This window comes from Papaver somniferum, chromosome 11 (genome assembly GCF_003573695.1).
Source record: "Papaver somniferum cultivar HN1 chromosome 11, ASM357369v1, whole genome shotgun sequence".
Lineage (NCBI taxonomy): Eukaryota > Viridiplantae > Streptophyta > Magnoliopsida > Ranunculales > Papaveraceae > Papaver > Papaver somniferum.
In genome coordinates, this window is record NC_039368.1 from 52,098,469 (window position 1) to 52,170,557 (window position 72,089).

Sequence of the window (72,089 nt, forward strand, 5' to 3'; positions counted from 1 at the left end):
GAAGAAAAATCTATGAAGAAGTTTCAAGCAATAAGGAATAGAGGAAAAGAGTTACAATCGTCAAGATTCTACGAAGTTCAAGAGTTCATCATTAACGGTTGAAGATCGAAGAAGCTTTTATGGGACATTGTGAGAGTGGGGTTAATTATAGATCGGACGACAAGGTAAGTAAGCATATTTCCACCATCGCATAGTGGTTATTCCTTTCTTAGAATCATCATATACGGTTTTTTCTTACCCACGTTTCTATGGTTTTTTCGAAATACTACTTCGAAGGGTTTTGCCTTCCCACCATTCAACGTATTATAGATTTTATCTCTTTATTCCTACCTGCACATATGTGAGACTAAAAAAGCCATATTTTTTAGTGCAGCTTCATAAACCCTATTAGTGCGGCAGAAGTCGAAACATTCAATCAATCTCGGACCTGAATTCTTTCATATGGCGTTGGTTATTTCTCTCCCAACATTTAATCAAAGCAGCAATTTTGGAGTATTTGGAAGTTAGAAGTGTAGGTTTTGTGGGTATACCTCCTGTAAACCCTCGTGAGACTACAACTCATCCGCTAGGGACACCTATGGGTTCAAAAGACTTTTACACTTGCTAAGCGCAACTATATCCTCAATGAAAGGGAGTTGTATACTTTAATATTAGTTTAGCAAAATCTAAGTGTGGGGGAATTTGATAGGTGTCATAAACACCATGATTATTATCTATTGTTTATGCTTTCTTTGTTATTTTTCTTATGAGTCTTATGTTTGATTTTGAGTTTTTAGGTACTTTGGAGTCATTTGGAGCGAAAGAAGAAAAAAAAATGGCCATTTTGAGAAGAAAAGGAAAAGAGGTCATTATCATCGTCATTATCGGCAGTCATGCGGGTGTTAAAGGACGGCTATATATATATAGTTAGAAATTCTAAAGCACCCGCAGTTTATTACTCAGGTCTACCACCAATACGTGTTCTAAAAATGAAAGACCGTCATTTTCGTAGCCATCATCTAAGTCGTGGGCGCATTTCTAAAGTCCCAATGATTTTTACCTAATCAGGTCGAATTGATTTCAGATAACTTCGATATTTCTTTAACTACAAAGATGAGTGACTACTGGTGGTGATCAATGAGAAAATGCAGTTGAAATCCTGAAACTGAGACTTAGAAGGAATGAAGCGCCATCATGGCGCAAAATTGAGCTTCGGTCGTGCACTTACCTTGCCAGAACCAATTTAGACCAAGTCGCCTAAGTTAGAGTATCAATGCAGGATTTTAGAGACTGTCTAGAGTCTTGCAATCTAATTCAATCCACAAGAACTGGAATCAAATTTTCTTGGTGCAATAATAGAGTTGGTAAAAAAAGAATTTTATGTGATCTTGATAAAGCTTTCTATAACCTTAAATGGTTGGAAACATTTCATGGTTGGTCCTATAAAGTGGGTGTAAGAGGTACATATGATCATGGTCCCTTATTTGGTTCTGTTGTGAATTCTTGTAAGCATGTAAATTCCCTTTTTAGATATCAACCTATTTGGACTTCTCATCCTGGTTTGTTGAAGTGATTAAATATGCATGAAATGAGGTAATATCAGGTAATCCAGCTTTTTCTTTTATGAATAAACTAAAAAGACTAAAACAAATATTTAAGAAGTGGAACTGAGAGGTTTTTGGAGATCTCAGAATCAAAGTAAAGAATACAGAAGATGAGGTACTTGCAGCTTCTCTGTTATCGGATGCAGATTCGGAAAATGTTGAGTTATTAAATAAATTGGTCACAACAAGGGGGAGACATGAAATAGCTTCTCGACAATATAATGAATAAATGAGAGCTAAGGCTAGAGTAAAATGGATAAAGGAGGGTGGTGCTAATACATCATTATTTCATGCATCTATTAAAATAAGACAATCTCAAAACAATATTACTAAACTGGAAAGTACATATGGCAATATAGTAACTGAACAATCTCAAATTACAATTATTTTGATGGAACATTATCAAAAAAAAAAAATTGAAGATCAGAATGTTACAGTTCATGAGGAGATAATGGAAGCAATTCCTAAAATACTAAATGATGAAGACAACAAGTTCCTTGATGATGTTCCCACTACAATGGAAATTAAAGAAGCAGTTTATGGCATGAATGCAAATAGTGCTCCACAACCAGATGGATTTCCTAGCAGTTTCTACAAATTTGCATGGGACATTAATGGTGCATAGTTAATAGAAGTAATTTAATATTGTTGGAGTCACGGGTTTATCCCTAAAGGTTTAAATTCTAACTTCCTATTTTTACTTCCTAAAATTCAGGGTGCAAGAAGAGCATAGCAATTTAGGCCTATTGGCTTAGCTAATTTCATCTTCAAAATATTCACCAGAATTATTATTACTAGAGTAAGTACTATGGTTGAGAGATTAATTTCTATTCAACAAGGTGCATTTATTAAGGGGAGGAATATTCATGATAAAATTGTGTTAGCTTCTGAAATGATTAATGAACTAAACATTAAGAGGAGAGGAGGGAATGTTGGTCTTAAATGATATAACTCAAGCTTATGATTCATTGAGTTGGGATTTCTTGTTTGAAGTGCTTAGAAGATTTGGATTATCTGAAATTGGCATTAGTTGGCTCAGGAAAATATTTGAATCTGCAATGATCTCAGTACTTGTCAATGGTGGTCCATGTGATTTTTTTGGTGTTGGAAGGGGTATCAGACAAGGTGATCCATTGTCACCCATCTTATTTATTCCTACAGAGGAAGTTCTTAGCAGAAATATATCTAAAATGGTATAGGAGGGTAAGATACAAGTAATGGTGACTAGAGGTAGTTTCCAACCTTCATTCACACTTAATGTTTGCTGGTGATATTTTTATATTCTGCAATGGCCACAAAAAATCATTGGATAATCTGATGAACTTATTAAGCAAATATCAACTTTCATCTGGACAAGTAGTGAATATAAACAAAAGTAAATGTTTTGTAGGTGGAGTTTCAAATGCAGGAAGGATTGGGATAGCTGAATATCTGCAAATGGGACTATCAGAGTTTCCTTATACTTACTTGGGGTCATTTTAAATCCTGGAAGAGTAAAATCTTACTAAGTTTGGGGAATGGTGGAATTAATGCAGAAGATGTTAGCTGTATGGATGGGTAAATTATTAGCTTTCTCTGCAAGATTAACCTTGGCCAAACATGTATTATGCAGTATTCCCATCTATAATATGGCAGTTTACAAGTGGCCTAAAACTGTTATAAAGGAATGTTAGAAAATTATCAGGAATTTCTTATGGTCTGGAGATCCTGCTGTTAAAAAATTAATTACTGTGAAATGTGATGAAGTTAATGCTCCAATAATTGAAGGTGGTTTGGGATTAAGGAGATTGGAGGTGATGAATAAATCCTTGTTAATGAAACTTTTGTGGAAAATTGAAACAGAGGAGGTGGAGTGGACTCAGTTCATGGGAGCTAAGTACAAGAACAAGAATAATAAATGGATATCATCTTACAGACAATCCTTAATTTGGCCAGGAATTAAATGGGTGATCTCTGAGGTGAATGAAGGCAAAAGGTGGATAGTTGGAGATGGAAAAACAATATCTGTGTGGCATGATAAATGGATCAAGGAATATGCTTTAATTGAGAGGCATGCAGAGGGTAATTATGTCTAGATGAATATGGATTTAAAGGTAGCTAACCTAATTGTGGATGGTGTGTGTCAAATCCCTGTGCAAATGTTTAATTTTTTTTGCGAGGAATGAAGTACCAGAAATTGTTGGTGGCTCTGAAAAGCTGGTATGGGATAAGGAATTAAATGGAAAATTCTTTGTTGCCAGTGCAGCTCAGCAGATAAGGAAAAAATATCATGTGATATCTTGGAAAAAGCAAATTTGGAATCCATGTGTGCACCCTTATACTTCTACAAATCTATGGAAAATCTTGAGAGGAGCTTGTGCCATTAAGGAAACTGTAAGAAAAAAAGGTTTCTTGACAGTCTCAAAATGCTAATTTATGTGGCAATGCACGTGATATAATGGATCGTATATTATGGAATTAGACATTTAGCACTAAAATTTGGCATTGGCTGGGAGGGATCTTTTGCTTTCTAAATCCTATAACATTTGAGGATGTTCTGAAATTTTCTAAGCGTAAAAGTGGTACAATTCAAGAAGTATGGTACAACTGTGCATTTAAAGTGATGGTTGAGCTCTGGAATACAAGAAATAAGAAGATATACGAGAGTGAAGAACCTAACTTTGAAAAGTCCAAACAAAGAGTTATGTCTTACACAAGGGAGTGTGGTATAAGAGTTAAAGGCTCCAAATAGGGGAATATGTATGGCCTACAAATTTTACTACATTTTGGAATCACAGGAATTAAAACACACATGACAGATGTAAAACAATGCTTCTTCGAATTGCCTGGAAGAGGACAAGTACTCGTATGTTGTGATGGAGCATCAAAGGGTAGCCCTGGAAATGATGGGCTGGGTTTTGTGGCAAGGAATGAAGATGGTGGATGCCTTGGAGCAGCTTCTGGAGGTTTTGGGATAGCAACAAACTATCTGGCTGAGATAATGGCTTTGGTGGTAACTGGTGAATGTGTAGTGAAGAAAAGGTATGAGAATGTATGTTTCGGTCTTGACTCTAAAGCAGTTTTGTTAGATTTCAGCAATGGTAGAATACCTTGGATTGTTGTGAATAGATGGAACAATATTAGAAAGTACATATCAAGAATCACATTCACACATTCATATAGAGAGATAAACTTTTTTGCTGACAAGATGGCTAAACAGGGTGTACTTTTTGCAAGAGGAATAGTTCTATATTATGAGGACAAGCTAAACTTTCTGAATCAGTTGGAATGTGAAGATGGTATTTGCTTTAGGTTCAGATCCTAAAAAATGATGTACTGATTTATGTTTGCACTGCTCTGCTTAGCTCTCTGTTTTTTCTTCTGCTTAGCTCTCTGTATTTTTCTTCTGCTTATTATGCCTTGATAATTGCTACAACTCACTTACTGGGCTTATGTTCTAATTTGGGTTTTTGTCTTGAAAATGTCTTGGCCTCCCTGTAAGTTGTAAATTTTGGTTATTTTGGTAATAAAATTTCATGATTAAAAAAAAAGGTACGGATATCTGCAACCCGTGCATCTGTTGAAATATACTTGATCTGCAAAGTATCAATACGCACTAGTTCCGTGACAAAATGAAAATCAATGGCCAAGTGTTTCATACGAATGTGTGAAAGACACAATTAAAAGCAAGTGTTATAGAACTATTATTATGACACATAATAATAGGAGCATCAAGAATAAAAATATGCAAGTCCTCGAGCAGATAACATAACTAGACAATTTCAGTTGCAGCTGAAGCTAAAGATTTGTATCCAGCCTCAGTATTGGATATTGCAATGGTGGCTTGTTTCTTTGATGACCAGGACATAGGATTACCTCCAAAAAACACACAATATCCACTTGTTGACCTTCTTGTAGTAGGATCTCCAGCCCAGTCAGTATCAGTGCAACCATGAAGAGCATGAAATCCTTTGCCAAAAAAATAATCCATGACCCAAAGTCCCTTTAATGTATATGAGGATTCTCTTAGCAGCTAGAATATGAGAGGTGGTAGGAGAATACATGAACTGGCATACTTGATTTACTGCAAAACAAATCTCAGGTCTGGTCCATGTTAAGTATTGAAGATCACCAACAATAGACCTAAACTCATTTGGATTAGATAATAACTCTCAATCATATTTGCTGAGTTTGAATGTTGCAGGAAAAGGTGTGGAACATGGCTTAACACCAACAAGATTAGTTTTCTGAAGAAGCTCTAAGGCATACTTAATCTGAGAAAGAAATAAACCCTCAGGAGACCTCTTCACTTCAGGACCAAGAAAATAATGCAAATCTCCTAAGTCCTTGACTGGAAAATGAGCTTGTAATTGAGTAATCACTGAGTTACAAAAGGATGCTAAACTACTAGTGATAATGATGTCATCAACATATATTAGGATGATAGTAAGTTGATTATCAACGTACTGAACAAAAAGAGAAGAATCAGCCAAAGAAAGAGTAAAATTGAGTTCAAGAAGGACATCAACTAAGCTCTCATACCAAGCTATGGGAGCTTGCTTTAAACCATACAGAGACTTTTGTAATTTGCAAACCCAATCTAGATGTTCTGCATCAATGAAGCCAAGAGGGTGTTGCATAAATACTTCTTCTTTGAGAGAGACATGTAAGAAGGCATTGCTCACATCTAGTTGTTTGAAAAGCCAGTCATTATTCACAACCATATAAAGAACAATTCTAATAGTAGTGGGTTTTACCACAAGACTGAAAGTATCATTATGATCAAGACCTTCCAATTGATTGTATCCTTTTGACACCAATTTAGCTTTAAACCTCTCAATGGTACCATCAACATGTTCTTTGACTTTAAACACCCATTTACATCCCACAATATTTTGAGAGTGATTAGGAGGAACTAAAATCCAAGTTCCAGCATCTTTTAAAGCTTGATGTTCATTCTTGAGAGCTACCTGCCATTTGGGATGCTTATTTTCCTGAGCAAAAGTGGTAGGAACAGAAGTACTGAGAATACCCAAGTAAGCTGCAGGAAGAAAGTATAATCTGGTTTCTTGTGAAATAAAGCTTCAAAAGGAGAAACCATCTTAAGAGACCTAACAGGAATCCTATTAATGACATAATTTGTTGCAGTTAGGGCCTCTACCCAAAAAAAAATCAGGTACATCGACTGAATAAAAAATGCTCTTGTAACTTCTATTAAATGCATAAGTTTGGACTCTGCCACACCATTATGCTTAGGTGTATTAGGACAAGTCAGTTCATGGACAATTCTATGTTCTAGAAGAAAACCACCTAATTCATTATTAACAAATTCTCAACCTCCATCAATTTTGAGCATTTTGATTTTAATATAGAATAGATTTTCAACAAATGCTTTGTAATGAAAAAAGATATTCTTAAAATCTGATTTAGCAGCAAGAAGATAAATCCAGCAAAATTTGGTAAAATTATATTAACATATATATAATTTGTAACCAGAGACAGATATAGTTGCAGGACCCCCGACATCCAAATGTAGCAATTGCAATGGAGAAGTACTAACAAAAATTGAAAGAATAAAGGGTTGCTTATGACTCCTAGCAGGCTTACAATCATTACAGAATAAGGGTTCATCAAGAGATACATGTAATGACAAATTCCTACAAACTTTATTCATAGTTTGGAATGAAGGATGCCCTAATCTTCTGTGACATACATCAGCTGAAATCTCGACACATGATAAAGCAGTGGGAGATAATGAACTAGTTGGATGAACCTGGCAATGTAGAGGATATAGTCCTCCTTTATTGATCCCCTTGAAAAGTGTCTTCTGAGAAACAAGATCCTTTGCAACATAGTCATAAGGAGTAAAGGTAAGAGAACAATTGTTGTCACTAGTAAACTGATGAACAAATATCAGGTTTTGAGCACATTTAGGGACATGAAGAACATTGTTCAAAGAGAAGGATTTATCCTAAAGTATAAAATTAGAATTAGTGATGTGAGAGATTGTCATACCTTGACCATTAACAGTTAAAATCTGAGCTGAACAATCATATGAAGTAGAAGGATTGAACTCATCCGTATTGTATGTGAGATGATTAGTTGCTCCAGAATCCATATACCATGGATTTTCACCAAGAATGTTAGCACTAGCAAGCATAACAAATAGATTATGTGGAGGTTCACGACCTTGATAGGAAAAGTTCATGTGTTAAAAACATTCAATAGCAGTATGACCTCCTTAAGAAAAAATTTGATAGATAACTCTATTTGCTGGAGCGGTGGATCTTGGTGCAGTAACATCAGTAGATGAAGAAGGTCGAAACGAAGGTGTAAAAGAAGTATGAGAACCACCTCTGAAAGAAGAACTACGACCTCAACCTCTAAAATTTGAAGAACACGAAGGAAGAAATCCTCTAAAATTATTCTGAGAAGAAGATGCCACAAAGGATTTAGACTCAGCATCAGATATGATATTTGCATTACGCTCAGAAATAATTATCTCCTTGCTCAAAAGTAAACTATGCAGTTCACCAAATGTAACAGGTGGTAATCGAATCCTGATGGAAGTAACAAAAGCATGATAATCTGGTCTAAGACCTGTAAGAATAATAACAAGGAGTTCATCATCAGAGATTCAAGATCCACAAGAAGCTAATTGATTTGAAATCTTTTCAATCTCAAAAATATATGTGGAAATTTTAGAAGATCCCGAACGCATATTTTGCAATTGAGTACGTAATTGAATTGTATGAGTAGAGGAAGAAGCACCAAACCATTTTTGTAGATTATCCCATAATTCCTTTGAAGTAGTACAATCAGCAACATGAACTATAACAGAAGCATAAATCGAAGCAATAAGAAGTAAAAGAACACAAGTATCTTCATCCTGCCAAATAGCAAAGTTTGGATTCACAGAAGGTGCAGATCTGGTGCCTGAAGCAAGAAATTACGCTGGACATGGATTTGTGCCATCAACATATTCAAGAACACGGAATTTACGAAGAACGTGATTAATTAAAGACTTCCAAGTCAGAAAATTATCATCTTGAAGTTTTAAAGGTATGATATTCACAAGAGTATGAAGAGGTACCGATGTAATTGAAGACACAGAAGATTCAATGAGTCTCGATATTGAAGCTGATTGAAAATTTGAGAAATTAGGTTGAAAAGTAATGAATTGAGTTTGAAGATTCAAGGTAATATTGCGGAAGAAGATCGAACCTTGAAAATCAATTGAAGATTTTGTTTTCAATCTGATACCATATTTGTAGAAAGAAGATCAGATTTTCATTAACTGAAAGAAAAAGAAGAATACAAGGTTCTTATATTACAGTCAGAGTTAACGGTAACTCAAGACTGTGTTTAACAGCTGTAAAACACCCATTTCATATACCAGATTACTAATGAGAAAGACACACGTGTACTCTGGCGGTTATATAGATAGAACAACTAACTCAGACAAGCTGAGTGAGTGACTCAAGTAAAACTGAGCGGTGATCAGAATAGTTCTTCAATTAGTTGTAGCTGATTTATTACAAAAATCAGCTAATGGTGGTCACTGGCCACCCCATATAAAACTAATGATGGCCGTAAACAAGCAACTTTTTACCAAAGGCTTCGTGGTTTTACTTTGCCGGGATCTGAATAGAGCTGCTTGCCGACTTCATAGTTTTACTTTGCCGCGAAGTATAAAACTAACCGAATAAGAACATAACACGCGTAAGACACGTGGCGTCAAAAGAAGCTCAAGTGCTGCAAATCGACGCAAGAAGTTTTAAAAGTTTTTAAATATCAGAGAAACTGAGAGAAAAGTTTAAAAGAAGAGAATGAGACTCGGAGATAAGATATATTATAATAAGTTTAAGTTTCTGATCGCTGCTGCTGCTCTAGTTATATTCTGTGGATTAGGCCTTTCTTGTGAATCCAATATGGCTATGGTTGGTGATGTTCGTGACTCTCGTGAAGGATCTCAAAACAGTCTTGAGATCGAAGATCTCGCCAAATTTGCTGTTGATGAACACAACAAGAAAGAGGTATGTATACTTTATTTTTCATCCGTCTTTAATTTATTTTGATTTGTTTTTGTTCAGGATGATTTCGATTTTGATTTGGGAATTTTTGGGGGTTTATTTTGTGTAGAATGCGCTTTTGGAATTTGTAAGGGTAGTGAAGGCGAAAGAACAGGTGGTTGCTGGTGCTATGCACCATTTGACACTGGAAGTAATTGAGGCTGGGAAGAAGAAATTTTACGAAGCCAAGGTTTGGGTGAAGCCATGGATGAATTTCAAGGAGTTGCAGGAATTTAAGCATTCTGATCATGAATCTTCTGCCTCCACTTGTACTCCTTCCGATCTTGGGGTTAAGCGAGGTGATTAATTCACTATTTTAGAAACACAAGTATTATCGTTGCTCCTTGGATTTATGAAACTATGCTGTATTCTCTATACTGCTTGTTAGAGAAGATCCTATTTAGATATGAATTATGTACGCTTGGTTGTTTCCTTATGTTTATGGCAGTTTGTTTTTCATGGGACGTCTCTATAACCCGTTAATACAGATTTTGATACATTTATTATGTACCTTAGAGAGTACATTATTAGAGCAGCAAAACCAAGGGCATAGCCTTCCATAACTCAGATTGAGTGTATGGATTAAGAGTCCTACCCATGTCAGTAGTAGTGTCCTTGAGTTGAACTAATGCACAGGATGGTATCAGACTGTCAGTATATTCTTTCAGCTGTTCATTCATCTTCCATTATTCACTAATCTGATCGTATTCGAGGAACAAAACTTGAATGGCTGAGCACGAGCACATAAGTAACAAGAACACTCTTGTTCGTTATTTACAAGAGCAATAACTAAAACTTTTCATAACCTCAGCGTGTCCTTGGCTTATTAAGTAAGCTGAGTTGCTATAGGTTCCCTATTACAACCTTGTTCGTTCCTCTGAGCTTGGAGTGTTGTCGATATGACGTACTAACCCTCAAGGGGTATGATATGGTGCCACATTGTAGTACGTACCAATGATTCTCGTAGTTAAGTTGGCATATGGTTTAGTCATGTTACATCTTGATGATGTTTACAGATTTCCGCTCTCTTTAGGCCCTTGTGTTCTCTCTGGACAATAGTACCAAGTTGTGTTTCCCATTTTCGCCCTAACAAGTGATGGGCGGAGGCAAAGGTCACCTTTTCCGATTCATCCACAAATGTGTCACTCTCTGCTGTCAGTCTGTCAACTGTGCTTTACAGTTACACCAAGCTCCTTCAGATTGTGTAACTTAACTTAGCTAAGACCTCTGTTCCGGTCCACCTTTAGGACTCGTCAGTTGTCAATTTGGTTGCTTCAATTCTGTAATATCACAACCTTGAGATCTCTGCTTAAGGAAACAAGTCTTTAGTAGAGAGGGCAATTAGTTGTCTTCCAAAATTTTGGAGAAGGGCTGACACCTTTATCTTCAATGTGCAATTACCAGAGGGCCATGCACCAGGATTGCAAGCAGTGCCAGCAGATGATCCTGCAGTCAAAGATGCAGCGGACCATGCCCTGAAGAGTATCCAGCAGAGATCTAATTCCTTGGCTCCATATGAACTGCTTGAGATTCTTTCTGCTAAGGCCGAGGTACTTCCTCCTTTCGCATGTTTTTTCCCAGTAGTGGTACTTTTTTTCCTCCTGTGTTTGTGTAATCTTCTTAGGCCCCAGCATGTGGTTTTTACTTGTTGGGCAAGGATGGGAATTTTTTTCATGCTTTCAACTTGTGTCCACAGGTAATTGAAGAATCGGCCAAGTTCCATATGCTTCTCAAGCTGAAGAGGGGCAGCAAGGAAGAGAAGTACAAGGTTGAAGTACACAAAAATGAAGAGGGTGCCCACCATTTGAATCAGATGGAAGCTGACCTTTCTTAAGCTGACATGAACCCTACTCTCTTCTTGTTAACGGGGTTGGACTGAAATTGTCTGCTACATGCAAATCTACTGCTATATCTAGTACACTACTGGAATCTAGAACATATTTCTTATAATAAAAATAGATGTTCTCATGCCAAGTTGATGTATATTCTGCAAAACGTACAATGAATGTAGTGATTTTATTTTGTAATGCACTAATCCTTTGAGTTTCCTCTGTGCACTGTGTGTAGATGGACTACGCACCATTAGAATTTTGAAACCCCGTAAAAAGATGCTAGACTTGACCAAAGGCAAGCTAAATGTCTCATACAACAGTCGACAATTACAATTAACCTAGTGTCTGTTAATTGTAATGATTAGCCAATTGTATACCACCACTGATAAACACCAGAATAGGCAATATTCACTGGTCCGAGAGCACCCCTCGAGTAAATGCTTCCACCGCTGGTTGACCAAAATGAGGATCCCAAATTGCATGCGCAATCGATCTTACATGTAAAGGGTCTTTTATCCATAACTCAAAATTTCCTTGCCAAGCTACATGAAATAGATTTTCGGAAGTCCAAAGAAAAATTATTGCTAACTGCCCGAAGTGAGAAGCAAAAATATTCTGATAAAGACGTTCCTCAGTAATATCATCATGACTCTCAAAGTCATGTGCGGTAGCAATACCACACCAAATACGACGAGTAGTGGGGTCGTGGGCTAAGCCTTGGCTAAACCTTGGAAATCTTAATACCATAATGCTTTTCAAATCCTCCAAGCCATTATCCTACTGCAATAATTCTTGCTAAGAAGAACGCTCATGTTGTGGCAATTCCACCCAGAAGGTAATGGGTTACTCCTACAACACGTCCTTGTACAATACTCAAGGCTCTAGGCTGAGTAGCAGGAGCAACTTTTAATTTGTTATGAGCCCAAACGATGGATTCAAAAAGTTCTTGCCAATAGCCGCGGCCGCTGAATAGAAACATTAAACTGAAAGCCCAGACAAAATGAGCACCTAGGAAAAAAAGACCATATGCAGATAATGAAGAACCATAAGACTGAATTACCTGGGATGCCTGTGCCCATAAAAAGTCACGGAGCCACCCATTAATAGTAATGGAACTCTGCGCAAAGTTTCCTCCCGTGATATGAGTTACCACTCCTTGATCGTTTATACTACCCCAGACATCTGACTGCATTTTCCAACTGAAATGGAATATTACTACCGAAATTGCATTGTACATCCAGAATAGACCTAAGAAGACATGATCCCAGGCGGATACTTGACATGTTCCCCCTCTTCCAGGTCCGTCACAAGGGAAACGAAAACCCAGATTTGCTTTATCAGGTATCAAACGGGAACTACGAGCAAATAGAACACCTTTCAGTAGTATTAATACCGTTACATGGATCGTAAATGCATAAATGTGATGTACCAAAAAATCCACGGTTCCTAATGGAATAGGTAACAAAGCTACTTTACCGCCTACTGCTACTAAACCACTACCCCCAAGTCAAGTTGGTGCTTGTTGTTGCACCAGGAGCGGTTGCACCAGGTGCTAAAGCGTGAGTGTTTTGTACCCATTGAGCAAAGACGGGTTGTAATTGAATTGCGGTATCTGAAAACATATCTTGCGGACGCCCTAAAACTCTCATGGTATCATTATGAATATACAAACCAAAACTGTGAAAGCTTAAAAATATACATGCCCAGTTAAGATGCGATATGATTGCATCGCGGTGCCTAAGGATACGATCTAATAGATCGTTGTATCGAGTAGTTGGATCATAATCTCTTACCATAAAAATGGCTGCATGTGCAGCAGCACCAACTATGAAAAATCCACCGATCCACATGTGATGTGTGAACAACGAAAGTACTGTACCATAGTCATTAGCGATATATGGATAAGGAGGCATGGCATACATATGGTGAGCTACAATAATGGTTAAAGAGCCTAACATAGCTAAATTTAGAGATAATTGAGCATGCCATGACGTTGTTAGGATTTCATATAGCCCTTTGTGGCCCTGGCCTGTAAATGGACCTTTATGAGCCTCTAAAATATCTTTCAGGCCATGACCAATCCCCCAGTTAGTCCTATACATGTGACCGGCTATCAGGAAAAGAATTGCAATAGCTAAATGATGGTGTGCAATATCGGTCAGCCATAGACCCCCTGTTACTGGATCTAATCCTCCACGAAAAGTAAGAAATTCGGCATATTTTGACCAATTCAAGGTGAAAAACGGGGTTGCTCCCTCGTCAAAACTTGGATAAAGTTGATCCAAAAGATCCCGGTTCAAGATAAATTCATGGGGAAGTGGGATCTCCTTAGGATCTACTTCAGCATCTTGAAATTGGTTAATTGGTAAAGAGACATGTATTTGGTGTCGCGCCCAAGAAAGAGATCCAAGTCCTAGTAACCCCGCTAAATGGTGATTCAACATGGATTCTACATCTTGGAACCAAGCCAACTTTGGAGCATTTTTGTGATAATGGAACCAACCAGCAAAAAGCATTAACGCCGCAAAGATCAATGCACCAATTGCAGTACAATAGAGTTGTAATTCACTAGTTATTCCAGACGCTCTCCAAATCTGAAAAAACCCAGAGGTTATTTGTATTCCTCGGAAACCACCACCCACATCACCATTCAATATTTCTTTGCCCACGATTGGCCAAACCACCTGAGCGCTAGGTCTAATGTGAGTAGGATCGCTTAGCCATGCTTCATAATTGGAAAAACGGGCACCGTGGAAATACATGCCACTCAGCCAAAGAAATATGATGGAGAGTTGACCGAAATGGGCACTAAATACTTTCCGGGAGATCTCCTCCAAATCACTAGTATGGCTATCGAAATCGTGAGCATCGGCATGTAGGTTCCAGATCCAAGTGGTAGTATCAGGGCCTTTAGCTATTGTTCTTGAGAAATGACCTGGTCTGGCCCATTCCTCGAAAGAAGTTTTTATGGGATCCCGATCCACCAAAATTTTAACTTCTGGTTCCGGCGAACGAATAATCATTGAGTCCTCCTCTTTCCGGATAACACATACAAAGAGACCTGCCGACAGTCAAGTAATTAGTGAACTTATGAAATCTATTTATAATTAGTTCCTTTCCTTCCTATCTCCCAGCTATTTATTTTGTTTAGTTATTTACTAGAGCAATTATGATATGGAAGTCGATCCGGGGCAAGTGTTCGGATCTATTATGACATAGCCATGAGGCGCTCAACGGACATTTATAATATTTGAAAATCCTTTCCCGGCTTCGACTTGACACAAAAACTCTTTTTTTTTATTCATATGCAAATTACAGGTGCTTAGATGGAGCTACTTCGTATCTTACATGGAACTATGACTATTGCTCGATTCCAAATCACTTCATTGGGGCAGTCATGAATAAGACCCCAGTATCCACATTCAAAGGCTTTTTTAGTTTGAATAGCAAAAAGGGATGTATGATGTACTGTAGTCGGGTATCGTTTATGCCTACGAGGTACTAGACGAAATAGAACAGAACAATCTTAGAAGGGATACAATGAAATTCCTTGATTAGCTCTTCCCAGAGGAAAGATCTATTTTATTTTACTGACGGATAAAAAGAGTGTTCTTATTCAAACCGCCGCGTGATCTTCAACCAATTATGCGCTTCAATATAATTACCTGGAGTAAGCGCTATAGCTTGTTTCCAATACTCAGCCGCTTGATCGGACCAAGCTTCCGCAATTTCAGAATCTCCCTGCCGAATAGCCTGTTCTCCTCGGTCGGAATAGGTGGGTCGATTCCTTCCCTTAGAACCGTACTTGAGAGTTTCCTACCTCATACGGCTCAGCAATCAATTATTTTGGTGTCCCATCTTAATCGACCCTATACTAACTAAATAAGATTTTTCATAAATCTATCCCATTTTTGTTTCTCGGGTTAACCAGAAGGGGTTAATTATATTTACATAAGTTTTAAACTTGCATTTTTATTCAAAATAAGTTTTATCTTTTCTCCTACCTTCAGAAAAACGAAACCCACTATCCTATCTTTTTCTGAAAGGTAACTATCTCAGTTTCATTTTCATATAGAATCTTTGAAAAAGACTTTCCTCTCTAAGAAAGAAAGGACTTACTATCTTTGGGATCTGATGCTACACCGCTGCTCAATACCTTAGTGGATCAACTCTATTACATAAGTTGATTCCTAAATTATATCTCATATCATGACATAAGTAAGCAGTTTTTTCTTATTGTATCGGCCAAAAATTTCACTAATTGATCTTTACGGCGCTTCCTCTATCAATTAGATCTTTCTATCCATAGAATATAGTATTATAGGCATATCCATTTCTTCATTTTTTTGCTTTTATGAAGTCTCTTTCTTTGCTACAGCTAATAAAAATCGTTGCTTTGTACGATACATATGTAGAAAGCCTATCCGCTAGTATTTACTAGCGTATTTTCTTTCTTTCCCTCTTTCTATAGTGGAGATAGTCGCACGTAATGACAGATCACGGCCATATTATTAAAAGCTTGTGGTAAGAATGGATTTCGTTCTAATGCCCGGAAATAATATTCCAAAGCTTTTGTATGTTCTCCGTTACTTGTGTGGATAAGGCCTATGTTATACAGTATATAACTTCGATCATAGGGATCAATTTCTAGTCTCATAGCTTCATAATAATTCTGTAAAGCTTCCGCATAATTTCCTTCGGATTGAGCTGACATCCGTTGCGGTCGTTCATTCTATTCAAAGAATCCCCGTTTCAGAACCGTACGTGAGATTTTCATCTCATACGGCTCCTCCCTTCTGTGCATAATGAACGATAATAATCCATGGAACCAAAAGAATATCGAAATATTCTCATTATGAACTGACAGGGACTAGTGTTTTTACAAGAAATATCTAGTCAGCCTTCCTGCAAGAGGTCTTTTCTTAACACTAATCGTGTTGTTGCTAGATAGAAAAGGTTACTCCAACAATTTCTTTGTCCTCAACGCCCCCTATTTCCAGGAATTAGTCACTTCAACAGTCTTTGATGGTTATATAGGTATCCAAAGTACAAACGAGATGGATGTTTGTTGTCCCAACCATTCTTGTTAGTTCCGATCCCGATAAGGAAAGGGATAATTTATAACAAAGTTTTTTTTGTTGATTCCTAGGTGTAGTGCTTCTTCCCCTATGCCGCCTATTGGTTGGTACTGATGGAGTAGGATTGACCTCTAATACAGAAAGAACCTATAGGTGTAACCTTTCGTTCAATACTAGATTAGAAAATTGAAGCATCTGAGGCTGCATCAATCGGGGATACACAATAGAAGGAATTGTTCTATTTCCAAACTTCACCTTCAAGAAGCGTAGATTTTTTTAAGGTTTATTTCAATAAACGCGTTTCGTTTTATACCGAATCCAACCCTGCGTGCCTTTACTCGTAAGACAGAGAACACTAAATAGAATCAAATCACACCATCTCTATAATAGGTAAATGCCTCTTTTTCTCCGGAAGTTGTCGGAATTATGCGTAATAAGATATTGGCCACAATTGAAGAGGTCTTATCAATAAAATTTCCATTTATCCGTGATCTAGGCATAGTTCGCAATCCATTCTATAATTCTTCTCATTACCTCGCATGGGAAAAGAATCCCACAAACAAAGGAATTGTACAGGACGAAATAACATAAAAAAAGACTCGTTCTAAACATGAAATTAATATTTCCTACAGATTATGATAACTCGAGAAGTTTTTTATTGGATTATGATTCAAAGAAGGAAAAAGAATAGAATAATCGTTCTATGATCAAAATACCACCCCATCCGTTTTCATATTTCGAATTGTTAGAATCGGTTGGTCGTACCTATACTGCAAAAATAAATATGAATGGCTCGCTATTGACCCGATTTCTGGGTCATAATCATAAAATTTTGTAGGAGAGATGGCCGAGTGGTTGAAGGCGTAGCATTGGAACTGCTATGTAGGCTTTTGTTTACCGAGGGTTCGAATCCCTCTCTTTCCTTACCTTTGCCTAATTCAAGAGCGTTATTGACCACAATGGATCAAATAACAAACAAACAAGGAATAGGATTATTCCAAGAGGTAGACCTTTCTTTGAAATGAATTCTCTATTCCTAATTGGGGTGGTACGAAAAATATTGATAAAGGGTAGCCAAGACATAAAAATATCCCCGCGGATCCATTTATGATACATGAAATGGGAAAAATATCCGGATCACACCCCTTAGCTTCGGTCAATTTACTTCGGCGAAAAGGGGGCAAAATTCTCCGAATCCTTGCCTTGCTATTTGAGTTAGGTTCAAGTCTGACGGGAATAATATTCTACGACCAGCAATTCGTTTATTTTCAAGCCGACCCACTTACTATCTATTATTTGATTGACTAACCCTTTATATTGGGATGAATGAAGAGTCAAATGTTTTGGCAATTCTTCATGGGAGGATGAATCAAGATAATTTTGAATCAGAGCTTTGGATTTTTGTTCATCCCTCGTCGTAATAATATCTCGGGGTTTGCAGCGATAACTTGGTATATCTACTATATGGCCATTAACTAAAATATGTCTATGGTTAACTAATTGCCGAGCTCCAGGAATGGTCGAAGCCATACCCAATCGAAAAAGTATGTTATCCAAACGCATTTCAAGTAATTGTAGTAAAACTTGACCAGTTGACCTTTGGCTTTTCCGGCGATACGAACATATTTAAGTAATTGTCGCTCTGTCAGACCATAATGAAACCGCAATTTTTGTTTTTCTTCTAGACGAATACGATATTGAGACTTTTTCACAGAACGCGATTGATTTCTAAGATCATTTCCGGCTTTAGGCCTTTTACTAGTTAGTCCCGGTAAAGCCCCCAGACGGCGTATTTTTTTGAAACGAGGCCCTCGGTAACGAGACATAAAAACTCCTTTTTTTATTTACAGAATAAACCTAAATTAAGACTGAACTAAACGATAAACGAAAAAAATATACTGAAGTTAAGTACTGTACTACAAAGAAGAATGAGATGAATTGTATCAATATTCAGACTCTTTTGTATATATAGCAAGGTAAGGAGACTTTGTCTTAATTTGTTCTGTAGAGATCTAACCAACCGCTCGAATCTGTTTTTTATTCATAGTTGGAAGTTCTTACGACATAATAGATCCGCTATTTTTGAGAAAAGGAAAGAAGTCTTTTCAATATTCCTTGAGTTCAAGGAGACATTATTAATCATGTAATAAAGTATAAAAAGAACAAAGAGAGAAAAGCCGGCTATCGGAATCGAACCGATGACCATCGCATTACAAATGCGATGCTCTAACCTCTGAGCTAAGCGGGCTCACATAACAGAAATTGTGTTGTGCATAGGAATTCAGTCAACTACTTAGCTCTTAGCTATTCAAAATAGATAATGAATATGAATAGAGAAAAAATGAATACTGAATAGAATGTTATTCTATAACAATATAATATAACATAAGAATTAATATAACGATAAATAGAGTGATATATGATATCAAAATTTTCAATGGGAAGAAATTCTACATTTTTCTTTTCCATGATTCTCTTTTATATTTATAATTTATATGAATATGATTATCAATATCTTCATTCTAAATTATTAGAAATTAAGAAAAAATATGGAATTCTAAAAAAAGAATCGAACGTTCAAGTATTTAAAATCGGGTAGGAAAAGTGCGAGGAAGAGAGGAATATATATGTGGTATATATCCATCCATATTGAATTGCGGATACATCAATGATAGAATCATTTCTGATTAAACCAAATGTAGGTCCTTCAATATAGAAAAAGGGGTAAATAAGAAAGAAATAAAAGAAATCAAAGGAGGAGTAAAGAGATAAACTTTTTAGATAGATAAGCTGTATCTAATGAATTCAACGGTTAACGGTTCCAGCATAAACGAAAGAAAGAAGGGGATGGCATCCCAGCGAGATCTTCGGCTCAAACTAAAAAGGGGATATGGCGAAATCGGTAGACGCTACGGACTTGATTGAATTGAGCCTTGGTATGGAAACCTACTAAGTGATAACTTTCAAATTCAGAGAAACCCTGGAATTAAAAATGGGCAATCCTGAGCCAAATCCTGTTTTCAGAAAAAAATTAAGGTATTTCTGAAAGCGAGAATAAAAAAAGGATAGGTGCAGAGACTCAATGGAAGCTGTTCTAATGAATGGAGTTGACTGCGTTGGTAGAGGACTCCTTCTATTCAATTTGAATTTAAACTCCATAAAGAATGAGGGATAAACCTACGATACGTAAGTATACGTACTGAAATATCAAAGATTATTAATGTCGCCCTAAAATTTTTTTACATAAAAAAAAGGAATAATTTTTGTGAATCTATTCCAAGTTGAAGGAAGAATCGAATATTCAGTAATCAAACCATTCACTCCATAGTCTGATATATCTTTTGACGAACTGATTAATCGGACGAGAATAAAGATAGAGTCCCGTTCTACATGTCAATATCAATACAGACAACAATGAAATTTATAGTAAGAGGAAAATCCGTCGACTTTATAAATCGTGAGGGTTCAAGTCCCTCTATCCCCACAAAAAGGCCCGTTTTACTCCCTAACTGTTTCTTTATACTTCTACTCTTTTTTTTTTCCGCAGCGCCCGAAAATTAGCTATATTTCTCATTCACTATATTATTTCACAAAAGGATCGGAGCAGAAAAGCCTCTCTCGTATCACAAGTCTTGTGGTATATATGTACAACGGAAACTCTATGATCAAGGAATCCCTGTTTGAATCATTCACAGTTCACATCATTATTTTCAACTCTAAAAGTTTTCTTTTTTGAAGATTCCGGAAATTCCAGGGCCTGGGTAAGATTTTGTAATGCTTTTTTATTCTCTTGAATTGACATATACCCAAATCCTCTAGTAGGATGGGGATGGTGCCTCAAGAAGGGTTGGGATAGCTCAGTTGGTAGAGCAGAGGACTGAAAATCCTCGTGTCACCAGTTCAAATCTGGTTCCTGACATTGAGTATCTACTGTTAAGTTCCTGCCATTGAGCATCCATTATTAACCTGTGGTTAATAATAGATACTCATACAAATTCGATATGAATCAGCATACATACATGCTTTCGTCCGAATGTCTAGAGAGAGAAAATCCTACCCTTTTTCTTAAAGTCTGTATAAAAAAAGGAAAAGAATAAGGGAAAAGAAAAAACAGGTTGAGTAAGAAATTAGGCTAAAGATAAGAAGTGGGCCTTTATTATATGGATCTCGTCGTTCTTTTTTTGATTATGGCATGGCGGGTTCCTCCTAACATTCTAAATATTAATCGTGAAAAAAAGAATTACAATATGAAGTTAGTTGCTTCTAAAAACCCAATACTATATATAGTCTCGAGGGGTGTGGAAAGATCCGACTAGACAATGTGAAATTAAGATCCAGTACAAGTGGAATCCTATCCTCTTTTATTTCTTCTTTTTTTCATATTCCATTTCATTATTCCCCTTACGTGACTTTCGAGAGCCTATCTAAGTGATGTGCGCGGTACAAAGTTCATGGTACAGAACTCATTTTATTCATCTTATTAGCCCGGCTCGCCCGAAATAAATAGAATATCTTCCAAATTTGGGAATCTCAATGAGGACCTATTTTTTTGCGCATCCATATCCATATATAGGAAAAAGAGTTCTATTACTCTAGAAGAGACTGTAAAAAAATTCCTTGGATATCTCGCGGCGTAAAAAGAAAATTAGGTTCTTACCATTCAATGAGCATCTTGTATTTCATAGAATTTTGGAGCAATATAATCCTTACGTAAGGGCCATCCTATCCAACTTTCAGGCATCAAAATACGTTTCAGGCGTGGATGATTATCATAAGAGATTCCCAACATATCATAAGATTCCCGTTCTTGGAAATCCGCACTTTTCCAAATCCAAAAAACAGATGGAATTCTGGGATTTATCCTCGGGGCAAATACTTTTATGCATACCTCCTCTGGCTGATCCACACCATACTCTATTCTCGTAAGATGATACACACTAGCTAAGAGTCCGCCTGGTGCTACATCATAGGCACACTGAGAGCGTAGATAATTGTAACCATATACATATAAAATGACAGCAATGGAATGCCAATCCTCGGGCTTTATTTGTAAAGTTTCGACTCCTTGGTAATCGAAGCCTAAAGATCTATGAACTAACCCATGCTTGACGAGCCAAGTAGATAATTGTAACCATATACATCTAATGACAGCAATGGAATGCCAATCCTCGGGCTTTATTTGTAAAGTTTTCGACTCCTTGGTAATCGAAGCCTAAAGTCTATGAACTAACCCATGCTTGACTAGCCGCAGACAACACCCTGCATTTTTTTAATCTCTCCCGGATTTTCATTGTATAATAGTTCACGTTTACGACGAAATTTTTTAAAATTGAAGTGAAGGGCATTTGCTATTCTTCTGCACAAAAGAAAAGAATCTCCCTAATTCACTAATTCATGGGAAGATACTGAACTTTGGTATTTTAAAATGTTTCATAAGGTATCTCTGAAGTAATCGCGCGGATTGATAGAGTAATCCTTGATCATAATTTCCAGTATGCGGTGCTACGTCCAACATAAAACTTTGAGTGGTAGTAAAACATCGATTATTCTGTTGAGACCCAAATCTATCTCGTAGATTTCTCGAGATACCTTTCTTACGAAGTTTTATAGCATCGATAACTGCTTCCGGTTTAGGAGGGAAACCTGGCAAATAAACATCCACAGGAATTAGCTTATCAACTCCTCGAACAGTACTATAAGAATCAGTACTGAACATCCCTCCTGTAATAGTGCAGGCTCCCATAGCAATTACATATTTTGGTTCAGGCATTTGCTCATATAATCTTACTAAAGAGGGAGCCATTTTCATTGTTACTGTGCCGGCTGTTAAAATTAAGTCCGCTTGCCTAGGACTCGATCTTGGTACCAAGCCATAACGATCAAAGTCGAAGCGCGAGCCTATTAATGAAGCAAATTCAATAAAGCAACAACTGGTACCATACAGAAGCGGCCATAAACTGGAGAGTCTTGACCAATTTGAAAGATCATTTGATGTAGTTGAAATAACTGAATTTTGGGTTGTTTGATCAAGTACCGGAAACTCAATGGAATTCATAACTGTCTCAATGTCATTTTTTTCTTCTTTTTTCTTTTTATTGTCTGAATATTCAGGAGCTAAGACCATTCCAACGCTCCTTTTCGCCATGCATAAACTAAACCAACAATTAGGATAAGCACGAAAATTAAAGCTTCTATAAAAACGGATACACCCAATACATCGAAACTCATCGCCCATGGGTAAAGAAAAACCGTTTCAACATCAAAAACAACAAAAACCAGAGCAAACATATAATAACGAATTCGGAATTGTAACCAAGCGTCGCCCATTGGTTCTATGCCTGATTCATAACTAGAAAGTTTCTCCGGTCCTTCGCGAGTCGGGGCTAAAACCCCGGAAATGAAAAAAGCCAAAATAGGAATAAGACTTGATATTATTAGAAATGCCCAGAAAATGTCATATTCGTAAAGCAGAAACATAGATGCACTCCTATGAATGTGGAAAAAATATATACCGTATTCCTCGATTCGATCTGGAATTTGAATTAAGCTATAACTGTTTAGTCGAAATACCAATGAATTTTGATTGAACTCCCCAGTTTTTTTGCTGTGGGTCATTCTTGTTTCAAGGTTCATCGAGTGGAGTCCTATTTTCACTTATTTCAATTCCATTTCGATATGCTAGAGACATATTATGCTCTTATTACAAACTTATCGTTTTTATCTTGTCTCAGATTTTCTCTAAAAAAAAGAGAAAAAAGAATTACATATTTTTTTAGTTATAATTTATAGAAAATTTTTATTAAGATTAAATTAAGATACTATTAAGAATATTCTTATGGATGTTATATATTTATGAATATTCATATAATAAAACCGAAGGGTATTGGTTTCTTTTTTTCATTAAGATCCAATCCAGTTAGAGGATTGTTGTTTCTATTGATTAGATACGGAAACTGAATGCATCGCCCTATTCTATTTTTTTCCTTGTTCTAGACTTAATGGATTTTATTCAATGCCTTGAATTGAGAGAAACCCTTACATATAACAATCCTAGGGTTCTATCCCCAATTTACCATTTTTTAGTCTGTACTACCTCGACCTGCAACCCGTCTCCCCAAAAAAGAATCGGGTTATGAAATTAAAGCTCGAAGTCTTAAAAGAAGAATCTAGAATATCGGTCTTTAGTACTTGACTTGAAATGGGTCCGAAAAGGCGGGAATACTTATTAATGTAATAAAAATTAGTTTTAAAGTAAGACCAACCACTGGGTTAGCCTTCATGCAAAAAAATATTTATTTTGAACGAGAACCCTACACAACGAAGTATATCACAACGGGAAAGTAAGCCGAATCCTAAATAATTTACAGAATAAACTTCTTCTAATCGAATCGCGCTTTATCAAATCTAATGATTCGACAGACCAAATCCCCCAAACAACTCATGGAAATAGACAGGGATGCAAACACTAATAGAGTTAGGAAACATTCATTATCTCTGAAACAACGAATTGAGTTCTGCTCCCGAAAAAACGATGAGTTGGGGGCTTCTTAACTCGTCCAAGTGCAAAAAGGAGACCTCAACCTTCTTGCATAAAGTCAGCATCGGTAGAATTGGAATGGTGAGCAATTGGGTTGGGGTATATTGAGATCTATAAAAAGATATTTTGTACAAAAAGAAAAGGAATATCACAAACCTTTTGATCCTGGATAGGAAAACAGGAAAAATTTGTGTGTAATTCATCCACAAAGAAGAAAGGACGGGTTTTTTTATCCGAGATCAAAAAAATACCGATTGGGCCCACTGAAATGAATTTTTTCCGCTTCATGCTCACCCACGGGGGTTGCTCGGAGCATGTGATAATTATTCTATTTCGATGGGCCAAACGACCGTCCGACTACAACCAACAAACAAGATTGAGGAAATGAAAACTATACAAATTTTTAGGGCTATACGGACTCGAACCGTAGACCTTCTCGGTAAAACAGATCCAACTTTTTATTATCGAAATGATTCGAACTGTTCCAAAGACCCAACATGCATTTTTTTTGCATTGGGCTCTTTCATCAACTGATATAAATATCAGATAGTCCGCCATACTTTTTCTTAACAGAAAGATAACGAGATGGCTCCACGTGCTCTGATTCATTATTTAGATTATGATCCAGGAGCAATACCAAAGTGTTTCAAAGAAGAGTTACCTTGACGTAGGTCTGCCTCTGGCCTAGATTAACCTAAGTTAAATGGAGTCTCTATCGCTCTGCTCAAAGAGTCAAATATGAAACTTCATACACCTTAAAGTTCATAGTACGAAAAGATATTTTTTTGAGGTCCTTATACTCATTATGCCTAGCATTGAATGGGCTGTGTATTCACCTTATCATTATCATTATCGAATCAATGATGGGTTCTTTTTGGAGCCTAAATTGGCACCCAAAGCGGACCGAACCAAATATTTGTCAGGCTATTGTTCCCTTGAATATATAGAGTAAGACACACGATTTATCAATACAAAGATCAATTTTGTTGATTGCATGATGGACTCCCCTGAAAAACATTGGCGCGCGTGTAAACGAGTTGCTCTACACCAACTGAGCTATAGCCCTTGTGATAGATAGTTTATCATGGAAATAATTTCTTGTCAAGATGAATCTTCTATGATCCAACATGATAGCTTCTGATCTGTTTCCTGCCAAGAATTGGTATTGCTTAGAATAAGATTGCATCTATAATTCATCGATATGACAAGCCCCTTTCTTTCTCTTTGTGATGATAAATGACCTACTTAACCCAGTGGTTAGAGTATTGCTTTCATACGGCGGGAGTCATTGGTTCAAATCCAATAGTAGGTAGAACTTATTAGATACCGGAGTAATTAGTATCTAATAAGTTTTTCTACCCACCCTCCCTTTTATTTTAGTTGCATAAGAAATGCCATTACAGTTGATTCGACTCAATCCGCAGAACCAAAATATGGTGTATAAACAGAATTTCCTTTTTTATTGGGGCGCACCTATTTTTTATGAAATTTCATTCATAGCCTCTACTCGCGTCCTAGCTCGTCTGACGGCTAAATTCGCTTCAATTGTTTGTCTCTTGCCCTCAGCCCGACTTAAGTTAGCTTCAGCTATTTCAAGAGCTTTCTGAGCTTTTGTGGATCAATGTCACTACCCTTCTCCGCATCATTTACTAAGATGGTAATCTCATTATTGCCTACTCTAGCAAAACCACCCATCAGAGCGATTTTTAACCATTGGTCATTAAGGCGTAGTCTCAAAATACCTATATCTACAGCTGTGGCAATAGGGGCGTGATTTGGTAATACACCGATTTGGCCACTATTAGTAGATAAAACAATTTCTTTCACTTCTGAATCCCAAACAATTTGATTCGGGGTTAGTACACAAAGATTTAAGGTCATTTCTTCAATTTGCTCTCCACTTCTATGTTCACAGCCTTCGCGGTAGCTTCGTCGATGTTACCTACCAAATAAAAGGCCTGCTCAGGAAGACCATCTAATTCTCCGGAAAGGATCAATTGAAACCCCCTAATGGTTTCTGCTAGACCAACATATTTCCCTGGAGAGCCCGTAAATACTTCTGCTACGAAGAAGGGTTGTGATAAGAAACGCTCAATTTTTCGTGCTCTTGCTACGGTTAAACGATCCTCTTCAGATAATTCGTCCAACCCAAGGATAGCTATAATATCCTGAAGTTCTTTGTAACGTTGTGAAGTTTGCTTAACTCTTTGCGCAATTTCATAATGTTCTTCACCAACGATGCGAGGTTGGAGCATAGTTGACGTACTATCAAGAGGATCTACTGCTGGATAGATACCTTTTGAAGCTAGTCCTCTTGATAATACGGTAGTAGCATCTAAATGTGCAAATGTTGTGGCAGGGGCAGGGTCGGTCAAATCGTCCGCAGGTACATAAACTGCTTGAATAGAAGTTATAGACCCCTCTTTGGTAGAAGTAATTCTTTCTTGCAAAGTACCCATTTCTGTACTAAGGGTAGGTTGATAACCCACAGCAGAAGGCATTCTGCCTAATAAAGCAGATACTTCGGATCCTGCTTGGACAAATCGGAAAATATTGTCGATAAATAGAAGGACATCTTGTTCATTAACATCTCGGAAATATTCTGCCATGGTTAGGGCAGTCAAACCAACTCTCATACGAGCTCCCGGCGGTTCATTCATCTGACCATAGACTAGAGCTACTTTTGATTCTGCAAGATTTTGTTCATTAATTACTCCAGACTCTTTCATTTCCATGTAAAGATCATTCCCCTCACGAGTACGCTCACCCACTCCGCCAAATACAGATACGCCTCCATGAGCTTTGGCGATGTTGTTGATCAATTCCATGATAAGGACTGTTTTACCCACTCCAGCTCCCTCGAATAGTCCTATTTTCCCCCCCACGTCGATAAGGAGCTAAAAAATCAACTACTTTGATCCCTGTTTCAAAAATAGATAATTTTGTATCTAATTGTATAAAGGCAGGCGCGGATCTATGAATAGGAGATGTTGTGCGAGTATCTACAGGACCTAAATTATCAACAGGCTCTCCAAGAACGTTGAAAATTCGTCCGAGAGTAGCCCCACCAACCGGAACACTTAGAGCAGCTCCCGTGTCAATAACCTCCATTCCTCTCTTCATACCATCTGTAGCACTCATAGATACAGCTCTCACTCGATTATTTCCTAATAATTGTTGTACCTCACAAGTGACATTAATTAGCTCGCCGTCAGTATTTCGGCCCTTAACTACCAAAGCGTTGTAAATATTAGGCATCTTACCCGGGGGAAAGGATACATCTAGCACCGGACCAATGATTTGAGCGACACGCCCCAGGTTTTTTTCTTCAAGTGCGGAAACCCCGAGACCGGAAGGGGTAGGATTTGTTTTCATAATAATGATAAATTCAAATATGTAGAAATTCTTTGCATTTTGTAAACCGAAGAAAAAATGTCCGATAGCAAGCAGGTTGATCGGTTAATTCAATACAATAATAAATAGGAGTTAGTACTTGATTTCGTTGGTACCATTCAAGCGACTCCAATTCAATTGTTTACTCGTTCAATGAGTGAATTTTCAAGTTTCACAACCTAAAAAATGAGGTAGATGGATAAAAACCATGAGGGAGCGTTTCAGTTCTCTAGCATTATAGACAATCCCACCCATATTTTCTATGAAATTCGAACCTGAACTCTATTTATGATTCATTTTTTTCACATTGACCATTATTTCTTATTTCAGCATATATTTTTCCGCCTCTTCTCTACCTTTTTAGGGACGAATTCCGGATAGTTTTACATCTAGGATTTACATATACAACATATAGCACTGTCAAGAGTGAATTTCCTTTTTTTGATAAATTTAGATTAAAAAAAGTACGGGAATCGAAACTTGAAAAACAGGGATTGGGTTGCGCCATACATATGAAAGAGTATACAATAATGATGTTGATGTATTTGGCGAATCAAATACCGTGGTCTAACAACCAACCATTCTGATTAGTTGATAATATTTGTTGAGAGTTTTGTGAAAGATTCCTGTCAAAGGTTTCATTAACGGCTAATTCATGTCGAGTAGACCTTGTCGTTGTGAGAATTCTTAATTCATGCGTTGTAGGGAGGGACTTATGTCACCACAAACAGAGACTAAAGCAGGTGTTGGATTCAAAGCTGGTGTTAAAGATTACAAATTGACTTATTATACTCCTGACTATGAAACCAAGGATACTGATATCTTAGCAGCATTCCGAGTTACTCCTCAACCTGGAGTTCCACCTGAGGAAGCAGGGGCCGCGGTAGCTGCCGAATCTTCTACTGGTACATGGACAACTGTGTGGACCGATGGACTTACCAGCCTTGATCGTTACAAAGGAAGATGCTACGACATCGAGCCCGTTGCTGGAGAAGACAATCAATATATTTGTTATGTAGCTTATCCTTTAGACCTTTTTGAAGAAGGTTCTGTTACTAACATGTTTACTTCCATCGTGGGTAATGTATTTGGGTTCAAAGTGCTTCGTGCTCTACGTCTGGAGGATCTGCGAATTCCTATTGCTTATGTTAAAACTTTCCAAGGACCACCTCACGGTATCCAAGTTGAAAGAGATAAATTGAATAAGTATGGTCGTCCCCTATTGGGATGTACTATTAAACCAAAATTGGGGTTATCTGCTAAGAACTACGGCAGGGCGGTTTATGAATGTCTACGTGGTGGACTTGATTTTACCAAGGATAATGAAAACGTGAACTCACAACCCTTTATGCGTTGGACAGACCGTTTCTTATTTTGTGCCGAAGCAATTTATAAATCACAGGCCGAAACAGGTGAAATCAAAGGACATTACTTGAATGCTACTGCAGGTACATGCGAAGAAATGATGAAAAGGGCTGTATTTTCCAGAGAATTGGGAGTTCCTATTGTAATGCATGAATACTTAACGGGTGGATTCACTGCAAATACTAGCTTGGCTCATTATTGCCGAGATAATGGCTTACTTATTCACATCCACCGCGCAATGCATGCAGTTATTTATAGACAGAAGAATCATGGTATCCACTTCCGTGTACTAGCGAAAGCATTACGTATGTCTGGTGGAGATCATATTCACTCTGGTACCGTAGTAGGTAAACTGGAAGGGGAAAGAGAAATAACCTTGGGCTTTGTTGATTTACTACGTGATGATTATATTGAAAAAGACCGAAGTCGTGGTATTTATTTCACCCAAGATTGGGTATCTCTACCGGGTGTTCTGCCTGTGGCTTCAGGTGGTATTCACGTTTGGCATATGCCTGCTCTGACCGAGATCTTTGGAGATGACTCTGTACTACAGTTCGGTGGAGGAACTTTAGGACACCCTTGGGGTAATGCACCGGGTGCTGTAGCAAATAGAGTAGCCCTAGAAGCGTGTGTACAAGCGCGTAATGAGGGACGCGATCTTGCTCGTCAAGGTAATGACATTATCCGTGAAGCTTGCAAATGGAGCCCTGAGCTAGCAGCTGCTTGTGAAGTATGGAAGGAAATCAAATTCGAATTGAAGCAATGGATACTTTGTAATCCATTAATTACCATTCGTTCCTTTAATTGAATTGCAATTAAACTCGGCCCAATCTTTTACTAAAAAAGGATTGAGCCGAATAACGAATAAGGTTCCTATTTCATTTTCCAGGCATATATACGTACTGGATTTCGGTATACAAAATATTAAATACAAGGTCTAAGACTCAACAATTCAAATCCTTCTGTTGTTGAATCCATAATTAATCCTATGGATCCTTGAGATGGGATTAGTAGAATATTTTCTATACCCCTTAATCCGGACTATGGTCGAATCGAGCCAATGGTCACAACGCTTTATCCCCGTCCCGTATATTGCCCTTTTCCTTCCGCATTGCAATAGAAACTTATTATTCTCCAAAAAAAGAATTCTTCCTAGGAGAGAACAAATTTTTTCGATTAGAATTTGTACAGGGCACGGGATAACCCTCGCTTTCTATTCTAATTGAAGAAAGGGTTCCATCATATAGATTGATAGTGAAGTGATATCCAGATTCCCACAAAAAAAAGAATCCTTTTTTTCAAGACTCATCCGTGATTAGTTAATTATTCTATTGGATCTATATGGTTATTCCAAGAGGATATATTCAAATTATCATTCATCGAATGACTCCTGAATAATCATTTTTTGCCTTCCCTAATGTTGAACGACTGGAGTGACCATTATCGGGTGACCTTGCTTATGAGTGCAAGTCATAAGCAGGTTCAGGTCATCCTTCGCGTGTCAGGAGTGGAATGTGTTGTTTGGTGTACTGGAAGTCATCCTAGGAGTGGAAGGTGTGGTTTGGTGTACTGGAAGTCAAGAACCCTTTTAAAGCAGCCTCCACATGAGATGGTAAATTTAAATTATGGTAGTAGGATCAGGAATTCAGTCATCTTGGTAGCCGTATAACTATTGTTAGAAATTACAAGACAAATGCAAAAGAATGCAGTGATTTTATCTGGTATGGGTACTTCTGCTGTGGTCCATCAACTGATACCTTGCTGACATTAATGAAGTTCCAAGGGCCAAATTGACATGAAGAACAGTCTTGCCCAGGAGTACATAAAATGGAACTCCTTTTGACTTGCCAACCTCTGACGAAATGTATGTGTGTTGCACTTCATTGGGCAGCGTTAAAGTTTCTTACTTCATTTTGCAACCTAAAAGTTTCCTTCTTCTTTGCAATTTTGCCTATGTTCCGCTTGACCCGATTTCTTAGCCTTCTAACATGAAACGCCAAAATCTTTGTAATCCATGCTCTGACATCTTCTGAGCAAATTTTTGTACATTTTCTCCTGCACGAAACATTCTGCTCATCCCCATGGCATGAAACCTAGAATTGTCATGTTAACTAAGCCGAGGCAGCAAGTATCGAATCCCTTATCACATGCATACACTCTAGGTGCCATTGAGGAGAAAAAAAAAAGGAATACCCATTTAACAGCGAGCATCGCTGGGTAAAGTGCAACACAACCACACCAAGCAAACCGGCATACAATATAGCCATCACCCTACGGAAGCATGCCTGTCAAGAAGCATCCATTGTAAAAGCTAATGCATTCCCTACTGGGTAACAACTAAAAAGAAGATTAAAAAGATATTTACAACTAATAAAATCAAATCCTAGTTAGAAGGAGTGCCACGATATTTGTGACATTGAGAGATAAGATAATGAAAATTAGAACTTCTTTTAATAGTAAGAGGAGGTATACTGCATATAATACACTTCCTAGATGTAGGTTGCCAATTTCCTTATAAGCCTTTCAAGAGGGTTATAATACGTACAGTTTCCCCTTGTTACCTAAATGATAGGTCCTTGTCTTCCTTTCTTCCTTCCTGTTTCTGATCTCCTAAACTCTAGTATGTCCCATCAACATGACAATATCTGTGGCCATCTCTGCATATCAGAGCAGGGGATTGCAACTAACCTGTGTGTGCTGGAAACCTGGGACAGAGTCGTGATTACCTTATCTCTATCCTTCTTCATCATAATCCTCATCTTCACCTATCTTCTGGTTCAGTTGAGCAAGCTGCAGTGGGTCAATGGCCATCTTGTCCACATCGGCGAGAGACCAACCTGGATATTCTTCGTGCTTCAACTCTGGAGGAAGCTCTCTGGAAACGGGATGTGCACTGGTGTGCCCATCCTGCAACTCCACATTTAGGTCGAAGTTCCGCAACACTTGGTTACCGCTGCTATCGAGTGCAGTGCTTTGCCTCGATTCTTCGTCCTCAGCCCCATTGTCAAGCCTCTTGGTATTCAGCTTCTGCTTGTCATCTTGAGGAGACATGTCAAGATCATCATCGCATTTCTCAGCGTGGGTGCTTTCTCTCTCAATTGCTCGACCTCGGCCCCGACCTCTTCCACGCCCCCTTCCCCTTCCTCTGCCACTTGTACTACTATGACCTGCTTCTTGCTGCAAATAAAATTAAAATAACCATCTCTATCATTAAGATCATTTATTTCGAAAAAAAACAAACAGAAAGCGCTTCCACATTCCTTGTGCTAGAGAATGCGAGGCAGAGATATTTCCAATGAAATACAGTACTAACTGAAATCCTGTTTGACATACCATCCTTGTTCTCTTTGCCTCTTCATCGCTATCATGGTCTTCATCATCTGCAGCTTTCCTGGCAGATCAGTGATAAAATAAAATCAGGCACTTCGATACTTCACAAAGAGAAAATAGAGAGAACATATTGGTTGAAAATTTACAACCTTCTCCTAGAAACATGCCTGTCATCACCAGCAGCATCGGAACCCCCTAAATCTGGGACCTTGCTGACAGTCTCTTTAAGGAAATCAAACACATTGAAACTTTGAACACATTGCTTTCTGAAATTTGAGGAATAATTTTTTTTTAGTAAAAGTAACTCATAAGTAACAACTATTATAAGGTTTAAAGAAATAAGTCATTTTAACAAGATCATACGCCCAAATAGATGTTCATGGACCTAACATTAAGACATAGCTGTTGATTCTAATGCAAAAGAAATAAGACAGTAAAATAAATCCATAACAAAGAGTGCCAAGGAATATCAAGCCAAGAATTAACCACCGAAAGTTAGAGGATAGTAACACAGCTGTGTTTTTTTTCCACATGATGTATATTCATATGAAAGTGGTACACCATGTCACACATGTCAATCAATCAATGAAATTAAAATCTAAGCTTTTAATATTTAATTTCAACCCTGATGAATGCTTCACTTACAAATGCAATGAACTCATGGTCTTTGCTCCTCTTTGAAGGGTGATATCATATGTCCTATCACAGAGATCTTGGAGAAATAATTCCAGTGCTTTAGCTGCAAGAACACGATAAGGGATTCTTTAATCCAATTTCAATCTTCTTTCGCAAGTATAGTCGTGAATAAATATCTTATTGAAATGGAAGATAGTGAGGATGTTAAAGTTAAGAACAGTCCAGACACAAAATGTAATCAACAAAATGACGGCTCAAGTAACAACTACTCACAGACTAAGAGCGGCACAGCCATTGCAATCTTCCCAACATCCTCATCTGCTTGCATTATCTTCTTAATCCTAGACTGGAAAAATAAATTTTTGTCAGGTAACTTTGTGATATCAGTGAGAGATTCTCTAAATGATATAAACAAAAAATTCTCTAAAAGTTACTGCAAACACTTATAATAATATAAACACTTGGTTAATCTTAAAATGGGTGGCTGATGTCTTATCAGCAGAAATGAGAAGTCTGCAGCCAACCTATAGTTACAAGTAAGCAAAACAAGAACAGAGGAGCCTTTATGCTCTGATAAGAGATCAGAATCCAACTGCACATGAAACATAATGCCTCTTTCCTTGCAGATAGAAGTGCTGGAGGTTTCTATCTAATCTACCCTTTTTTCCTTACAAAAAACCAGACATGTATAACATGGATTGGAGAGCACAGAAAGTGGAGACAGGTTAACATTTGTTTAGTCTCTAGACCTGAAGGAATTACGTAATCACAAAAACTTAGTTGATAAATGCAGTGCATCAATTGAAAAGAAAAATACCAGAAAACTTAGGAAATCTATGCAAAATTTGTCTTTCTTCTTCAACTGAGTTTCATCTTTTTATCAAACCCTCAAAATAAGAGGTAGGAAACAAATGTCTTTCTTTTAACTCCATCACTCACATCTATGTAAAAAAATCTAGTTTAAAACTCTCATTCACTGTCGAAATGATAACAATGATCAAAATTTTACCCCACATCTTGATGTAAAAGACACAAACATTTAACAAAATCACATGTAAACGATAGTGACGTGCATGCATAATTATTCCTGGTCTATCACAAAACTATAAAAACAAATTCAGCTCTCATACAAAAAACAAGGCAAAGTCACAGAAAAAAAACTATTGAAGGAACAAATTAAGCTCTTAAACAGGTGAAGCTTATGAACTTTTGCTTAGTGTAAAACCTAATTAGTACACTAATGACTTAATATAGGATATCCAGCTTGGATACTGATGACCTAAAGTTTTCAAAAACTAAAACATAAGTATGGGCAGTGATGGAAGTTTAACCATAAACTAACATTCTAAAATAAGGCCCAACAAATGTACTATAGTCCAATTCAAAACCCTAATTCCCAAAATAACATGTTCAGAAGAAAACCCAAGCACTACTACATGCTAATAAGAAGTGTGAAATCCCAACTTACCATCACCACAACTCCCCTAAAATTTAAGCTAATCTCTGGGAAAACACATCATACCATTCAACCCAAGAAAAAACATAACCTATTGTGAAGACTCATGAAAAAAAAAAAAAAACTTCTTAAATACCAAAAAAAACACAGATAAATTGAAAGTAAACGCGGAGAAGAGAAGAGAGAGAGTTACCGCAGGAAAACGAGTATCAAGCTTTTTCCTCATGGCGTAATCAAGAATTTTCAGGCCATAAAAAAATCAAACCATACAATCGAACTTGAATCAAAACCCTAACAATGAATACCTTATAATAAATCGAAAAGCCCTAACTTTAGATCCGAAGAAACTTGCAGAGAAGATCGAAAATTTGCTTCAAACACACGGAAAGGGGAAGAGAGAGACAGAGGGAACTTTGCTTCTTCCGCTCTCTCTCTCTAGAAAACCGCTATTTTCGGACTCTGACGCGAAATTTAGACCAATGGGAGTGCTACCAATTTTGGTCGTCATGTTTTGCTATTTGACCGATTTCACCGCTAAGATGCAAACGTGTGACGTAGTTTTCTTCGTCATTGTGTCAGTTTGTTTACTCATATCAGCTGTGAGTGAACGTAACTTAAAGTAGGCAATAATTTTCATCACCTACGCGCAAAAGAGTGAACTGGAAAAATACTCTTCATTTTCGGAATCCTTTACAAATACTTTCTAAGATATTAATTAAGTTTTGGGTTAGGGTTCATCTATAACATGAAAGAAGCATATTAATTCAAAAGAAATATTATTCAACTAAAGTTACCAAATTCCGGCATTGTTGGTTGTAGAATTAAGTGTTGTTGCTCGTAGTTAAGAATCTATCAGGGATATTGGCGAATTTATTAAATGGATTTCAACATCGAGAAAGAAATAGGCGTCTGCGAAATCAAGTCATTAATATCTTTGTTTCATTCAAAATAACTACACATCAGGTCAAGATGATGTCATGTAGAAGAGAAAAGCAATCTGGACGGTAGACAACTAGAAAGATAAGATCTCATTTTTCAGAGCTATGTGTGTAACTTTAGATAAAAGGATCCTGCTTCAAAAGACATAGAGTTGATGATTAAAAAGACAACCAAATGGGTCTGAAGATGAGCTGGGAACATCGAATGCATATGTTTTTATAGATTTTAAAATAGAACTTGTTGAACCTTAGGGTTATAATATTCTTAAAAATAAGATTTGAAAAATCTTTTATGTAATCCATCTTACTTTTGAGAGGTGAGTCTGACGAACACTTATAACCTTTGATCAAATTGTAGTAAAACCAGGGGATCATAAGTTTTAAACTCCGAAGCACGTAATTCCTTGTAACTTAACATTTTTCTTGACATTACATACTTGATACTTGCATTGCTTAACTGAATAAATTTTGTGGATAATAAATATATAACAGTTGAAAGCTTTGTTGAAACTGAGTAAATGGTTATTCACATTGTCCTTTGCATGAGTATCACTGAAGCCCTTTGGAGGTTTAAGTGGACTTTAATTTTAGGGTGGTATCAACTTGGGTGGAAGTATTCATCGTGACTCGATTAGTACAAGACCGTTATTTTGACAATTTGAAAATAAATAAAGCATTATTCGATAATAAAGGCATTAATCCAAATATCTCAACTAGTAAACTCTTGTGAGAAATTTTCAAGTTCATATGATCCTTGATGCACGTGCATAGAGCTCGATGTAGTAGCATATTGTAACGGATCTTGATTATTAGTATTTGGAATACGGATCTTGATTATTAGTATTTTTTTTTTTGCGTGGGTCATTTGTGTTACAGATTCATCGAGTGAAATCCTATTTTAACTAGGGATCGATGTGTATCATCTTTCTCTGTAAGGATCTTCTTTACTACTACTCCTATTCTCAAGTTTCATCGAGTGAGATCCTACTAGATATAGAAATGTTGAAACAATCTATATTTACTCGCTGAAGAGTTGAAGATGTATTCAAGACAAACAAAAAAACTTTAGACCGGGGTTAATTAGTAACTACTGACTTTGACTTTTTCCATTTCTATCGATTTCCCTACAACTGTGCTTACCGAAAAACATAATGTGCGAAGCTTATTTACATGGGTTTAATGTATAAATGTCTTGATTATTACTAGAATCTAAGTATTAAGATGAAGGACATATGTTAGAGCATTGCTTGGTTGAATCCACCAAGCGTTGGTATGTCATGTTTGGTTGTCATATTTTTGTTCTGAAAACTCGAAGCTGCTTGATTTGATTACTAGAGTCAACTTCGTTAGGTTAGATTAGGAACAATATAAATGAGACTCGCTCGTGTTACTCTGAAGAACCTGAAGACGTATCGACATCAACGAACTCATCATCTTTCTATTCTAGGTTAGTAACACAAAATTGATTTGTTCCATTTTTATACATTTCTTTCAAGTCGTTTAGATTGAAAACATAATATACGAAGTTTGTTTATGTATCTCTGGTATTGGTGACTTGAGCATTTCATTATGACCAGAGTGTCTAAGAAAGATATACTAGTTGTTTTATACAACTTTGGTATATGGATTTACAGAGTATAGTTTATCTATTTGACTTTGTAGATTCGACATAACACTATCTGGTAATTCATTATTATTTAGTATGTTGAACTTTCAGGTTGATACCTAGAAAACTATGTTTAACTACATGAGTTCAAGGAAGTAGAAATATGAAAGTTGTTTCGTAAGTTAAAAGGAACCAAAGGATCTATTATAGTTTTAGATCCCTTAAACAAGGATCTTTACTTGGACCAATCCTAAGGATCTCTAATACGACCGATCCCTTACCAAGGATCTCTACTAGGACCGATCCCATGGATCTCTAGTAGATTGATCCTCAATTTAATAAAGTTTGTATTTTTGGTTTGTCTATTACTTTAGGGTTGCATAGATACAGAAAATGTATTTTGATTAAAAATGAAAATTCACAAGATGTTGACATAATATATTTGAACATGTGCTAAAATCGTATTACATATTTTCCTTGATACTCAAAGCGAGATCCTATAACCGAAATGCTCCAAATATCTTTTAGATATTCAAATTTATACGCTTTCCATAGCCCAGAGGATAAACATTGCTCTTGTAGCTAGTATAGTAAAGTATATGTTGTATACTAGCTAATATTGGTTATTATCCAAGAGAACAAAACCAAAAATATACATTTATTACATATCTTTAGGACTTTCGGATTTGGTAACTTCTTGTTGCCCAAACATGCCTTGATCATTATAGATAGTAAAGCTTGTATTCTTACAAACTCATCCCTCTTGACACGCCAGTTAATTGTTGGTGCGGTAATGAATAATGAAGATTGAAATCTATTTCGATTTCTCATATGATTAGGAAATGAGTTTCCATTTGATCCAAGTTTACAGCAAAAAATGAACTTTAAGCACTACACTACCAGTTTCGGAAGCACCATCATTCCACATTACACTCTTACCTGATGCTGGAATTGGTTTGCGTGGTTTGGTTTCAATTCTAGTTTTATTTATTTCTTTTCAATTTAATGAACATCAATAGCAACGGATTGTTTGATTGCCTTGATTAATTCAGTGAGTTTTTTTTATTAAGGTTTTATTTTGATAACATATATTTTATTTGTTCATCATCAATTGGGGTTGTATTGATGTTTTAATTTGGGGAAAAGATGATACTACAGAGATTTGTTAATTACTCTATTTTTTTTGAGTTTTTATGGTTTCCATGGAATTTTATTATGGTTTCATTCCAATAAGTTTTTGGGGTTTCCTAAAAAAATGTAAGGGGAAAACAGAAGAAGATTAACATGCTTCTTTGAACATGAATTAAGTCATGAGTTCTCTATAAACTAACTCCCTCTCCTAACTCATTTAAGATTATTCATCGGTGTAAATGTATTTTAACAGGGAATGGTACCTACCACCTAAGAAATTAATGGTTTTAGTCGTTTAAGAAAAAAAACGAGATGGAAATGTCAGATCTAAAGCATTTAAAGTTTTTAAAAAATGGGGCACTTTAGAATACTAATTATCAGACTGGAGGCATTTAAAAAAAATATATATATCCAAGTTAAAACCAAATTTAAAGGAGATTAAAAAATCAATAAGTCAATATAATTAAACTTTGCTTAGTTTGGTGTCTAATCCCGAGTTCAAAAAACTTAAGGTGGTTGATCGCTATCAAACGATTAATTTATCTCTTTAGTATTAGGTCCTCTAATCTCGTCATATTATTCTTAAAAACAAGGGTTGATTAACGTTTGGTACCCAACAAATCTCCAATTCTTAGATTTGGTATCCAACATTTGATATATTAAGCATTAGTACACTAGTTGACTGTCAACGACTCTGATAAACCAAATTTTATATTATTATCTCTAGTTATTATGAAAAATTTATTGAAATTTCTAATTTATCCCGATTAAAGTCCTAAATCATCAAATAATCTTCTTCATAATCGTTGAATGAACTGAACACAGAAATCTCATCCATTAATCAATACCCGTCTCCATTATTAACGGTAACAAGTCACTAGTATCGACTGAATTTTCTATCTAAAATTCTCTCCATCTCTTTATGCAATGTGGAAATGAGTAAAGACCCAAGTTTCCTAATCGGATACAATCTTTGAAACAACCCTCAATCTCTCGCCGTCCATCAACTAAATCAACGACTGCAGCTTGATTCCTTTGTTGTTTTCACGGGCTTAAATTCCTTCATAATCTGGAACTGACTCGAACCAATCTTTACTTCCTTATAGATTTCAAACACCTTTCTTAATCCTTGGTAATCACCCACAAGAGCTATGGGTCGCATCTGTATGAAGCCTGCGCAGAACTGGATGGGGATTTCTGTTGAGCATTTGATATGCACAACCTGGAAATCTTGTTGTACATCAAGGAAATATCTTCTTCAATTCACTACAATACAAATACATAGAAAATATACATTTCTCAGTCATTCAAATCACACATTAATGTCATTCATTCAATACTAAAACACTAGGGGTACCAAAATACACCACCAACTTTTTCGTAGGCAATCTGTATGGACAAACTCAACACAACTCCGATAGTTAAAACTCAATCAAGGAAAGTGTCTATAGTTATATCTCTATCTCTCTTGAAATTAGAACGTTTACAAAATTGGATTCATGAACCTAATCACAAAGAGAGTTTTTAGATGGAACCAAAGACCAATGTCCAAGGATCAATCAAGTCGTATCCAACAAACTAGATCAGATGTATCTACTCTGATTGATTAATGCACAAATTGTGATATTTCAATTATAAAGATAAAAAATATAATGCGGAAAAATAAATAACACAAACACCAGAAATTTTGTTAACGAGGAAACCGCAATTGCAGAAAAACCTCGGGACCTAGTCCAGATTAAACACAAACTATATTAAGCTTCTACAATAGCCTACTACCAATTAACTTCGTTCCGGAACGTAGTTGAGCCCAAACTCATTCTCCTACTGATTCAGGTACAGTCGCGCTCCTTACGCCTCTTGAATCCCAGCAGGACTCCGCACAATTGAATCCCCTAGATGACGCCATGCCAACTAAGAGTTGCTTCAACTCAATTGAAGACTTTAAACCAAATCTTCCTCCCAAAGATTAAGCCTATGTAGTTGATTTCATGATTACGATCAAAAAAAATGATCAAATCAAATGTAGGATCAAGGTGATGAAAATCGATAGCAATTTGTCAAAAGTCTAGGTATCCTTAAAGTCCGTACTTATGCAACCCGAAGTGCATCCTAGATTATTATTCACCTTACAAGTATGAAACTTTCAGAATCACAAAGTTGAGACGAAGAGAACTTTGTGATTTTTATCTATCTTGTTCAAGTGATAAATTAACGATCGAACAAGATCAGGAGACTCAAGTTATTAAGATAAAAGATAACTGGACCTGGCTTCACGAATCCCAATGAAGTCTTTGATAGTCGCTAAACCCTAAAAGGGTTTCTAGAGAGGACAACTGTAGATATAACTAGGACACACCAAAAAGTAGTGTCAGGATTCAAATATCCTAGTTAACAAGAGTTCCCTTTATATAAAATTCAAAGCATAAGTTGCTTTAGGTTAAGCTAAGATAGCTCTGGAACCAAGCAAACAATATTCACCGTCAGATGAAAACTTTGAATCTCATTCACATAAATATGATATACACTCTGGTTAGGTAAACCATAACCGAACCGTGTACAAAGACTATGTTCAACATGGTTAGCCGAAACTAGTCGGTTTGAAATTAAAATCTTTATACTCATTTTCATGAACACAAAGACATTGATCTTGAATCACAATCATGTGATAAAATAAGTCTAGTGTTTTTAGAGAATTGGTCAAATGGAAATTATATCATAGAACTAATTTAATCGCAATTGAATCATAATCGACATAATTGGTAAATGCACAAAGTACAAATACATGAGTCGTTCGGCTGAGTCATGGTATGCATACCGATCTGCAAAATAATAAGCAAAACCGAGTTCCGGAGTTGACAGAACTTTTTCAGAAGCAAAACCGAGTTCCAGAGTTGACAGAACTTTTTTTAGTTCACGTACCGGTTTGCAAACTTAGGTGTGCAAAACTGAGTTACGGAGTTGACATAACTTTTTCAGTTTACGAACCGGTTTGGAAACCTTAAGACTTTACCGGTTCCGGATTTTACAGAAACCTTTCCAGTTTGCATACCGGTTTGGGTACTAAATTGGTTCAGGAACATAGAATTGTATTGGTTCGCATACCGGTTTGGATACTTATACCTGGTTCCATTACCATAGTTCCAAAATAGTTTGCATACGACATGCATACCTATCCGGATCACGAAACAAACAGATTTTCCCATGATGTGCATACGAATATGTGTATCACACAAATCTGTAGGTCGATATATAGCTATGTGTACAAGTACATGTAATACATCTTTAGTTATCTCAGTTTGTAAGACTGATAGAACTGTCTTGTAATCCGAATATAGTAGTTCTATATTTTTCTCTAATTAAATTCGAAAGATTCCCGAATAACATCAATGATACATTTAACTGTTTCAAGCTGTTTTCGAATGATAAACTTGAATCATGATTTTGGTATTGTTCTCCACCTAAATTGATCAAGTATGAACAAATGTTCATTAATCTTAGTCATTATATTTCGATAAATTCATAAACTAAATAATTAGTTCTCGACTCGAAATTCTTGTATATGCAAGCTAGTCTAATTAGCTATGTGACAAACGTCTCAATGATAGAAAAATGAATATAACTTAAGAAACAGGTGGTTCGGTATTCACTTACCTTTTGTGGATGAAGTTCTCCAAAATCTCCAGTTCATCTTCTCCTTCAAACGGTGAACACAAATGATGACTGGTTCGTTTCCCAACTACCTTTATCCTAGACCGAGACTTAACTAATTGTAGACTAGCAATCAAGCTATTGTTTTGACAAGTAAATTTGACACCAAGCTTGAGATAGCAACACTTGTGAGTTCGACCGAGCAATGCTCTAACAATCTCCCCCTTTGTCAATTTTAGTGAGAAAACTATTTATACATATGGATAACAAAAATTAAATCTTCTAAAAACTCCTCGATCTATGATGCCTTGATTTCCTTGGTTTCTTCAACTCTCTTTAAACTCTTCGTTATTTCAAGTTGCAATGATTCTGAATGTATTCAACTTAGCATCATTGTTGTTGAAGATCCGTATCTATAACAACTTTCATCGTTATATAGAAACATAGTATTATTATCTTATCTCCAAAGTTCAATTGTATCTCAACTCTGAAGTAATACTACGGTGATATGTTTCCCCCCTTAATCAATACTTACATCTTTTTTATAATAGGTAAACCATATTGCTAAATGATTCACTCCCCCTTACATACTGATCCGTAAACCATATGTATGTAGTATGAAACTACTAAATAATTTTCTCCCTTTTTGTCAATAAAATTAACAAAGGTACTAAATCGCGGGATTATAATGAATACAACAAAAAGATATCTCAAGTATAAAGGAAGATAGAGATACTACATAATAACATAGTGTTGATGGTGGTTTTTAGCTTAAGGTTAAAATCGTGAAAGCTTACATCTGACATGACGTCACTACGACCACTAACGCATTTATTGAATCAATCAACATGCCTACGTAAGAATTACCAGGGTACCTTTTTTTATACATGTGTCATGTTCCACGTAAGAACCCTTAGTATTGACCGACATCATCTTCGTACATACCAAACCCTAATTCTCACGCCACCGTGCCAATGGCAAACCATGCCCGCCACGTCTCCGTGCCAAGGCATGCCGACCATGCCAGCCGCACCACCGTGCCAATGGCAAACCATGCCAGCTACGTCTCCGCCAAGGCCTGCAAACCATGCCAGCCGCGCCGCCGTGCCAATGGCAAACCATGCCAGCCACGTCTTCGTTCCAAGGCATTCCAACCATGCCCGTCGCGCCACCGTGCCAATGGAAAACCATGCCAACCACGTCTCCGCGCCAAGGCATGCCAACCATGCCAGCCGCGCCACCGTGCCGATGGAAAACCAGGCCATCCACGTTTCCGCGCCAAGGCATGCCAACCATGCCAGCCGCGCCACCATGCCGATGGCAACCCATGCCAGCCACGTCTCCGCGCCAAGGCATGCCAACCATGCCAGCCACCTCTCCCTGCCAAGGCATGCCAACCATGCCATCCACGTCTCCGCGCCGAGGCATGCAAACCATGCTATCACACCACATGTGCCAATGGCATGCCGTGCAACCTCTCCACGCCAAGGCATGCCAACCATGCCACATGTGCCAATAGCATACCGTGCCAGCCGCATCTCCGCGCCAAGGCATGCAAACCATTCCAGCCATCCCAACATGCCATGCACGAAGCTGGCTGCCAAAACGAAGGGTTACAACAATCAACGACCACCCTTCCACCTGAGATGCAGATCTTAGCCGTCCAAGGTCGCCAGCTAACACGTGGTAACCTTTGGCCCAACGCCAAGCCCTAAATTTTGGCCGCGCCCTAACTATGCTAAAACCCTAGTTTTTGGCTGCGCCTAAACTACGCCAAAATTCTAGCTTGGCCACGCCTAAACCATGCCGGCCATACCTTCATGCCGCTGGATGCAAAAACGAAGGGTTGCAACAATCAACGACCACCCTTCCACCTGAGATGCAGATTTTCGCCGTCCAATGTCGTTAGCTAACGCATGGTAACCTTTGGCCCAACGCCAAGCCCTAATTTTGGCCGCGCGTAATCTATGCCAAATCCCTAGTTTTTGGCCGCGCCTAAACTACGCCAAAATCCTAGCTTGGCCGCGCCTAACACATGCCAAAGCCATGCACGACGCTGGCTGCCAAAACGAAGGGTTGCAATAATCAACGACTTCCCTTCCTTCTAATATACAAATATCATCCACACAAGTTCACCACCTAACGCATGGCAACTTACAGCCCAAAGCCAAATATCACGGTTCATGCAAACCCTAATTTTAGCCGTGCCTAACACATGCCAAAGCCATGCACGACACTGGATGCCAAAACGAAGGGTTACAATAATCAACGGTTACTCTTTCATCTGAGATGCAAATCTTAGCTGTCCAAGGTCGCCAGCTAATGCGTGGTAGCCTTTGGCCCAAATTTTGGCCATGCCCAAACTATGCCAAAACCCTAGTTTTTGGCCGCGCCTAAACTATGCCAAAATCCTAGCTTGGCCACGCCTAAACCATGCCAGCCGCACCACATGTGCCAATGGCATGCCGTGAAACCTCTCCACGCCAAGACATGCCAACCATGCCACATGTGCCAATAGCATACCGGGCCAGCCGCATCTCCGTGCCAAGGCATGCAAACCATGTCAGCCGTCCCAACATGCCATGCACGATGCTGGCTGCCAAAACGAAGGGTTGCAACAATCAACGACCACTCTTCCACCTGAGATGCAGATCTTAGCCGTCCAAGGTCGCCAGCTAACACGTGGTAACCTTTGGGCCAACGCCAAGCCCTAAATTTTGATCGCGCCCAAACTATGCCAAAACCCTAGTTTTTGGCCGCGCCTAAACTATGCCAAAATCCTAGCTTGACCACGCCTAAACCATGCCAGCCGCACCACATGTGCCAATAGCATGCCGTGCAACCTTTCCGCGCCAAGGCATGCCAACCGTGCCACATGTGCCAATGGCATGTCGTGCCAGCCGCATCTCCACGCCAAGGCACGCCAACCATGCCACATGTGCCAATGGCATGCCGTGCAACCTTTCCGCGCCAAGGCATGCCAACCATGCCGCATGTGCCAATGGAATTTCACACCACATCTCTGTTCCCAAAGCATACGAACCATGCCAGCGTTCCACATGTGCTAATGGCATGTCGTGTCGGCCACATCTCCGCGCCAAGGCATGCCAACCATGCTAGCCGCACCGCTGTGCCAAAACCATGCCACCCTTTCCTTCACGCCGTTGGTTGCCAAAACGAAGGGTTATGACAATCAACGGACACCCTTCCATTTAAGATGCAGATCTTAGCCGTCCAAGGTCACCAGCTAACGCGTGGAAACCTTTGGCCCAACGCCAAGCCCTAATTTTGGCCACGCCCAAACTATGCCAAAACCCTAGTTCTTGGCCGCGCCTAAACTATGCCAAAATCCAAGCTTGGCCACGCCTAACCATGTCAAACACATGCCGGCCATGCTTTCATGCTGCTAGCTACCAAACGAAGGGTTGCAATAATCAACGGTTACCCTTCCTCTCAAGATGCAAATATCGACCGTCGAGAGTCACCACCGAGCCGGCAAGTCTCCCAAGCTCAACTTGCCAAACAACAGCAACCTGCTACATGTTTTCCACGAAAACACTCGAGACATCAACACATGTCACAAACTGGGGGATGCTCATTAGGGTATTGGTTTGGCGGTTTACAGCGTGCGGCGTACACTACACCCGTTACAAGACAGTGTCATAAGAATGAGGCAGTTAGTAAATACCGGGAGTAATGGTGAAACGCTTTCCTTCATTATGGAACATCAATTCCAGGCGTTACCGGTTACCACCTCCTCCCATTTACTCATCTGTTTCCATTTCTAACGAGATCAGAGTACGTTTCACTTCGACTTGTATAAATAGGTCTTACATATTACCACCGAACAACAAGTTTTGGTCAGGAGCATACAACACTCAGAAATTACATGTTAGATTTTCCATCTGTTAGCTTACACTTTCTGATACAAGTCAAAACAACTACTCTTCCAGAATCAACTATTCTGGTCTCAACACTCTCTTTGCTTCCCTCCCCAAAACCAAACCTTCTCCTTCACTTTGTGACCGAAGCAAGTATGGAACGACCATTTCTTGGTTTAGGCCGGATTTGTATAGATTGATCTCTCGAATCTAAAGTACTCCCTTGCAGTACATTGTTTAGGGTTTAGACTCATTTCTCACCCACAACACACGAAATTACCGAAACCAGCAGAAACTGTTTTTACCCTCAAACAATTGATGACCGTAGTGGGAGATTAATCTCTCGGTTACAATATCGATTTCCAACTCCCAATCTCATACTTCAACTCAGATATCATGGTGGTAGAAGCAAACGATCCGCTCAAGGATCGGCGACTCAGTTACCAGGCGACTCAGTTACCAGTAATAACACGACAAGAGGTGACTGAGGACTTTCATGGTGGTAGAAGCAAACGATCCACTCAGGGATCGGCGACTCAATTACCAGTCGTAACACGACAAGAGGTGACTGGGGACTTCCAAGATGGTAGAAGCAAACGATCCGCCCAGGGATCGACGACTCAGTTACCAGTCATAACACGACAAGAGGTGACTGGGGACTTCCAAGGTGGTAGGAGAAAACGATCCGCCCAGGGATCGACGACTCGGTTATCAGGTGGCTCAGGGACGACTGGGGACTTTCCACAATCGCGGCGGTGCTTCCCACAAAACTCGGACTTACACCCGGAAGATTCATTTTTCGTCAAGAGATCCGAAAAAACCGAGTAAGTTTTGCCTAGAAAAAATACATGGTTTACTACTTCAAGATTTCACGGGAATGATAAAACCGACAGCCATGTTACGTTTCATCCCATGCTCTCTACCGACACGCAACATTCACGGTTCCATGGTTTTCCCGAGATATTTGCGTCACTTGCAATCGTAATCAAGACAACATTATTCTAAAACAATTCATTCCAAAAGAATAATCCAAAACCCTCGTAGATAACAGTTATCTATAAATTCAAATAAAACCATAAACCAGGCGCTTTGTTTGCCTTTCAAAAAAAAAAAAGAGGAGAGACAACCCCTTTTATAGGCATAACACTTTTGGAATTTGAATAAGGAAAGGATTTCCTGTTTGAGCTACGTATGGAAAGAGAAAACGGGGCCCGCAAGAACAAGTCTCACGGTGCCCAACAGTCCGCGCCACGCCAAGCCAGCGTCGTGCCAAGCCCACAATCCGCGCCACGCCAAGCCATCGCCGTGCCAAGCCAACAGTACGCACCATGCCTAGCCAACATTCTGCGCCATACCAAATCCAAGCCAGCGCCCATTCCAAACCGATCCAGCGCTAACATCTTGCATCCTTCCAGCGCTAACAACCTGGATCCTTATAGCACTAACAACTTGCATCTTTCCAGCGCCAGAAGCTTGCATCTTTCTAGCGCCAGCAGCTTGCATCCTTTCCAGCGCTAACAACTTCCACCTTTCCAGCGCCATCTTCTCCGCTCCACAACCATCCAAAACAGTGCCATCCTCACCCTTCGAAACAGCGCCATGGCTCCAATACTCCGTGATCAAAACCGCGACATCTCTGCACGATACACCTACGATCACCAGACTAGAGCCGCTCCCGCCACCCCAACGTTTTTTCAAATATGACAGCTCCAACCGTCACCAGAGACGCTGCTACTCCATCATCAGGGCAAGATACTGAAAGAGCCGGAAGAAGCCGACCTCCTTTTACCACTGTTGATTTGATGTAAAGACAAAAGGTTCTCGTAAGGCTCAGACAGACGTGTTTATAACTCGGAAAGAGATACCTATTTCCTCAAGACACTGATGGAGCGGCCACCATAAGAGTCACGTCAATCCAAGAGGGAGCTGACAAGGAATACTTTTAACATTCGGCTCAGGCACTTCAGCATGACGTGTGCTTATAGATGAAGGGGCTCGCGTTGCTCTTGAACTCCCAATAGAAGGAAATCAACAATCCAATTTCATCACACGTAAAGATCAGGAACGACTTCTCCAAAATTGAGGCAAAGGAAATCAACAACCCTCCTGAATTCACAGAGACCCTCTTCCCGTCAAGAGATGCATGGTTTCTGGGGACCTCGCCCACAAAATCGTGCAGTCTATGATGAAACAGTTATGTGAGATTCTATATTTCTCCAAGGCGTAGCGTCAAGACATATTTGCATCCTTCAACTGCACTGCATCAGGAAAGCAGCTGTTTCCATCCATGTAAGCCGTTTCCAAACCCTAACCTCTCCTGGAAAGCATGATCGATAGATGAAACTGGGGACTCCTAACCACTGTTCACTTGAGGGATGTCTAGTTTGACAGAACGCTGAATGACGCAGTCTCTGGCTTCAACATTGTAACCGTCAAGGCTCTGAGAGTTTCAAGGCGCCGTTTCGACTTTCTCTCCAGAAGTGGATCCACTTCGACGTTCTCCAACAGTGGCTCTGCTTCAACATTCGCTCCAGCAGCCGCTCCGCTTCAGCGATATCTCCATAAGCTGCTCCAGGATCCGAAACAACATTTGGCTCCTTAAGTTTCAACGCCCTCTCCAATAGCCGAAGCCGCTTCAACACCACTCCTTCCTGCAAAGGTTCGTGTCACCACAATCCCCATGTCAAGGATCATGATCGCAGCCAGCCAATCTTCGTAGTCATGGCCACCTTTTGATCCATCCCGCCAAAACTCGTGACCATGGACAGTTTTCTCGCTTATGCATCCAACCAATCCTTTTACTTCCATGGATTCCCATACAATTCTAGCCAACCTACTTTGTTCCCACGACAATGTAGTCTCTTCTGATTACATCTGCTACCAAGAACTGTTGTCGCTCATTTTTTGATACCAACCAGAGCTTCACCGCAGCAGCAATCACTACAAAGTTAACCCGTACTCCTCCATATTTTAGTTTCACGTGGAAGAAGTAACAAAATCACCAGTACGAACGCACGATGGTGATGTCTTTATCATGGTCAACCCACTGACTATACAAGATAGAAACATGTAATCCATACTTGGGGACTGAGGATCTACACGGAATCCTTTCACTGTCAAAGCTCAGAAGACACAATCAACCAAAAGGCCATAACCACAACAAGGTCATCTACTCTTCAAGGGTGTAGCGCAAGAATATCATCACCTATCTGTCTAGAAGACGCTTTCAACACTTTACGAGGCCGCGGAGGATCCAAGCCTGCTCAGAGGAAAACAACTTCAGAAACTAAAGAAAAATGCGACTGGGGACTGCTCATCGCAGTCTATCCCGACGACCATCAAAGACTCATGAGATAACTCCAGAGACGCGGCTGAAACATTTTCTGGAAGAAACAGAGGGAGCCACGATAAACAACATAACTCTCTCATTCCTGCCTCTTCGCTATCTAGAATATTTCATCCATGTGCATCCCAGCGTCACATCAAGAAGAGTACAATAAGCTTGTATCAAATCCCGTGGACATGGATTCAAGGCGATGCGATGAAAGTAGGCTACACGTGGGGACTACTAGCATGAGACGCTTTCACTCCCATCAACCTGGTTATTTCTGATTTCAACATCATCACTGCCGAAGTTTTACGAGCCGCGGGAATTTCTCAACATGAAGCCGTACATGTGCATCAAAAACTCCAAAAGCACGCCACAAAGATACATTCACGTATTTGGCCATTCCATCGGATCTAACTGAAATATTACTGGGGACTGCTCACCGCATCCCATTCCATACGATAGTCCAAGATTCAGAAGCTGGTTCGAAGGATGTCTCTTGGAACAGAGTCCTTGAAGACTTGATATCAGCACATCGGCAACAAAATATCTCCCAACTCATCTATTTCATCCCGTGTCTTCGGGGTATTTCTACCATACAATCATCCACACCATATCAATCATCGCGATCAGAAGGTCCGGATACTGAAAAACCTAAAGTCAAGGATGAACCGACAACGCAACAAGAGTCTCCAATATTAGCCCTGACATGATCGTTGCCGAGCATATATTTCATCCATCCATCCCAAGAATGCATTGGAGTTTTGGTAAATTTTGGAATCCACTGGAGAGTCACTGCAGACAAAAGCACAGATCCAGACGAGCAACATAAGAGGGTCGATACCTCTTTTCATGCGGATGGAGTTTCTAGAGTTTGAACAGAATGAAGATTCATTCTTGCTCCATGAGCGGGAATAGGTAACTGGGCGCGACTATGCCACCTCGGGCCCGCAACATTCCTCATGAATTCTTCCCGAATTTTACTGTCGAGATTTTTTCACCTCCCTAACGAGCTCAAAACCTAAATATTCTCTCGTTAGGAGATAGGAAATTCATTTCCGTTCAGAATGGAGGGGAGGATCATCAAAATCCGAGTCCGTACGAGAATTCTACAGCGATTCTAGTAAAGGGCGCTAATTAGGGTTTCGGCATGCCAAACCCTAATTTAGACAAAGTTGCTATCATTCCACGGAACTGAAGCCGGTCGTCATCCTTCCACGAAACTGAAGCCAGTCGTCATCCTTCCGAGGAACGCAAGATAGCTCCACTCCAAGTCGCGCAACGCAAGTGGCCCCATTCCAAACCGACCAATGTTGACGGCTCCATTCCAAGCTGACCAATGCTAACGGATCCCTCCCAAACCGATGCCAACAGTCTGCATCCCATCCAGCAATCGTCTCTACCACTCCGCGGCCTAACCTGCAGTTCCACGAGCAGAATTTACGCAAAGCCGCCAAATGCAAGGATCACGGATTCTCCTTATTTCTCAAAAAATGTTAGAAGAATCTTCCTGACCATCTTTCATGACTTGCGTTTCGTTTCTGTCATTGCCTGTCACCATCTTATGTTTACCTCGTAACAATGCTTTTGTTCCGAGCTAAGCAGGGGACTTAATGTTGATGGTGGTTTTTAGCTTACGGTTAAAATCGTAAAACCTTACATCTGACATGACGTCACTACGACCACTAGCGCATTTATTGAATCAATCAACATGCCTACGTAAGAATTACCAGGGTACCTTTTTTTATACATGTGTCATGTTCCACGGCAGAACTCTTAGTATTGACCTACATCATCTTCATACATACCAAACCCTAATTCTCACGCCACCGTGCCAATGGAAAACCATGCCATCCACGTCTCCGCGCCAAGGCATGCCGACCATGCCAGCCGCACCACCGTGCCAATGGCAAACCATGCCAGCCACGTCTCCGCGCCGAGGCATGCCAACCATGCCCGCCGCGCCACCGCGCCAATGGAAAACCATGCCAGCCACGTCTCCGCGCCAATGCATGCCAACCATGCCAGCCACGTCTCCACGCTAAGGAATGCCAACCATGCCATCCGCGCCACCGTGCCGATGGAAAACCATGCCAGCCACGTCTTCGCGCCAAGGTATGCCGACCATGCCAGCCGCACCACCGTGCCAATGGAAAACCATGCCAGCCACGTCTCCGCGCCAAGGCATGCCGACCATGCCAGCCGCGCCACCGTGCCAATGGAAAACCATGCCAGCCCTGTCTCCGTGCCAAGGCATGTCGACCATGCCAGCGGCGCCACCGTGCCAATGGCAAACCATGCCAGCCACGTCTCCGCGCCAAGGCATACCAACCATGCCAGCCGCGCCACCGTGCCAATGGAAAACCATGCCAGCCACGTCTCCGCGCCAAGGCATGCCAACCATGCCGGCCGCGCCACAATGCCAATGGAAAACCATGCCAGCCACGTCTCCGTGCCAAGGCATGCCAACCATGCCAGCCGCGTCACCATGCCGACGGCAAACCATGCCAGCCACGTCTCCGCGCCAAGGCATGCCAACCATGCCAGCTGCGCAACTGTGCCAATGGTAAATCATGCCAGCCACGTCTTCGCGCCGAGGCATGCCAACTATGCCATCCGAACCACATGTGCCAATGGCATGCCGTGCAACCTCTCCACGCCAAGGCATGCCAACCATGAACATGTGCCAATAGCATACTGTGCCAGCCGCATCTCCGCGCCAAGACATGCAAACCATGCCATCCGTCCCAACATGCCATGCACGACGCTGGCTGCCAAAACGAAGGGTTGCAACAATCAACGACCACCCTTCCACCTGAGATGCAGATCTTAGCCGTCCAAGGTCGCCAGCTAACACGTGGTAACCTTTGGCCCAACGCCAAGCCCTAAATTTTGGCTGTGCCCAAACTATGCAGAACCCTAGTTTTTGGTCGCGCCTAAACTACGCCAAAATCCTAGCTTGGCCACGCCTAAACCATGTCGGTCATACCTTCATGCCGCTAGCTGCCAAAACGAAGGGTTGCAATAATCAACGACCACCCTTCCACCTGTGATGCAGATATTATCCGTCCAAGGTCGCCAGCTAACGCATGGTAACCTTTGGCCCAACGCCAAGCCCTAATTTTGGCCGCGCCCAAGCTATGCCAAAACCCTAGTTTTTGGCCGCGCCTAAACTACGCCAAAATCCTAGCTTGGCCGCGCCTAACACATGCCAAATCCATGCACGACACTGTCTGCCAAAACGAAGGGTTGCAATAATCAACGACTGACCTTCCTTCTGAGATACAAATCTCATCCACACAAGATCGCCACCTAACGCATGGCAACTTACAACCCAAATCCAAACATCACGGTTCATGCAATCCCTAATTTTGGCCGCGACTAACATGTGCCAAAGCCATGCACGACACTGGCTGCAAAAACGAAGGGTTGCAATAATCAACGGCTACCCTTCCATCTGAGATGCAAATCTTAGCCGTCCAAGGTCTCCAGCTAAAGCGAGGTATCCTTTGGCCCAAATTTGGGTCGCGCCCAAACTATGCCAAAACCCTAGTTTTTGGTCGCGCCTAAACTATGCCAAAATCCTAGCTTGGCCACGCCTATACCATGCCGGCCGCACCACATGTGCCAATGGCATTCCATGCAACCTTTCCGTGACAAGGCATGCCAACCGTGCCACATGTTCCAATGGCATGCCGTGCCAGCCGCATCTCCATGCCAAGGCACGCCAACCATGCCACATGTGCCAGTGGCATGCCGTGCAACCTTTCCGCGCCAAGGCATGCCAACCATGCCACATGTGCCAATGGCATGTCGTTCCAGCCGCATCTCCACGCCAAGGCACGCCAACCATGCCCCATGTGCCAATGGCACGCCATGCAACCTTTCCGCGCCAAGGCATGCCAACCATGCCGCATGTGCCAATGGCATGCCGCGCCACATCTCCGCGCCCAAAGCATACCAACCATGCCAGCGTTCCACATGTGCCAATGGCATGTCGTGCCAACCACATCTCCGCGCCAAGGCATGCCAACCATGCCAGCCGCACCGCTGTGACAAAATTCATGCCAGCCTTTCCTCCACGCCGTTGGCTGCCAAAATGAAGGGTTTCGACAATCAACGGCCACCCTTTCATTTAAGATGCAGATATTAGCCGTCCAAGGTCACTAGCTAACGTGTGGCAACCTTTGTCCAACGCCAAGCCCTAATTTTGGCCACGCCCAAACTATGCCAAAACCCTAGTTCTTGGCTGCGCCTAAACTATGCCAAAATCCAAGCTTGGCCACGCCTAACCATGTCAAACACATGCCGTCCATGCTTTCATGCTGCTATCTACCAAACGAAGGGTTGCAATAATCAACGGTTACCCTTCCTCTCAAGATGCAAATATCGACCGTCGAGAGTCACCACCGAGCCGGCAAGTCTCCCAAGCTCAACTTGCCAAACAACAACAACCTGCTACATGTTTTCCACGAAAACACTCGAGACATCAACACATGTCACAAACTAGGGGATGCTCATTAGGGTATTGGTTTGGCGGTTTACAGCGTGCGGCGTACGCTATGCCCGTTACAAGACGGTGTCATAAGAATGAGGCGGTTATTAAATACCGGGAGTAATGGTGAAACGCTTTCCTTCATTATGGAACATCAATTACAGGCATTACCGGTTACCACCTCCTCCCATTTACTCATCCGTTTCCATTTCTTACGAGATCAGAGTATGTTTCACTTCGACTTGTATAAATAGGTCTTACCTATTACCACCGAACAACAAGTTTTGGTCAGGAGCATACAACACTCAGAAATCACCTGTTAGCTTTCCCATCTGTTAGCTTACGCTTTCTGATACAAGTCAAAACAACTACTCTTCCAGAATCAACTATTCTGGTCTCAACACTCTCTTCACTTCCCTCCCCAAAACCAACCCTTCTCCTTCACTTTGTGACTGAAGCAAGTATGGAACGGTCATTTCTTGGTTTAGGCCGAATTTGTACAGATTGATCTCTCGAATCTAAAGTACTCCCTTGCAGTACATTGTTTAGGGTTTAGACTCATTTCTCACCCACAACACACGAAATTACCGAAACCAGCAGAAACTGTTTTCACCCTCAAATACACAGTTAAAAATGCAACTCCTCATATCATCTTATTTAGATGATATCACATAGTAATAAATACTTAGTGCTCATCCTAGGAGATTAAAAAGATACAAGCATCCCCTTTAAAATTCCACATCCACACTCCCCACAAAGATATAACAATTAAGCACAACTTCATTTAAGAACTCTCCCCCATTAAATGTTGTTCCTAAGAGAACAACATGAGTGACCTTGCTTTTGTGAAAAAGAAGGATTTTGGCGGAAATTAACAAATCACAAGGATATTATCCAAATCGACATAAACTAATCTCAAGGCCAGTTACGAACAAAGAGACAATTTTACTCGATTTTACTCAACGTAGGAGAATCTTATGGAGTGTGTCAAGCAGCAAAAACACAAAAGTGTGATCACAAGTAGATCAATACTGCGAGAAAAATCTCAAAGATTTTGTTATATTTTCCGTTTATTAAAAAATAATATATTTAACTTCTGAGAATATATGTAATATTAGCTCGATTCACGAAAACATAAAGGCACAAATATTTCATAAGACTTTTGTAATAATTAAACAAATAATGATTACATACTGCAAGTTCATGTTCCAACAACTCTAGAATTTAAATAAATAAATCTAAAAACATGCAAGATGAAAAACGTTGGAAATAGCTATGTGTAATCACAAAAGAAGTTTCCTAGATAAAAAAAAAATTCATATGTAGTATGGAATCTGCGTCTTGAGAGAGCCAAGGTCATCAGAGGATTTTCCGAGTTCCGATTTAAGTAGTTTAAGATCCCCTTTGGCAGCAGACAATTGTTCGAACACCGCCTTGATGTTACTCATAATTTTTCCTACCAAATTTAGGGACATCTGAACCGGTCTTGGCCATGGTTGTTCTTGAGCAAAGTATCAGGATATGGTAATAGGATTATCATAAAACTCAACAATACCTTTGGTACCATCATCCTCCATCTTCTTGGTATCTTCCTTTGTGTTACTCATAATTTTTAACCTTTGTGTTAAACAATACCTTTGTGTTTAACCTTCGAACACCGCCTTGATGTTACTCATAATTTTTCCTACCAAATTTAGGGACATCTGAACCGGTCTTGGCCATGGTTGTTCTTGAGCAAAGTATCAGGATATGGTAATAGGATTATCATAAAACTCAACAATACCTTTGGTACCATCATCCTCCATCTTCTTGGTATCTTCCTTTGTGTTGTTTGAAAACTTAGAAGCATCCATGGTTTGTGAACGTCCCTGAGTTATTCAACACTTTGTAAATATGACACGAGGTAGCGTACCTTGAATACATACATATATATATATATATCACAGTTTCTTGGTTAAGAAGACTGTGGGAAGAGAGAATCTTTCTAGAATCTTTTGAAGAGGTTTTTACTTAAAGGTTCGGGTCGGTTCCAGAGCTCAACGCATATGGGCCCGTGAGCACATTATTTTTGTCCCGACTTATTTAACCAGACAAGAATGATCAACCCTGTTCTTAGCTCAACATATAAAGATCTAGAGAACAAGAGTTAGTTGAGATGACAAGACCAAAAATGAACCTACTTAGAGAAAACAAAAATAAGACACACTTTCCTCTAATTCATGAATACATCACACAGGATCGAAAAACCTAAACTCGACTTCTAATCCCGTTCGTGAACTTACGGAAGAAGGAGTAGGGGAGTTAGTGTACTATTTTAATAAATCCTTAATGGGCTTGGCCGGGTTCGGGTGCGGAAACCCATGAATTGAGAACGAAAAATACAAACTCTATTTGATACATAAATCCATACCAAATTATGTTTTTTAAAGGTTTTTAATACATGACATCTGTAAATATCAATATAATAAGATGATTAATCATATTCTTAGCTCAATGAAAAGTTTCAGAGCACAAGAGATATTGATTTTCGGAAGTGCTGCAAATCATTGTGATCTTATTACATCACGAAGTTGGAGCTAGCTCAACAATATGAGATGTTTTCTTGATCATTATTGATTACACTAAGTCTTCCTTTTCTTGTCAAAATACTGTTGCAAACAACCTTGATAGAAAAAACACAGAATGCAAAATAAACAAAACAAACCTTTATAACTGCTTTTCCCGTCTCAATAGATTTCATGATGGGGTGACGCCATGATCTAGTTAACAAGAGATTGGATGATCATGAGGCACGCAACCCCTCTTGGCACGATAGTCTTTTGGTTATGTTTCTTCCCTCTTGTTATGAGATGGTTTTCTGTAATAGTCAGAAGCAGTCAGTATCATTGCAGTATATGTGCAAGAGTTTTTGACATTTCTGAATACGCCCTACTGAAAGCAGACTTTATCAGTGTCACAATATCGTACGTATCCAACCTTTCTCAAAATCAATACAAGGTATTCCAAGATTTTAAAAGTTTTTTCCGAAAATTATATAGAGATCTTCGTCTATAAATCCCTTTTCGTCGCATTCCTTAAAAAGACTGATTACCAATCTTTTAAGACAGCGTAGCTTATTACTTTTAACATGACATTTCTTGTGTTTAACCTTGTTGAAAGATCCTTTATTTTTTCTTAAAGATTATTTACTTCCAACCATGACATTGGATAAATTGAGAGTTTTCTGAGGGAAGGAAGACCCTGAAGACTCTGACAAATCTTTAAGAATTTATAGTGTACGTAAGTCGAGATTTTACTCTTGTCCATATAGTCAGACTGCTTCAAACACAGACTTATTAGGTCTTAACGTGTTTTCCTGCTCTAATACCAATTAAAAACACTGGGGATACCAAAATACACTACCAACTTTTTCGTAGAAAATCTGTATGGACAAACTCAACACAACTTCGAGAGTTAAAACTCAATCAAGGAAAGTGTCCAGAATTATATCTTTATCTCTCTTGCAATTAGAACGTTTACAGAATTGAATTCGTGAATCTAATCACAAAGAGATTTCTTGGACGGAACCAAAGACCAATGTCCAAGGCTCAATCAAGTCGTATCCAACAAACTAGGTCGGACGTATCTACTCTAATTGATCAACGCACAGCCTGTGATATTTCAATTATAAATATAAACAATATAATGCGGAAAAACAAATAACACAGACACGAGAAATTTTATTAACGAGGAAACAACAAATGTAGAAAACCCCGGGACCTAGTCCAGATTGAACACCAAACTGTATTAAGTCGCTACAGACACTAGCCTACTACCAATTAACTTAGGTCTGGAATGTAGTTGAGCCCGAACTCAGTCTCCCACTGATTCAAGTACAATCGCGGTCCATACACCTCTCGAATCCCAGCAGGACTCCCCGCAATTGATTGCGTTAGATGACGTCACACCAACTAAGAGTTGCTTCAACTCAGTTGAAGACTTTAAACCAAATCTTCCTCCCAAAAATTAATCTTATATAATTGATTTCTTATTACGATCAAAATGGATGGTCAAATCAAACGTAGGATCAAGGTGATAGAAATCGATAGCAATTTGACAAAAGTCCAGTTATCCTCAAAATCCGTACTTATGCAACGCGAAGTGCAGCCTAGATTATTATTCACATTACAAGTATAAAACTTGCGGAATCACAAAGTTGAGACGAAGAGAACATTGTCATTTTTATCTATTTTGTTCAAGTGATAAATCAACGATCAAACAAGATCAGGATGCTCAAGATATCAAGATAAAATATAACTGGGCCTGGCTTCACGAAACCCAATGAAGTATTTGATAATTGCTAAACCCTAAAAGGGTTTTTGCAGAGGATGACTATAGATACAACTAGGACACACCAAAAAGTAGTGTCAGGATTCAAAGATCTCAATTTCCAAGAGTTCCCCTTATATATACATTCAAAGCATAGGTGGCTTTAGGTTAAGCTAAGATAGATTTGGAACCAAGCAAACAATATTCACCATTAGATGAAAACTTTGATTCTCATTCACATAAACATGATATACACTCTGGTTAGGTAAACCATAACGGAACCGTGTACAAAGACTATGTTCAACATGGTTAGCCGAAACTAGACGGTTTGAACTTAAAAGCTTAATACTCATTTTTGTGAAAACAAAGACATTGATCTTGAGTCACAATCAAGTGATTAAATAAGTCTAATGTCTTTAGAAAATTGATCAAATGCATATTATCTCATAGAAATAATTTAATCGTAATTGAATCATAATCGACATAGTTGTTAAATGCACAAAGTACAAATACATGAGTCGTTCATGAATCAGATGAGTCATGGTACACGGACTTGTTTGCAAACTAATGAGTAAAACAGAGTTTTGGACTTGACAGAACTTTTTCAGTTCACGTACCGGTTTGAAAACTTAGGTGAAAAACTGAGTTCCGTAGTTGACAAAACTTTTTCAGTTTGCGAACCGATTTGGAAACCTTAAGACTTTTCCGGTTCCGGAGTTCACAAAACCTTTTCAGTTTGCGTACTGATTTGGGTACTAAATTGGTTCAGGAACATATAACTGTAGTGGTTCGCATACCGGTTTGGATACTTAAACCCGGTTCTCTTACCTAAGTTCCAAAATGGTTTGCATACGAATATGCATACTTATCCGGATCACGAAACAAACAGATTTTCCCATGATGTGCATACGAATATGCATATCACACAAATCTGTAGGCCGATATATAGCTACTCCGCTACATGTATTAGTATATGTAATACGGCTTCAGACTATAACAATTACCTCAGTTTGTAAGATTGATAACACTATCTTATATTACGGATATAATAGTTATATATTTTTCTCTAAATCACTTCGAAATATTTTCGAATAACATCAACGACACATATAACTGTTCCAAGATATTTTCGAATGATAAACTTGAATCATGATTTTGGTTCTGAAAAATAAATTGTTCTCCACAAAAATTGATCAAGTATGAACAAATGTTCATTAAGATTAGTCATTATATTTATAGAAATTCGTAAACTAAATAATTAGTTCTCGACTTGAAATTCTTGTCTATGCAAGCTAGTCTAATTAGTTATGCGACAGACGTATCAAGGATAGAAAAGTGAATATAACTTGAGAAATAGGTGGTTCAGTCTTCACTTACCTTTTGTTGATGAATTTTTCAAAAGCTTCGGTTGATCTTCGCCTTTAAACGGTAGAACATAAATGATGACTGGTTAGTTTCTCTATCCTAGACCGAGACTTAACTAATTTTAGACTAGAAATTAAGATATAGTTTTGACAACTAAATTTGAAAACAATCGAGATAGCAACATTTGTGAGTTCGACCGAGCAATGCTCTAACAAATATCCTCAAAACGATGACACTCTCACTTCCATTCTTCCATGTAATCTTTGGCTTCGAAATGTGTCTGTATCGTCCCTGTATGAAGTATTGTCCTAACCATTCTCACCGGCTTCAAATTCTTATATAAATCCTCGACTGATTTCTCGGTGATTAGCTTATCACTACTCTCATATCATTCTTAACTTTTGAAAAGACGAGGGTACCCAAATACACCATAATCTTTAATTTCAACCTATAAGTCTGATACCAAGTGTGATTGTCTATGTCCTAAGTCGAGACAATACGATAACTTGATATTTACTTGATAATAGTTACGGTACAAGACCGATTGACTATAGGATCAAAGTCAAGTGATTAGGATTAACGCACAAGTGTAATTTACTTTATTATAATAAGACAGTTGTAATGTGGAAAGTAAAGTAAATGACACATCAATATTTTGTTAATGAGGAAACCTTAAATGCTGAAAAACCCCGGCACCTAGTCCAGTTTTGAATACTCTCAATATTAAGCCACTATACAAAGAACAAAATCCAACTTCGTATAGTTGAGACCAGGTAAACTACCCCTAGTTACTTAGTTCCCTCGGTATCCTTGCGCCTTCGAACTTTTGGTCATACACGTGAATCTAAAGACATGATTCACTATCTCAAGTTGCTTTTACTCCTTTTGATCGTATTCCAAATAGTAAAGGAATTAAATATGTTTGGTAACCACTCTGTTCAATATTTGGTAAAAGATAAGTTTGAGTCATTGATAAAGGCTCTTATGTTTAATCTAATAAACTCTTTTGTCTGGTTAGATAAATCCAAAACTTAATTAGCGAAATAATCAATTTTCGGATTTGCATTCAAACAATATAGAACTCAAAGAGTAACTATTAAGTGATGCTGATACTACACAACTAGATAATCATAAGTCTATCAAAGATAAACAAGATCTAGTTGGATCCAAGCCAATCAAGATGTGTGCACAAATCACGAGATACAAAAACTAATAAGAAAATCTTCCTCGCCTTTAAATCTTCAATTGCCTTCTTAATAACATACACACAAAAAACTGGAATCCTCTTGTGATCAATCACACACATAATGGAGTCTGTTAACAATGGATTATCACAAGATGTCTTTAGATCTAACAATAGTTCTAAAGATCTCGTCGATACTTTGATCTTGTTTGAGTGACCCTTATGTCAAAAGAGAATGCTCTCAAGGATAATAAAACTAGGAGCAATCAAAGTTTCAACAACCGTTAGTCAATCAAATCGATCATCGAAAACTAAAATAACAATGCAATTATCTAGTTTCCCACCAACGGTACTCGTAGAGCTTCTTGATCCCACATAAGTCTTTAAACAAGCGGTTGTAAGAGATTCCGCATAATTAAGTTACTTTCCTCTCCGGATAGACAACTCCACCATAAAAAACATAAATGAAGCTTGCCTAACTCTTAGGATAGTTTACAAGAATTGCAGACTCAAGGTTTTATAGATCAAAGTTGTTTAGACAACAAGGAAATTCTAAAACCGAAAATATTTTCAAGATATGCATTAAACTACCTAATTTCGATTTTTCTATTTCCAATTAATGTCAAACAATATTTCCGAAATCTCTCATAGAAAATTTATATTATTAATTTAATAGATTAACTAATAAACTTTTTCCAGAGAATATGCTTTAATTACTGGTAATTAAAACAGATATAATCGAAAATCATAATTAAATGCTTTTCAATATCTCGGTTTGGGATCACCTTGAGCATCAAGGAATATCTTTGAACAATTGATGATAAGAATTATGTATATGTTCAAATAATGTCGACATCTAGAAGTTTCCTATCTTAGAAAACCCTAATTCCAAAAACACATACAACATAAAGAAATATGTCATATTGTAAACCCGGTTTTTCTCTTGGGACCGGTTATACCCTGACTCTCAAACTAAGTTAGGACCGGTTATAGCATGACTCCTAATATAGGTTGTGACCAGTTATACCATGCTTCCCAAACTAATTAGGATCGGTTATACCTTGTCACACAATATAGATTATGACTGGTTATACATTGATTCCCAACATAAGTTAAGATTGGTTCTACCTTGTCATCTTGCATTGGTCATCCAAATATTAATCAACAAAGATCCGGACCAACACACTCATGATTTTCCGTTCGATTATGAAACAAATTCATACATCTACTTCCTTAAACCAATGTAATAATACATAGTTTTCTAGGATGAAACCACACATATATCCCACACATAATCAAATAACTAAATACATAGATTATATTGGTGTCATATTTACTATGTTCAAAAGATAAGTGTACTTCGTAATTCAATACAATTATTTGATACTTTAATCATAATGCTATGACCAAGTCTAATCACTAGAGTGTCATCAATATAGCTCCACATGTTATGTTTTCAATATAAAACAATATGAAAGATATGTTAGAAATGGAAACAAGTCAAGTCAGTATTACTAACCTCGAGTGGGAGGATGATGTCTTCGTTGAAGTCGTTACTTCTTCACATTCTTCAGGTCTTCAGAGTGATGCTTGTAATTCTCAACATTCCTAGACTTTCTAGTGTGACCTAAACGAAGTTGACTCTAGTAATTAATCAGGCGACTCTAGATGAGTTTTGATACTAAAATATGACAACCAAATTTGACATACCAACGCCTAGTGGGTTCAACCTATGCTCAAACAACGTCTATCATCACCAATAATTATCCATTCATACTATTCTTTACAAGTTCAACCAATTCCACTGTCATCAATCACAGACGCAGTGATAGGGGGAAAATGTAAAGAGAAGAATTAAAACTCTCAATCTAGAAAGTACAAACCCTCATTCGGAAATTAATTTTAAAAATCATATTCAAGCTAAGAAAGGAAAGCACCTACTAATCTTAGTAATCGAATTAAAGATCAAGAAATAAAAACCCTTTGGTAGAAATCAGTATTTACAACTCTTTCTCAAATGTTTTTTACTTTCTTTTTTATTTTCTTTCCTATAAGAAAAAAGATTTATTAATGTTCTCCACCAATAGCAGTTCGTGATATGATAAAGAAAGAAATAATGTATTCATAAAGAAGACGAAGTGTGAGGAAGGGTAAACATGAAAAAGATAATTATTTTAATATTAAAATTATATTTATTAAAAAAAGAAAATACAATCAGGTCAAAGCATGGTGGTTGGCGGTCAACGTTTGGTCAAGGTACCAACTCTTAATATTTCAAATATTGGTTACCAAAGCTAGGTGTTGGATATTTGATGGGTAATAAACGTTAAATATCCCACTTATTAGGTCCTCTAGTTTCGTCACATTATTCTTAAAAACAATGATAACAAGCATGTAACCAATAGCCGAGATGCATAGAGGTATTGGATTTCGCACTAGTAAATGAGTCAAGCCTAACAATACTATGGAAGCCACCTTGGTTAGCATCCGCAGAGCATGATGAGGTTTTCATGATGAATTATAACTGCATTTCAAGGGGATGAAATTCTTAGGACTTCGATTGAATTTTTAGGCTAAATATATTTAGGCTTTCATTGTATATGTTTTATAAAATTTTTTAGCTTATTCTTATGATCTAACTTGATGAAAAGTTGTGTCTCAATGGATTGGGATGTTGGGATACCAATACTAATTAGGATAGTTTAGTTGTTTTAAGAAGTAGTATATGTTTCCATAATTGTTATGTGTTTATGACTCAAGTCATGTTCTCTATGTAAATGCATAGTTTATTCTAGGGTTTAAGGAATCAGTAAATCAATATTATTAAGCTTTCCTTAATCCCTACTTCAAAGGATTAAGGCGGCTGATCGTAAACTAAATGATCAGTTTATCTATCTCTAGTATTAGAATCATCTAGTTTTGGTGTCGAATCCTAACAATGAAGGATTATTTTATCAATTCCGGCAGTTACTCTGGTAGATCATGAGTTTTAATTCACCTAGTTAGCATATTAAGGTTAAAACCATTGTGTAAGGATCACCATAGAGTGGTGATCGTGCTTTAGGTAACAATTAAAAGTTTGTAACACGTTACAATAAATATTAAGCAATTCTATTGAATATGTAAAACGTAAATGTTTGGGGTTTAGCTTTGTCGAATTGAATATTTGAAATCTAGAAACTTCTTGGTTTGGCGAAATTGGAATACTTGGACCCATCCAACATGCTTTATCTCCAAATCCTACTATAATTGGTTTGTAGCTTATAACTCGATTTCTCAACTTGCACGTGCTCCTAAATGTATTTAGGTGTATGTACCCCATAAAGTAAAAATTTCAATGTGGTTTGCTACTCAAAATTTCATAGCTACAACAAACATTTTAGTTAGAATAAGATGTCAAATTCCTAATAGCATCTGTGGTTCGTGCCATGTGAACCTGTAATCTGTAAATAATTTGTGGTTGCACTTCAATATAGTTAATCTTGGATTTTGGTATCGTCTCCGTCGATTCCAAAATACCAGGACAATTTTATCTTTGTGAAATCTCAGAATGACTTTTTAGAGGATTTTTTCAAATTTTATACCTGTAATACCAAGTGAAGCCGAGATATACGGAGCCAAGATGAAATTCCTGTTAAAATGACGGTGAGTTAGGCCGAGAAATACCCATTCATCTTGAGATTCCCGCTAAAATCTTAGATCTCCAAGATTACATGGATCGTCTTGTTTGGATGCGCAGAGATCTCTACCAACACGGTCAAGATTGCCTATACAATGGTTGATCTGCAATTTTGCAACCAAAATATGGAACTACTTCGGTTGTGGCTTCAGCTTGAGATGGGAGAAGTTTAGAACCGATATAAACAAAGGGAGAAAAATACGGCCGTTATTGGTATTTTCTATCCAAATCGCTCACTATGGGTTAAAACGAACAAAAGATTAATGGCTCTCAAGATTTATTTATTTTTGGCTGAAAATATGATAATATTAATAAATTAACAGAGATTACAACATTTTGAAGGAAGTGGATAGTTATTCTCACTCCATTCTCATGCTATATTCTGAGTTCGACTATGTTTAACATCCAAGTCTGCTACGTCGTTCAGATTTATTTTTAAGTATTCAAACCTGAGAAAACATCTTTTAAAAGGAAAAGATAGTCATTTATAACAGATCAAGAGGTCCAACTAGTTTGGCCTTTGCTGTTATTGAGATAAGCTATTACATTCTCTGCATCACTTCATATGCAAATTTCTTTTGGAAATTCTTGTCTTTGACCCATTTGGCAGCTTCCAACAGTGCATGGCTTTCAACTTCTTTAGGGTGGGTTATTTGATGTTTGATACTTAGATTTTGTCCAATTTTAGTGTTTGGTCCAACATTTATCAATTTAGGGTTTGGTACCTGGACTTTACGTTGATCTGCGTTGACCCGTTTTAGTTTTGACTCATGTCTAGAAATTATAAGAAAAAAATGAAATAAATCTAATTACTAAACGAGTTTACTATCACACCCCTCATTTTATAAATATCTACCTAATAACCTAAAACCATCGTTGTACCCCTCTTTATTTTGTTCTACCCAATTTGTTTTTATTTCTCAATTAACAGAACCGTGTTTAACGACTATTCGGTTTGGCAAGTTTGCCAAATAAGATGTTCATTTAAACACCTAGGAATTTAATCATGATACACACACATAAGTGTTTAAATGATCAATCAAGTCTTAAAAGTGTTTAAGAGAGTTCTAATAATGCTAAACATATTACGAAGATAAGTTTTTAAGCATATAGTACTAAAGTATAAACTGGGACAGTTGGTACAACGGTTCGTGAACCGCAGGGCTTGTTCACGAGTCAGGGTGCTACAGTTCATGAACCGGGTTCGCCAACCCTACTAGACTACCAAACTTAGTTGATCAAAATTCATGAACTGGTTCGTCAACTGCTAGCCTATTTATCCAACTTAAAATTTAGTTCACCACGAATCGCCAACCGGGTTCTGAATTGTTCCCAACTGAACTTGCGGTTTGCGAACTGTTTCGCTAACCTTCATGCATTTCTGTAGCTCAAATATCTATGGTTTACGAGTTGGTTCGTCAACCTACCCTGAGTAGAAATATCAGTAAGTTCATATTTCTCTCTCATGATGTTTGAAACATTCCCAAGTGATATGATCATTTGCATGGGCAATTTTCAATTGATCCAAAAATTAATGAAAGAGACAATTGGCCATTGGTACTCATGTTTTGTCCAACACTAGGCTTTGGTCTAACATTTGTCCAATGTTAGGGCTTGGTACCTGGACCAAACGTTGACCCCAATTGGCCAGTTAAGTTTTGAATTCTGTTTAGTAAATATTTTAAAAAAAAATTAGTTAACACCGTTAACATGACATTACGTGAAGAAGAACCCTAATTGATGTTCTTCCCCAAATTGAAATCTGAACCCAACTGTTAATTGATTGTCTTCCCCAAATTGAAATATGAACCCAACTGTTAATTGATTGTCTTCCCCAAATTGAAACTCCAACTCAACCGTTAATATGAATTGAAGAACCCAGATATATCTCCACAAAATCGCTCAGCACAATATACAATCATTCAAAAAATCTAAATTGGGGAATACTGGGTTAAACTCTATAATTGCAATTAACTATGAAAATTCAACATAATTGAATTTCACCTGAGTGCTAAAGTACAATTATCCCAATTAATTCAAAGAACTAATATTGTTAAGGACCATTGAACATCTTATTTGCTAAATCATATTTCGAGATTTTTCACAAGACAAGCTTGACTCGAAACTCCTTCTTTGTAACTCTACTAGAAGTCATACAACATAGTCTCAATAGATAGAATGATGGTATAATGAGTAAAATAGGATGGTTGAGTCTTCACATACCTGATATAAAAGTTCTCCAAATATATTCTTCGATCTTTAGTCTTCAAGGGTGATCTATGATACTCAACTAAAATTCTAACCTAGTCCGAGACTTGACTTAGTAGACTAGAAATCGAGATATAGTTTTGATCATCTAACATTGACAACAAGCTTGAGAGAACAAAACTTGTGTTTTCAACCGAGCAATGCTCTAATAGTATTCATCAACGGGAGTTCTCATATGCAGTGGTAATAGTTATGAGAAAGAAGAACGAGTAGAAAATTAGGGTAAGGGATCTCTTAAATCTGGATCGTAGGCTTAATGGATTTGTTTAGAGTCGTTGGATCCTAGGCCACATCAAGGGTACATTTGTAAGCTCATACATTTTATATTACAAAAATTATTTAAGTATGGTCAAAAACAGTAAACACGGGTCGACGTTAAAAACAAGTACTAAACACTAAGTTGGACAAAAGTTAGACCAAACACTAATATTGGACAAAATCTAGGTACCAAACACCAAATAACCCCTTTAGGGTTGTCTGCTGATCCAGAGACTAGATTGCATCCCTTGTACCTGCCTGTAGAATTCATAGCCATAATACCAACTCCAGATTTATTAGTATTTTTATCATAAGATGCATCACAATAAATTACCATGCAGTCTTGAGGGATAATGCTAGATACGAAAGACTGTATAACATGATCACTGTTTAGATTAATTTGTGCATTCTCAATGGCTAATGAATTAACATTTTCTTCAGCTAGTTTTAGGGCAGTCCTAACAGTATTCTATTAATGAAGATGTTTTTACTGAAAGAACTTAGTGCATATGTCTTTCCAAATGTGCCAGGACGTGGTCATGATAGTAATAATACGATCTTTAAGATGTCTAGAAGTAAACCATTTAGAGATCCAGTTTTGCACATTAATATCAGAATTAGAATCTTGTAAAACATATTAACCAGCTGGAATGGATGACCAAACAAATTGAGAGTAAAAGCACTTTAAAATCATATGTTCTGGTGTTTCTGAAGCACCACAATTACACATTTTGCATACATCTTCATGATTATTGTTATATCTAGCAAGCTTACTAGTAGTGAGAAGGATGTTTTCCACACATTTCCATAAGAAGAGTTGGATTCTTGGTAATAAAGGTTTTTCAAAGGGCTTTGTAGGTATCATAGTTGGGATTTGATTGGGAGTTATGGGGAAGTTCATTGGCTAGGAGTTTATAGACTTACTTGACTGTTAATCCTCCATTTTTGATGTATGTCTAAATGAGTATATCACTGCCAGAAATGAGAACTCTCATGCTACATATCTTTTAATTATTTTCACCATTGAAATAAGGCTGGACTAAGGGAACATTCCAACTGTTAGATTCTTGCATTATAAAGTCATCCACACTATAATCAGGGTTTGGGTTGGTAATGCAGATTGGATCATAAGCACTTCTTATCCAGTTATCAGAGAAATCTTTAACATTATTCTCATTCTTAATATCCCAAAGAACATGCTGCTTAATAATATCTAAACCATGGCATATGTTAGACCAAACCCGTGACATATTCCAGGGTTTTTTATGCTGCAGAGGATCACAGTTTTTGAAGTATTTACACTTCAAAATTTTGACCCATAAATATAATTCATCCGGAGAGTGTATAAGCATCCAGGCAGTTCTAGTCAAAAGAGCTAAATTCATTTTTCTTAAATTTATAAACCCTAGACCCCCTTGCATTTTATAAGTACAAATGTTTTCCCACCACCACCACCACACACACACACACCACCACCACCAAAAGTCCCTTTGGGAATGGACTTTTCCATTTTTTGAGTAATGGTGTCAGGTAGGAGAAAGGAGTTCATAACTTCATATGTTAGAGGAGGATTTGAGAGTGTTTTGGACAAGAATAGACCTCCCAAATTGAGCTAGTTGTTTACCTTTCCATTTAGACACTTTGGAGTCATGATGGTTATTTAAGTGGGATGTAGACTCGGTTTTATCTCTTTTTTGAAAGAGTGGTATGCCAATATATTTTTCATGTAGGTCAATCTTCCTAACATTCATAACCTTTAATCAAAGATACACAATGCTGTGGATGTACATTTTTACTGAAAAACATCCAGATATATAAAATTTTATCATTTGACCAGAGATACTAATGAAATATTTGATCAAATATATGAGATTGCTAGACTCGATGTGAGTAGCTTTTATAAAATAAAAGCAATCATCTGCAAAAAGCAGATGAGATATACTGGGTGCATCCTTAGTAATTTTAATACCATAGATGAGATGGGATTGCGCAGCATGGAGAAGGTATCTTGAGAAAGACTCCACACATATGTCATAAAAAAAAACGGTGACAAGAGATCTCTTTACCTTAACCCTCCAGAGGGTTTGAAACAAGTACAAGGAAATCCATTTATAAGGATAAAGATGTTAGTGGTGCTTATACATTAGTTGATATGCTTAAACTCCATGGTTAACAATTGCTTAATAAGATGAAGCTCTCTGGTTATTAGGTTTTCAAAGATATATCCAAAGTTTTATTTTCCGAGAGAAACAAAGATGTTTCTTTGGTGAGAACTTTCACTTAGCATATTTAGATAAAATTTACCTAAACCACCTCGACTAGAACTTTGACACAACTCATAAAATCATGGCCATAATAAAGGCTTAGATATCGAAAAATAAATTTCAAAATTTTGAATTACCTTAGATTACGCCTTGAATAAGTTGACATTTTCAATAATACCCTCGTCATATTGTAGCCGAATCACAGACATGAAGAATCTGCTACTGAACTTGGTTGAATTGGTAGAACACTTCTTTGAATGGGAATATGGACAGAAAGAGATTAATATTGAAAAGGTAAAACTGGTCACATAGCTTAGAATAGTTGCCAAAAGCACGGCTATTACAACCACAATGATTCTCTCTTCATCCTGCTGATTTTTATGCACAATCTTTTTTTGGTTTTCTTGGAAAGGACATGACTGTCTCGAGATAAAAGGGATAATGCACTGCTACAGTCAGTTTTCGATAAAAGATTTAATACTTACAAAATAAAAAGACAAATATTGATAAAATATTTAAACCGAGTTAAAAGGATCCATCAATGATTAGATCTTTTAGACAAAAGTAAAAAAAACATTTGGAAGCCATGGTTTAATAGAACTTTATTAACTTGGTTGGGAGGACTTGCGATCGTCTTCTTGGAAAAGAAAAATGAAGAAGTTGTTGAAATGAAAATCAGGTAAAAAAAAATTGACAAAGGCAAAATTCATTAGAAAATGTACCAAGTCATAAAGGCATGACAAAGTACAACAAAGGAAGAAACAGTACAAGCGCTAAAGCTCTAATCAAAGCAGCCTCCCAGTTACAAATGATTATGCTTAAATAAATGTTTTCAAAGATCTTAGTACACCTGCACTAGCTATAAATAGTGCACTTCACTGCAATGATTAATGGGTTAACATTTCTTCTTCTATTCCCATATAGCATGTTGTTACGTTGAGTCCAAATGTTCCACCAGATTACAAACGGCAACAGACCCCGTAACTTCTTATTCACCTTTCTTAGCAGGCCATTTTCACAAAGTAGATTTAACAGAATCAGAAAACACTAATCCAATACCAAAACTGTTAAAAGAAAATAATTCCACAATTTTAAAGTTTCGGGACACTGCATGAAAAAGGTGATTGTTTGTTTCTTGAGCCGCATTTCAAAAAGACAATCACTGTTATTTAATTAAGCCATATTCGTTGAATGGAATAATATAGGTATTGCGCCAAATGGCTCTCAAAATCCCAACGTCCAAATGGCTCTCAAAATCCCAACGTCAAAAGCAGTGCTGATAAAAATTTCTCCGATCTGCATGAAAATAGTTTAGAACACAATTTCGAGATTTAATTACCTATCGGAAGGTCGTGATAGTCTGTAATTAAGTTCCATCTTTTGAATTTCTGGTATACCTATCTGAAGGTCATACTTTTTATATGGGTCGTTTTTTTTTCTTCAATACAAATATGACCTCCTATAATAAAAAGAAAACAAAACAGAATAAAAGAACTTCATTGCTTCTTAAATTCCGAAGAAACAAATTCAGTACATTCTACCAAAAGTAAAAAAGTGAAATCTCCTTTCCCGTTTATGGGAACAGCATAAGATTATAGATTACAGAACACTCCTCTTCTTTAAAAGCAGAGGGAAAAAAGAGTCTAGATCTAAAGAAACAAAGGAAAGATACACATACATCTCCCATGCCATAACAGCTCCAAGTGCTTCAAAAGCCATGAATGAAATTCATGAATACAACAGACAGCAGCGGAGATGTTAAAAAAACATGGAGGAAAAAGATCCCTAGTAAACACATGGTTGAGACATCCTCCTTATCACCACTAGATATGTCAGAAATGAGAACACCTTCCCCACGCGTATATCCTGGCATTCACACCAGTAAAACAAGAAATATAGAAATAAAAACAGAATGTATAACCTAGAAAATTCTCTGATTTTAGCGGTTCCTTTCTACAAAGACAATCTTCGGAGTAGGAAGAAGCTGGACGATGCTATTGTTCATTGACTTCGGGATCGTTTCAGAACCTGGCTCGAGTCTTACCTGCAAAATTCAAAGCATAACCAGTTTTAGAGTTAGTTATGCAGATTGGGGCTGGTGGTCATTTGCATTTGCCAATTTCTATTTCAGATATCTACTGCTAAATGATAACAACTGAAACAATGAGTGTAACAATTAAGACTGGTGAGAATCAGTAAGTCCAACAAGCTTGACCTGATCAAACTGTTGCTATCAGCTGGCCCCATTCAGGACAACCTCTGAAGTCTGTCCTAAGAAACATCAGCCTAATCTAAGCCCAACATTACTAAGCCAGCTCACTCCACCCCCAAACTAAAATTTTCTATCACCCATCATGCCTATGAGAAACGCACATAAAAACTAACCAGTTCACCCTGATTTAAATTAGAATACACAGAACGGCTTCATGAGATGATGAAGAAGATCAGATCAAAATGAAAAAGATTTGGAGAGAATCTTATGTGAAAGAACTATGAGTTCTCAATGAATTTTTTTTTATCACTCCTTAAATCTCCAAATTAAGTGCATTTTTTTAATTAGTTTCTATTCATTACTTTCTTATTGAATAACTTGAGAAGAGATTAGGTTTGATACGAGCAAGTGCCTAACTCACTGCGCACAAATCAAAAGTGCTATAAAAAAAATCACTATCCACAAGATACTGGGTCCAGAGAGAAGATTTTTTTTCTTTTCTATATGATCTTGGCTTTTTGACTGAGGTTTTAAAGGGAGCTATGTCATTGGCTTGTGCCCCCATGTATGGCATGCCTAAGACTCCAAGTAATGAACAGAAGAAGAACTGGAAAGAAGAAAAAAATCACAAACCTCAAAATGCTGGAGCAGAGATGCAAATAGAGTTGCAATTCCAAGGATTGCAAATTTCTGTCCTATACATGCTCGAGTACCAGAGCCGAAAGGGAGAAAAGAATCAGTAACACTAGGGTCATTTAGCACCAGTGATTCTTCAATGCTCACAACTTCGTCTGCTGCCCCTAAGATTAAATAGTTGACAAGAGTGGTAAGATTAAGCAAGCACACCTTCAACTCAACTAGGAATCTCAAATGTAAAGAGCAAAACACAACTACCATATCAATTAGCAGAATTTAACATAGTCGTAGTTATTTGTCTAAAGTAAGATAAAATATACATCAAGACAGAAGCAATGGCAAAAATGTGATGTAATATCTCCAGCTATCTACCAAAGTGATTCAAGAAAAACAAAAGCACAACAATGGGATGTAAGCAGCTTAGCTCGAGATGTGTTTTTCTTTTTCCTATTCTCTGCAAGGCAGGAGGAGTTATGATAGCACGCACACCACAGTTTTGAAAGTTGAAGATGTTTTTACAAATAAAGAGGGACTATACACTACAAGATACAACTCAAATTAACGCAGTATTTTAGGGTAGGGACTTTAAATGTTATAATTTTAGGCTTTCAAGTACAGACTACTA

The 72,089-nt window shown here is 38.2% G+C and overlaps 3 protein-coding genes, 2 non-coding genes and 1 pseudogene across 7 annotated transcripts in view; 2 read left to right on the forward strand and 4 right to left on the reverse strand.

Moving 5' to 3' along the window:
- The first annotated feature begins 9,340 nt into the window (after positions 1-9,340).
- On the forward strand, positions 9,341-11,682 carry LOC113322872 (cysteine proteinase inhibitor 6-like). The gene is made up of 4 exons (XM_026571053.1): positions 9,341-9,598; positions 9,705-9,933; positions 11,039-11,184; positions 11,331-11,682. Exons 1-4 carry the CDS (start codon positions 9,392-9,394, stop codon positions 11,466-11,468), a joined length of 720 nt encoding a protein of 239 aa, XP_026426838.1. The 5' UTR covers positions 9,341-9,391; the 3' UTR covers positions 11,469-11,682.
- Positions 11,683-16,355: 4,673 nt separating this feature from the next.
- Positions 16,356-18,370, reverse strand: LOC113324417 (annotated as a pseudogene).
- Positions 18,371-18,719: 349 nt separating this feature from the next.
- Positions 18,720-18,792, reverse strand: TRNAT-UGU. Its single transcript has one exon. It is a non-coding gene; the product is annotated as a tRNA-Thr (tRNA).
- A 1,598-nt stretch (positions 18,793-20,390) lies between these two features.
- TRNAF-GAA lies at positions 20,391-20,463 on the forward strand. The gene has a single exon. It is a non-coding gene; the product is annotated as a tRNA-Phe (tRNA).
- A 9,981-nt stretch (positions 20,464-30,444) lies between these two features.
- Positions 30,445-34,741, reverse strand: LOC113322349 (dr1-associated corepressor-like). Of its 2 annotated transcripts, none has more exons than XM_026570423.1 (6): positions 34,567-34,741; positions 33,079-33,151; positions 32,815-32,908; positions 32,319-32,435; positions 32,173-32,230; positions 30,445-32,016 (listed from the first exon to the last, which is right to left on the reverse strand). In XM_026570423.1, exons 2-6 carry the CDS (start codon positions 33,131-33,133, stop codon positions 31,573-31,575), a joined length of 768 nt encoding a protein of 255 aa, XP_026426208.1. In that variant the 5' UTR covers positions 33,134-33,151; positions 34,567-34,741; the 3' UTR covers positions 30,445-31,572. The 2 variants fall into 2 exon arrangements, with proteins under 2 accessions (XP_026426208.1, XP_026426207.1); XM_026570422.1 differs by having other exon boundaries at positions 34,455-34,741.
- Positions 34,742-70,094: 35,353 nt separating this feature from the next.
- LOC113322527 (cytochrome P450 3A18-like) overlaps positions 70,095-72,089 on the reverse strand; it is a 4,698-nt gene continuing 2,703 nt past the window's right edge. The window contains exons 6-7 of one of the 2 annotated variants that reach the window (XM_026570626.1): positions 71,462-71,619; positions 70,095-70,660 (exon numbers count right to left, since the gene is read on the reverse strand). In XM_026570626.1, coding sequence (XP_026426411.1) covers positions 70,556-70,660; positions 71,462-71,619 — 263 coding nt within the window. In that variant the 3' untranslated portion in view covers positions 70,095-70,555. Of the gene's footprint in view, positions 70,661-71,461; positions 71,629-72,089 lie in introns of both variants that reach the window. The other variant, XM_026570625.1, reaches the window with a different exon arrangement.

Coding starts and splice junctions, on each gene's coding strand:
- LOC113322872 (XM_026571053.1), top strand. CDS start 9,392: ATGAGACTCGGAGATAAGATATATTATAATAAGTTTAAGTTTCTGATC. Junction 9,599..9,704: donor ATGAACACAACAAGAAAGAG/GTATGTATACTT, acceptor TATTTTGTGTAG/AATGCGCTTTTGGAATTTGT. Junction 9,934..11,038: donor CGATCTTGGGGTTAAGCGAG/GTGATTAATTCA, acceptor TGCAATTACCAG/AGGGCCATGCACCAGGATTG.
- LOC113322349 (XM_026570422.1), bottom strand. CDS start 34,487: ATGAGGAAAAAGCTTGATACTCGTTTTCCTGCG. Junction 33,152..34,454: donor TTGATACTCGTTTTCCTGCG/GTAACTCTCTCT, acceptor TTATTTTTCCAG/TCTAGGATTAAGAAGATAAT. Junction 32,017..32,172: donor AGGCAAAGAGAACAAGGATG/GTATGTCAAACA, acceptor TTTTATTTGCAG/CAAGAAGCAGGTCATAGTAG.